Source organism: Cannabis sativa, chromosome 6, assembly GCF_029168945.1.
Source record: "Cannabis sativa cultivar Pink pepper isolate KNU-18-1 chromosome 6, ASM2916894v1, whole genome shotgun sequence".
NCBI lineage: Eukaryota > Viridiplantae > Streptophyta > Magnoliopsida > Rosales > Cannabaceae > Cannabis > Cannabis sativa.
This window is the reverse complement of record NC_083606.1, coordinates 52,563,685-52,635,773: the sequence shown is the minus strand read 5'-3', so window position 1 is coordinate 52,635,773 and position 72,089 is coordinate 52,563,685. Positions and strand designations below refer to the sequence as shown.

Genomic DNA, 72,089 nt, shown 5'->3' with positions numbered 1-72,089 from the left:
CGTGTTCTTTGATTTGTTAGTTAAGCCTACTTTTAGGTCAGGGTGATACGTACATTTTGGGAACACGGTAGTGCAATTGAGTGGGAGCGCTAGCATAAACATGGAATCTATACCTTCTATCTGGCGAATAGTAAGCAAAGGATGATCTCCTTCGAGCTTGACCAAACGAACATAAATGGTGGAGTACTCATTTCACATAAGTTGAAATATCATTTATACGGGGTTAGGTGTTTTAAGGAATAAATACATTGTAGGGTGTTACGGTAATCTAATCCCTTTACAGTGTAGATCATTCAGATAGAGGATCATTGATCACATTAGGATTATAACAATGGATAACTAATGATGTGTCTATATGGTGGAACATATAGAGCATTCTATATACTGAGAGTACAATTCTAAGTTCTATGCGTGGATTCAACGAAGAATTAATAAGTTAGTGAATTTTAGTGCTAAATTCTTGATCTATTTATTGGAAGCTCGGTTATATAGACCCATGGTCCCCCCACTAGTTGAGATAATATTGCTTGTAAGACTCATGTAATTGGTTTTGATTAATCAATTATAATTCTCAAATTAGACTATGTCTATTTGTGAAATTTTTCACTAAGTAAGGGCGAAATTGTAAAGAAAGAGTTTTAGGGGCATATTTGTTAATTATGATACTTTGTATGGTTCAATTAATAAATATGATAAATGACAATATTATTTAATAATTATTTATAGTTGTTAAATAGTTAGAATTGACATTTAAATGGTTGAATTAGAAAATTGGCGTTTTTGAGAAAATCAGATGCAGAAAAGATAAAACTGCAAAATTGCAAAAAGTAAGGCCCAAATCCACTAGTATATGGCCAGCCACTTTTGTAGGCAATTTAAACTGATATTTTCATTATTTTAATGCCAAATAATTCAAACCTAACCCTAGTGGAATGCTATAAATAGATAGTGAAGGCTTCAGGAAAATTACACTTAAATTTTCTATTTTTCCTATAGAGAAAAACCTGAGCCTTTCTCTCTCCCTATCTTTAGTTGCCACTTCTTCTTTCTCTTCCCTCTTGAATTTCGAAATCCTTAGTGTATGAGTAGTGCCCACACACAGCAAGTGATACCTCAATCATAGTGAGGAAGATCGTGAAGAAAGACTTTCAGCAAGAAGGAGTTTCAGCATCAAAGATTCAGAGAAAGAGATCCAGGTTCAGATATTGATAATGCTCTGCTACAGAAAGGAATCAAGGGCTAGATATCTGAACGGAAGGAGTCATATTATTCCGCTGCACCCAATGTAAGGTTTCCTAAACTTTATATGTGTTTAATTTATTGTTTTAGAAAGTTCTTATTTAGGATGTTAATAAACATACTTGTGAGTAGATCTAAGATCCTGGTAAAATAATTTCCAACAACTGGACTTTAAAACGATTGTTTGTATGTTCTTTGGATGGTATCATGTTGTATTGAGTGTTATTTGATGATTGATTGATGTTTGTGAAATTTTCGTGAATAATAATTGCGATTTTATCTCTGGAATTATTTTTATTGGATAGTATGGAAAAAATTAAGCAAGTTAGCCTTTTACAAAACTTAATTTGGATTTTATTTGAATTAGTTATGATTTTTTGAAGATTTGAAAAAATCGGGGCTGTGCTGATTTTTGCGTGCGATCGCAAATCTGTCCGTACAGTTTCGAATTTTTTTGTTTTTCTTCGATTTTTCATGCTATTTCATGGAATTAACTTCCAATTTTTTGTATAGTTTTGTATTTATACTATTACTATTCCTAATTCAATTCTAATTATCATTTTGAATTAATTTAATATTTTTTAAATTTAATTCAAGATATTAGTGTAATTTGAATTTGAATAGAATTAGTATCTATCTTCTTGCTTAAAAATCTATCTTATTTTTAAATTTGATTATATCTTATTTTTTTTTAAATTTAAGGTCAGATTTTATAAGATATTTATAAAATCTTTTAAGATATTTTTAAGATATCTTATCTTTTAAGATATTTTAATTATATCTTATCTTTTAAGATATTTTTTTAAAATTAAATCTTTTTAGATATTTTGACCTTATTTAAATTTAAAATAAGATATTTATAATCATGTAATTTTAAATAGATGTAAGATATTTTGCTAACTTTTAAATTTTGTTATTTTAATTATTTAAATTACATTTAAAATTTCAAAAAGATATTTATTTATCTTTTCTAATTTTTTATTTAATTTTTATTTATAAAATAACATTTAAAATTTAAAAGTACTTAGCAAATTTTTGAAATGATATTTAGGTTGGTTGAAACCTAATTTTTTCAAAAATTGTAGGTTTAATTTTAAATTTAAATTTTTTAAAAATTTCGAATTTTTCAAATTTTTTTTTAAATTTTTTCGAATTTTTTTTTATTTAATTAATTATTTTCGAAATTAAATATTTAATTTAAAATTAAATAAATCCTACATCCAACTATCCAGCTAACCTTGTTGCAGGAGTATGTGTTTTAGCTTATGTGTAAGTTTTCAAAACCTATTATTACTTGATTGCAAATAGCCATGGTTACTTTTTGCCAGATCTAATGATCTGATGGCTCACTTGGTCAAGATAATAATTTGTAACATGTATAATTTACAATCTTCTTTCATCTGTGTATGACCTAGCAACATGATAGGACCCATCCAAAGTGTGCCTGTGTGAGCCTATGTGTTTAATTTTATTATAGATGCATATATGTTGTTGTTGCTAAAATAAATTATCATAGTTCTTGATAGAATTTATTTAGGCCCATTTAGTTTTTGGGCCTATTCAATTAATAACAGTTGTTCTTATTAAGGTTAAATTCCTCTCTTTTGGGCCTTGTGTGAGAGTTGGGAGCCATAGAAGTGGGTACGACATACTGAACCCAGCACCCCCTCACATGAACCACCCCAATTGTGAAGGCCCATTTGCCTGATTTGAACAACTGTACTAGGTTAATTACACTAGTTTAACCTAATAAAATTGATCAGCAACATAATTAATTTCATTTATTTTGAAATTAATTTAAGAAAATTATAGTTTAAAGAATTCCTTATTCTAAGCTAAACTATATGTATTTTCTTGTATTTAATTAAATATAGAATTATAACCATCTAGATTCTTTCTGGAACTTAATTTAAATTTTTCATTAAATATTCTTATTTAAGTTGATATTTAGTTATCTACAACTAACCAACTTAAATCTGAATATCTTTCGAATTTCAAATTTCAAAATTAAGTTGAGGAATTTTAAACATTCGTTATTAAGATTCTTTAGATATTTTTTAAGTTAATATCTTTTCGAATATTAACTTAAAATGGAATATTTTAGATATTTTTTAAGTTGATATCTTTTCGAATATTAACTTAAAATGGAATATTTTCAAATTAAGTGGTTACAACTTAATTTTTGATATTTAATTAAATTTAAATTTGAAAAATATTTAAGTTGTAGATTTTTTTTTCTAATACAACTTAAATTAGATATTTTTTCAAATTTTGTGGAAAAGATACTTAGTCAAATAAGATATTTTCTAGATAGTTATTTCTAGACTACTTATTATTTCTAATATTAAATAGGAAAATATTATAAATTGTGAAATTAATTATTTAAATAATTAATTTTGGTACAATTTATTTTAAGTATATTTTTTCCTAGTATTAAACTAGAGATTAATAATTAAGCCTTCTCTACACTTAATTATTTATTTCTTGAATTTAATACATTTAATTAATTTGAAAAATTAAATATCTAAGTTGATTTTCATCATGATACTTAAATATTTCTTTTTCATGACACTTAATTAAATAGAAAATTATTTTTAGTTGAAATTTATTTTTTCAACTAAATTTAAATAATTTTCAAAATATATTTTTTCTTTATTTTATTAATCAAATTTCGAAAATTGCATTTCTTAAATGCTGGAATTTCAAATTTTATTTGAAAAATAGATTAAGTTGTAAATTAATTATTTATTTTAATTAATTCTTGGATCAACTTAAATCAATGGTTTTTTCATTTATTGATTAATTTAAAATAAATTGAATTAAAGTATATTATTAGAAACTGAATTAATTAGTCAAAGGAAAATCTAGATAGATGATATTTTTGCTTGAAGTATTTTTCTAGTGTATTTAATTAAATAGAAAATTAATATTTAAGTTGATTTTCATCATCATACTTAAATATTTGAAATTTTTCTTATATATTTAATTAAATAGGAAAATTATATTTTTTGTTGTAAATTAATTATATTAATTAATTTTGGGCCAACATTAAATTATAATAATTTTTCCAGGATTAATTTTTTATTTTAACATGCATTTTCGAAAATTGTATTCTTAAATACTTTAATTTTTCGAAAGGCAATATATATTTATAGAAAATTAAATTTGAGTTGTAAATTAATTTATATTAATTTTGTAACAACTTAAATTGAATATTTTTCTAAATATTTATTGGAAATTATTACTAAGATGGAAGAAATACATGTTATTTTCATATCCATCTAAGTAAAATTTATAAATATTAAATTAAAATTTATTTTTAGAATTTTTCATTCTAAATTGAACATTTTAAATAAATATATATTTAAAATAAATAGATTAAATAAAGAGAATCAAAGAAAATACAACTCACTTTAAATAATGAGCTTGATTATTATTAAGATATTCGATCTCCATTGTTGGTCTTACAAAAGTTAAATGTTTTCAATATAACCTCGAGACGCTAGACTTCGTCCCCCTATGGATGGTTATTCGTTGAACGCATTTAACACCGTAAGATTTCATTTGATAAGTGTTTTGTGAGTTTTCGTCTCTATTTAGACTCTCCCCTACGGTGACTACTTAGAGATAAACTCATAAAACATGAAACAATGGTGGAAGCTCATAAAATGAGAATAACCTTGACTCTCGCCTACCGGGACAACGTTGGATTCTTATTTTGATCGAATAAAAGGTTGCTAGAATGGTTTCTATTTTAGATGAGCTGACAACTCTATTCAATAAATGATGCTTTGACTCTCGCCTACCGGGACACTGTATCAGTTTGTTGAAAACCTTGGAAATTATTTAGGATTGTATGTTTTAGTATTTTCACTAGTCATTCCTACTTGCTATATGTTTAATAATTTCTGAATTGTGTATGAACTTATATTGAACCATGTTATTTTCTGTTATTAAGTTGTAGTTTAATTTCGAATCTTCATTGTTGGTCTAACATGTTTGTTTTTCTAATGAGATAAATCCCTAATGGATTTTCACCATTAGACATACATAATAGTGTAAGATCTCGAAAGATAAGTATTGTATATGCGACATCTAACTGTTCATCAATTGATGACACCTTAGACTAGTATTTTTACAATATGAAACAAGAAGATTACATAAATAAGATTACTTTGTCTTTCGCTAATCGAAGCATCGTTGAATTCTTATTTATAAACGAAATTATCCTAATTCCTCTTAGCTTATTCATTTCGAATTAGCTTCAAAACATATCATTGGATGAATGGTCTATAAATCATTTCATGTCATTATATTTTCTCTTAAGAAATTAAATGACGCATATGATTATAATCCCGAAATTCTATTCCCAATTGATATAAATCCTCAATCTTAGAAATCTCCTACTTGTATGGGCAAATCAGACTTAGAGTTAAATTAGTAGTGGTGGTCCATGATAGAATTACTCATTATATTTGGTATAAATTTAAGTCTTTGACTTTAATTTTAGATTCCAAATAGAAATTTTCTTATATTTCTAATTCCAGAATACAATACAGTTACACTTTCTCAAGTGTTTAATATCCATCTTCTATTAATGGATTAAAACTGTATGGAATATGAGTTAGGTATTCTGTGACAAGGATCCACTTGCAGTATTCTAAGAACTCTTTGATGTAACTAAACCTAAATCGTCAAAAGACTCAACCGCATTTTTTTTAATCTATGGCATTTGTATCTTGTTCATAGTGGATTTGACAAGATCAATCTCTGCAAAGAGTTAATATGCCTATATCCACTGAAAGTAGTTCATCTCATTCGCAGATGGATGTACATTCAGGGGTGGATATGAGTTTTTCGTTGTATTCCTAAAACGTAACTCTAGATTATACCTTATGCCAAGAAATTTGAAATGTTTAAATATTTCATTAATTTCTAGCAATGGTTAAAACCATTAAGTTAAGTGGTTAAAGATCTTGCGAACTGATAGGGGTGGAGAAATAGTTAGTAGATATGCAGTTCAAAGATCATTAAATTGATTTTTGAATTATATCCAAACTTACCTCCCCAGAAATTTCGAGTTGCATATTGATGATTAGTTACTAGTCGTTGCCTAATTCCTTCTATGGTAATACAATTTCAGAATGATGTAATGGTTGTATACTTAATGTAAATCATTACTAGATTCATGGATGACCTAATCAAAATCTTAAGAAAAGCTAGAACTATTAACCATGGTTTGTTAGCTATTCTAAGTGATTAGGGGTGGACCATCCCATAGTCAATAGATAAGAAAGTGTTTGTTCAAACAAATACTACTTTTCTAAGATAATGACTAAGTCTGAAAACAAGTAGCAAATAAAGGAGATATTTAATTCTTGATTCCAAAAGTGTTCTATCATCTTATATAACATATGATGATCCCACTGCCTCTGTTGTCTTGTCACAACCGAAGAGATCAATACCATTTAGTTTTCTTAGACATAATTCACGGTGCCTTGTTGTAGTGGGAGAGTTTCTAGGAACTCACCTTCTTATGACTTGGGAGACACTAGTGATTAAAATCCATTGTGAGTTTAAACAAGTAATGGATAGTCAAGATAAGAAACTAAGAAGAAAGCCAATAGAACTATGGTTTAATCCATTCACATGGAATAACCTAAAGTTTTCTATTACAAGGACATAAAAGGAAATTTTAGTTAATAAGTCTATTCAATGGACTTAACGAACTTCCTGTTCCTAGTATTATAGGTTTGAGTTTATCTAAACCTATGGCTTGTGGTATACCTGGTAATTACTTACTCTAATGCAAGCAACTTACTTTAGTAAGATGCTGAAGCATTTTCTTTCTAATGGCAATCTATAGAAGCTTCACAACTTCTTAGGTATAGATTTTATTTATCTAAGGAAAAGTCTTAACTATTCCAGAAAAGATAAAGCCATGAAAGAATTTCTTACATCAACAGTGAGAGGTCTTAGATATGCTTTTGTATGCCTTAGACCAGACACCTGCTGTTGAGTGGGAGTAATGAGTAGGTATCAGATTAATCCAGGAGAAGAACATTGGAAGACAATCAAGTAAATTTTAAGATTAAGAAGAGGAACTATATGTTAGTCTATAAGGGTGTGTTTAAAACTCTTAGACTACACCATATCAGATTTCGAAATTTGCCTATGTGCTAGTAAATATTTCTGATAAGATGGTGATTACTCTGGGGGTGGAATAGTGATTTTGGAGAAATGTAAAAACCTATCTGAAGTCTCTAGGTCTACCAGAGAGAGACTGAATGTTAAAGCTGCAGGAAAGGTACTTATTCAGTCTAAGGAAAGTTCTATACATCTTTGGCACCATTCCAAATTGCCTTAAACTACTAGTGTTAATTTCCTGATTAACCAAAAGTAGTTGCCAAAGGTATAGAATCCAGTATCCCAAGAGAGTAGACATATAGAGAGGAATTTCACATTATCAATGATTTTGTGATTAAGGAAGAGTAATGGTGGAGAAAAGGTTGTGGTTAATTCAACCTTTCAGATCCTATTACGAGGAGTTTACTACTACTACACTTGATTTGTATATCAAGGTGTTGAGATTATTTGAAACGCACTTTTTGTTTTATATTAGTGCAAGTGGGAGTTTGTTGGGTTTTATGCCCTAAATAAAACTCATTTCAATATAATCAGATTTACTTATTAATATAGATCAGAAATAACATTTAATGTTGCATGGTTCACATGATTTATTTCATGATTATATGTACATAATGTATAAATTCATCTGAAACCCTTTTCACATACTTGATCCTGTTTATTGTGCCGTCAACACATTGGAAAGTAAACATGACTATGTGAATAAAGTTTCCTAGATTTATCAGACATAGGGTTTTACTGATATGATAATCTACAACAGAGTTTACTTGCATTTGGAGAAGTGCTATGTTCTTTCCAGAGCATTGGTTAAAGTAAAGCTCAGGTGGGATGCATGGAGTATGCATCGGAAGGGACTGATATTGAACTTTGACTTAGATTTATTAAACTTACCGTAAAATCTATTCAAGTCAATATCGCCTAGTTGATCCTAGATCAAATGATCTTAATCCTGTTATGATTAGGCTCAATCTTGTAGGCAATTTAAACTGATATTTTCATTATTTTAATGCCAAATAATTCAAACCTTACCCTAGTGGAATGCTATAAATAGATAGTGAAGGCTTCAGGAAAATTACACTTAAATTTTCTATTTTTCCTTTAGAGAAAAACCTGAGCCTTTCTCTCTCCCTATCTTTAGCTGCCACTTCTTCTTTCTCTTCCCTCTTGAATTTTGAAATCCTTAGTGTATGAGTAGTGCCCACACACAGCAAGTGATACCTCAATCATAGTGAGGAAGATCGTGAAGAAAGACTTTCAGCAAGAAGGAGTTTCAGCATCAAAGATTCAGAGAAAGAGATCCAGGTTCAGATATTGATAATGCTCTGCTACAGAAAGGAATCAAGGGCTAGATATCTGAACGGAAGGAGTCATATTATTCCGCTGCACCCAATGTAAGGTTTCCTAAACTTTATATGTGTTTAATTTATCGTTTTAGAAAGTTCTTATTTAGGATGTTAATAAACATATTTGTGAGTAGATCTAAGATCCTGGTAAAATAATTTCCAACAATTTATCGATAGGGTTAAGCTTAGTTTCTATTTTAAATCCCCGATAAGTGTTTTAGCGTGGCTCTCATCGAGTTTTGAACACCATGGTTTAGGGCCCTGTAAAGCGTCGAGCTGCGTTTCTACTCAGGCTGACCGGCACACTTGAGCAGGGAACGAGGTAAGATAGCATAAGAATATATATATTTTGCATATCTTACTGAGTCTGTTGACTCATCAGTTTGCTACCTTGTGTAGGTAAAGGAAAAGCAAAGCTGGAGGAACAGTGAGATAGAGCTCGGCAGTGATTGTACATATCGCGGCAGTGCAGCCTGGAGGGTTTCGGTCTTTTACTATTTTGGAGTCTGTATTTTGAGGTTGCATGTTAGTGAGTTTTAAAAAAAAATATTATATGTACATATTAGTAAAATACTTTTAAATTGTATTTTGATACTCGGGATCCCGACCCATATAATTATAAAGATATAATATATTAAAGTTAACTTTCGAGTTTAGTAAATATAAAATACGGGCGTTACAGTTTTGTATTAGAGCCTCCAGGTTGTCCACTGAAGACCGTCAAGATATGTACAATCAAGGCCAATGTCGAGCTCAACTCACGGTTCCGTAAGCTTTAGTTCTTTTTACAAACTGTTTTAAGATATGTTATATATATGATTAAATAGATGTTACTAACCTTAATTGCGGTCTTAAAAATATTTTGACCACTGTCTGACCTATGTGCCTTGTGGGTTCGCAGGCTAAGTCCTAATTAATGGACGACCAGCGAAACGTTAGAAGGCAGGGTGAGTTGGTTGAGATCGGAGGTGGTCAGGGTGGTAGAAATCCTCAAAACCCCCATGGGCGCAGTAGAGGCCGCGGTCGTGTCCCGAGAGGTGGACAGGAGAACCCACCTCAGGCCCCGGTTGATTGGGAACAAAGGTTTGCTGAGATGCAAACTAGAATTGAGCAACAAAAAGAAGAGATCCGACGACTCAGGCAACGGGATGCTCCCTTTGAGCCTCCCCCGCAACCGCCTGCTGCGGTTCCTGGAGCCCCTGCGGTGCCAGTTGAGCAACATGTTGCTGGTAACCGTATGGAGCCTTTGTATGAGAGATTCAGAAAGCAAGGACCTCCAGTATTTCTGGGAGGTCCTGATGTTCTTAAAGCTGAACAGTGGTTGACTGTTATTGAAAAAATACTGAACTTTATGGGTGTGATCGGGAATGATAGGGTGGCATGTGCCACGTTTCAATTTCAAGAGGATGCTCTGATTTGGTGGGAGATGGTATCCCTCACCAGGGATGTTGCCAGAATGACCTGGGAGGAATTCCGGGATTTATTCAATGCCAAATATTACAATGAGGCGGTCCGCAGTGCAAAGCGGAAGGAATTTGTTGAGTTGGTACAAGGCGAGGGTATGTCAGTGACTGAATACACAACCAAGTTTGATCGCCTGGCCAAGTTAGCCTCCGGAATTGTACCAACAGACTTTAGCAAGAAAGAAAAGTATTTGGCTAGATTGAATGCCAAGATCAGGCATGACCTGGTTATTACAACGAATGATACCACAACTTATGCAGAAATGGTTGACAAGGCTCTTCGAGCTGAAGGAGCAGTTAAGTTTTTGCAAGAAACTGGAGAGCCTCCTGGTGTCGGTGAGACCACTACTATCCCTGTTTTGGGTCCAGGAAAGGAAAGTGGAGATTCCACTTTTGAGCAAAAGAAAAGAAATTTTCCATCTTCGGGAAGTTCAGGGCAAAGTAAAAGGTTTCGAGGAAACCAGAACAAAGGAGGACGTCAGACTTATTCCTATACTGAGTACCCACGTTGCAAGAAGCATCACCCCGGGACTTGTAATCGGAGAGCCTGTTTCCAGTGTGGTGCAGTGGGACACCTTAAGAAAGACTGTCCTCAGTTGAAGAAAGAAGAAACAAAGCCTGAAGCTAAACCTGTGCCTGCCCTTGCTCGTGTTTTTGCTATAACTCAGGCTGATGCTGCTGCCAGCCCTTCAGTAGTTACAGGTCAGCTTCTAATCAACGGTTTTGCTTGTTTTATTTGATTCGGGTGCTACTCGATCTTATGTGTCATCAAGAGTTCTTGATCAGCTTGATAGACCTAGTGATATTTTTGAGACGGGGTTTGGAACCCTGTTGCCTAATGGTGAGTTAATTGTTTCAAGAAAGTGGGTTAGGTCAGTGTTAATTAGAATAGAAGATAGAGAATTGAGTGCTGATCTTGTGGAGTTACCGTTGGCCGAATTCGATATTATACTCGGTATGGACTTTTGGTCCAAATACTCTGCTAGTATTGATTGTAAACAGAAAATGGTAACTTTTGAACCGGAGAATGAGGAACCTTTTGTTTTTGTTGGTTCGGTCCAAGGTTCTCGTGTTCCAAGAATCTCAGTATTGAAAGCTAGGGATTTGCTACCTAGTGGATGTGTTGGATTCCTAGCAGTGGTAGTGGATTCCAGTAAACTCGTGTTACTTGGACCTGAAGAGGTTAAAGTGGTTAAGGAATTCCTGGATGTGTTTCCAGAGGAATTGCCTGGGTTACCACCTCAGCGGGAAATAGATTTCATCATTGATTTAATTCCTGGAGCAGAACCTGTTTCGAAGGCACCCTACCGAATGACACCTGCTGAATTAAAATAACTGAAGATACAACTCCAAGGGATGTTGGATCTAGGGTTCACTCGGCCTAGTGTGTCACCTTGGGGAGCCCCAATTTTATTTGTGAAGAAGAAAGATGGAACTCTTCGGATGTGTATCGATTATCGGGAGTTGAATAAGTTAACCATTAAAAATAAATATCCTCTGCCTAGAATTGACGATTTGTTTGATCAACTTCAAGGCAAAATGGTATTCTCTAAGATTGACTTGAGGTCTAGTTATCATCAATTGAGAATTCGAGAAGAGGATATTCCGAAGACAGCCTTCCGAACCAGGTATGGTCATTACGAGTTCCTGGTTATGTCTTTTGGGTTAACAAAAGCACCGGCAGCCTTTATGGATCTCATGAATAGGGTATTCAAGGATTTCCTCGATAATTTTGTGATTGTATTTATCGACGATATTCTTGTGTACTCTCGGTCAGAAGCAGAACATGAGCAACATCTTCGAATGGTTCTGCAGCGACTTAGAGATCATAAACTATATGCAAAGTTCAAAAAATGTGAGTTCTGGCTGTCACAAGTGTCCTTTCTGGGGCATATTGTTGGGAAAGACAGGATTATGGTTGATCCAGGGAAGATTGAGGCAGTGAAGAATTGGCCTAGACCTAAAACAGTCACTGAAATTCGAAGTTTTCTCGGTTTAGCGGGTTATTATCGGCGTTTTGTGGAAGGATTTTCCAAAATTTCGATGCCGTTATCCGAGTTAACTGGGAAGAACCAGCGATTTATTTGGTCAGATAAGTGTGAAAAGAGTTTCCAAGAGCTGAAGCAATGGTTGATTACAACTCCTGTTCTTGCCCTACCATCTGATCAAGAGAAGTTTGTGGTGTATTGTGATGCGTCAAGGCAGGGTTTGGGCTGTGTGTTAATGTAGGCAGATAAAGTCATAGCCTATGCTTCCCGACAATTGAAAGATTACGAGCAGCGTTACCCAACTCACGACCTAGAACTTGCAGCAGTAGTGTTCGCCTTGAAAATTTGGCGACATTACTTGTATGGTGAAAGGTGTGAGATTTATACTGACCACAAGAGTCTCAAGTACTTTTTCACTCAGAAGGATCTGAACATGAGACAAAGAAGGTGGTTGGAGCTGGTGAAAGACTATGACTGTGAAATCCTGTATCATCTTGGAAAGGCAAATGTGGTGGCAGATGCCTTAAGCAGAAAGGGACCTGATCAGATATCCAACATGGTCATGATTTCTCCTCAGTTAGCCTCGGAGATGACTAGGGCAAACATTGAGTTGGTGACTGAGAAATTGTATAATCTATCACTCCAGTCAGACTTGTTGGAAAGAATCAGAGTGGCTCAATTAGAAGATTCTGAATTGGTTAAGATTCGAGAAGATGTCTTAGCAGGCAAAGCTAAGGACTTTTCAACTTCTGACAGGAATGCTATTGTTTAAAGCACGAGTGTGTGTCCCTGATATTAATGAGCTTAAGAAAGAAATTCTAGAAGAAGCTCATACTACCCCTTACTCATTGCATCTGGGAACCACCAAAATGTATCAAGACTTGAAACCCTATTTTTGGTGGTATGGGATGAAAAGGGATGTGGTGGATTATGTCACTAAGTGTTTAACCTGTCAACAAATCAAAGCTGAGCATCAACGACCGGCAGGATTACTTCAGCCGTTAACACTTCCAGAATGGAAGTAGGAAGACAATGCAATGGACTTTGTGGTTGGTTTGCCTAGAACCACAGGAATGTACGACTCAGTTTGGGTTGTAGTGGATCACTTTACAAAGTCAGTACATTTCTTACCTGTTAAGGTAACCTATGCAGTGGATCAGTATGCTGATTTGTATGTGAAAGAAATTGTTCGTCTTCATGGAGTACCAAAATCTATCGTTTCAGATAGAGACCCTAAATTTACATCGAAGTTTTGGGTGAGTTTAAAAAAGGCTATGGGAACTAATTTGAAATTCAGCACAGCCTTTCATCCTCAAACAGATGGGCAATCTGAGCGAACTATTCAAATACTTGAAGACTTGTTACGAGCTTGTGTCATGGATTTTGGAGGGTCATGGAGTAAGTATTTGCCTTTGATTGAATTCTCCTATAATAATAGTTATCAAAGTACCATAGGAATGGCTCCTTATGAGCTGCTCTATGGCAGAAAGTGTCGTTCCCCAATTCATTGGGACGAAACAGGAGAACGGAAATACTTAGGCCCTGAGTTGGTCCAGAAAACAAATGAGGCAGTAGACAAGATTAAAGCTCGAATGCTTGCTTCTCAAAGCAGGCAGAAAAGTTATGCAGACCCCAAGCGATGGGATGTTACATTCCAACCTGGTGATCATGTCTTTCTACGAGTATCCCCAATGAAAGGGGTCAGACGCTTTGGAAAGAAAGGCAAGTTGAGCCCTAGGTTTATTGGACCTTTTGAAATTTTGGAAAAAGTTGGACAAGTTGCTTATCGGTTGGCTTTACCTCCATCATTGTCAGCTATGCATAATGTATTTCATGTTTCCATGCTGAGGAAGTATGTATCTGACCCAATGCACGTTCTGAGTTATGAAATGTTGGAGTTGCAACCTGACCTATCTTATGATGAACAACCAGTGCAAATTCTGGATAGGAAGGAAAAGTTCCTTCGAACCAAAACCATATCATTGGTTAAAGTACTCTGGAGGAATAGTAAAGTGGAAGAAGCCACTTGGGAGTTAGAGACTGATATGAAAGCTTAGCATCCAGAGTTGTTCAGATAGATTTCAGGGACGAAATCCTTTTAACGGGGGGATAATTGTAAAGACCGCATATGATTAATACTTTCGATTATTAAATAATTAGGGTTATGTATGAGATTTTGTTATTATTAAAAAAAATAAAAATTATGGGAATTTAATTGAGTTCATATATGTTTTTATGTTATTTTATGTTAATTACCTAATTTCTGTGTGGAAAGCGGCGTTGGGGCCTTTAGAGAGTCATATCTTATATATTTTGATGTATGTTATTTGTTCGGGGTATTTTGTTAAGTATTGAATTGTCGGGTTTAGTAATGACCAATTTGCCCTTGGGAGTTGGTAACTAGTTTTAATAGTTAGAGGGGTAATTAGGTCTTTTTATTTCAAGACTCTTGTTTTGGCTTTTAGTGATTAATGGCTGCCTTTTATTATTATGATATTGATATTTAAAATAAAAAAAGAAAAGAAAAGAAAAGAGAAGAGTTAGAGGAAGCTTAGTATTGAAGTCTCAATTCTCATCTCTCTCTTTCCCTCTCTTTCGAACAATCAATCCAGCAAGGAATGTGGTGATTTCTTGCTGAAATCTCTGAAATCTAGTTGAGTTTTGAAGTTCCAATTCAAGGTATTTCTTCTTGCTCTTCTTTCTTAAGTTTTCTTTAGTCTAAGTTAGGTTTTATAGATGAATTTAGGGTTTCTGTTGCTGTATGAATTATGAGAGTTTGATTGGGTATTCTATAGTTTATTTGTTGTTGTGTGAAGTAATTTTAACTAGAATTAAGGGTTGAATTGAGGTTAGGGCAAAGTTTGAGTTTATGAACTCAAACTTAGCTCTCTAATGGTGAATTGAAAATTGGTGTGAATTGTTGGGTTCTATTACTTGAAACTGGTTTATTATAGTGCATACAGGTGTTCTGGAAGTTATAGGAAAGTTTGTGTTTAATTGGAGTTAAGGGGATCGGTTTTAGGGTTCCCAAAACAGAACTGGTCGACCGGTTCTGGGGGACCAGTAGAATCGGTCGACCGGTTGGTACCCAGGAACTGGGGTTCCGATTGGGAACCGGTCTGCCAGTTGGGGCTTTTTCCCGAGCCCTAGTTTTTCCCGTTTTTAAGTAATTTAGGGTTTTCGCATCCTATTTATCGATAGGGTTAAGCTTAGTTTCTATTTTAAATCCCCGATAAGTGTTTTAGCGTGTCTCTCATCGAGTTTTGAACACTACGGTTTAGGGTCCTATAAAGCGTCGAGCTGCGTTTCCACTCAGGCTGACCAGCAAACTTGAGCACGGAACGAGGTAAGATAGCATAAGAATATATATATATATATATATATATGAATATATGCTTGTTTTAGATATTTGCACTACTAGCACTAGTTTAAATGTGATTTATAGAGTGTTAGTATAGCGTTGTTTATAAATGTGGTTACGGTGTTACCAACACGAGTACCAAGTGTACGTCGTGTTCGTGGTACAACACTTAGTAATTTTCGGGAGTACAGTTAGGGCTCTACAACCACGAGTACAGAATTGGTACTTTAGTGCATTTGGTACAGTAGTCGTACTTCCCTTAAGAACGTTCTTATCCATTTGGTGAGCTTAGCCTTTGAGCTCAGGGCAGCTTAATCATAAATGTAACGTCCCCGCTTCAAGCCTCCATTGGGCCCTTACACCCACGGACTGAATGGCTCTTATACACGAGTACGTCACTCTGGCTGCTTCCTGGATTGATGACCGACCCTACAGACCAACACAAGTGTTTCCAGCGTGCTTTGTCCTCACTCACACGCATCCTGGGAAAACTTCCCAGGAGGTCACCCATCCTAAAATTGCTCCAGGTCAAGCACGCTTAACTGTGGATTTCTTTCGTGATGGGCTACCAAAAAACAAGATGCACCTTGTTGATATAGGTAGTACCAATCAATCCATTTAAGCTCTCTTCAACTGTGTAGTCCCATAACTACACAGTCTCAGAATCATCCCACTTGACCTTCCCCAGGCGGTGTGGGATTGCACAGCTTACCCGGTATTTCCCCTTACGGATCACGGGACTACTGACTGTCACAATCACCCCCCCTTACGGGGTCCGACGTCCTCGTCGACCACACTTCTGGCTGGGTCAAGGCTCTAATACCATTTGTAACGTCCCCGCTTCAAGCCTCCATTGGGCCCTTACACCCACGGATTGAATGACTCTTATACACGAGTACGTCACTCTGGCTGCCTCCTAGATTGATGACTGACCCTACAGACCAACACGAGTGTTTCCAGCGTGCTTTGTCCTCACTCACACGCATCCTGGGAAAACTTCCCAGGAGGTCACCCATCCTAAAATTGCTCCAGGTCAAGCACGCTTAACTGTGGAGTTCTTTCGTGATGGGCTACCGAAAAACAAGATGCACCTTGTTGATATAGGTAGTACCAATCAATCCATTTAAGCTCTCTTCAACTGTGTAGTCCCATAACTACACAGTCTCAGAATCATCCCACTTGACCTTCCCCAGGCGGTGTGGGATTGCACAGCTTACCCGGTATTTCCCCTTACGGATCACGGGACTACTGACTGTCACAATTAGTAATTTATGTCAAGTAACTAGCTAGGAGGGTTATGTCCTACATAGCTTTTCTTACTGGGCGTTAGCTCACGGGTACTCTGTGTGCAGGTAAGGGTAAGGCCAAGCAGTGAGATTGAAGAGCTCGAGGCGTGGACCGCATGTTAGGGGACTGGCACAGTATTTTGCTTTTAATGTTTTTAACTGCTAAACATTTTGGAACTATTATTTTGACTTAATTAGTTCTTATTTAAGTTTACAGTACTAAAAGTATTTTGTTTTAAACAATGAGATCTCATGCTTGGATATTTTTCAAAAAAGAAATATTTGTTTGTCTTTATCTTATTAAATTGTTTTATACGGACTATCCTATGTGACATCTCGGGAAATCGGGGTGTTACAATATGGTATCAGAGCAATACGGTCCTAAAGAATGTGGTTAGCCCTAACATGTAAAGTCACCGCCATGAGACGAACTCGACTCACTGTACTGTAAGTGGTTATTACTTATAATTAAGTTGCCTTAAATTTCTGCATGCGAGAGGGTAACATTATTTTCATGTAAAATTGATGATCAAAATGATCTTGATGTGTTTTGATTTGTGTGGTTCAGGAGTTTAGAAATGCCTCCTAGAAGGTCAGTTAGAGTGGGTCGAGGTCGAGGTCGAGGTCGAGGCCAAGGCCAAGGCCGAGATGATGGAGGGATCAATGAACCACCTCAAGCACCACAGGGATGGGAAGAGCGCATTGCCGCACTGGAAGGAATCATTCATAGGCAGGATGAAGAACTTCGTCAGCTGAGACGTCAACCGGAGCGGCCAGTCCAAATAAGGCAGGATGCAGAAAATAGAGACCCACCAGCTGCAGTGGTATATCCTGCTACAGAGGCTAGACATGAGTTGTTAGCAGAGAGATTTCGGAAACAACACCCACCTGAGTTTGAGGGAGGCATAGACCCGGTAGTGGTTGAGGAGTGGATAAGTCGCATAGAAAGCATTTTGCAGATGCTAAGGGTGGATGGGAATGACCGAGTGAAGTGTGCATCTTACATGCTGAGGAAAGATGCTCGTATCTGGTGGGAGGTGGTGGAACAAACAAAGGATGTAGATACCATGAACTGGGACGATTTCAAAAGGGTCTTTAATGAGAAGTATTATAACTTAGCAGTTCTAGCAGCAAAGGTCGATGAATTTACTGGGTTAGTCCAAGGGAGTCTTACTGTGACTGAGTATGCACAAAAATTTGATAGATTGGCGAAATTTGCTCCAGATCTGGTACCTACTGATAGAGTGCGAGCACATCGATTTGTGGAAGGCCTGAAACCAATGGTTGCTCGAGATGTGGAAATTGTGTCAAGGGGTCGATTCAGCTATGCTCAAGTTGTTGAAATGGCTCTTACGGCTGAGCGGAGTGAAAACAAAATTTGGAAGGAAAATGCTGCCAGGAGAGAATCTAAGAAAGGTGGAGCCAATTCTAATGACCACAAGAAATGGGGACAGGACCAGTCCGGGCAGCCAAGTCAAGACAAGAGGTACAAAAGTGATAACGACCAACGATTTAACGGCAGCAGTGGGCGAAACATTCTAGAATGCCCTAAATGTACCAAACGTCATCTCGGCGAGTGTCGCGCAAAAGCATGCTACAAATGTGGAAAAGAAGGACACATCAAACGCAATTGCCCACTGTGGGGACAGACTGGGAACAGAGCAGAACCCAAGAAAGATGACAAGTATGTTCCAGCCAGAGTTTTTGCCATCACTCAAGCAGAAGCTGAGGCCAGTCCTTCGGTTGTATCAGGTCAGATTCCTATGGCCAACACCACTTGTAAAGTTTTGTTTGATTCTGGTGCAACTCATTCCTTTATTGCTAGCACAATTGTAAATCATATAAATGCACCGAGTGAATTATTTACTGTGGGGTTTGGGACCATGTTACCATCTGGGGAGGTTGTAATCTCTAGAAGTTGGCTTAGGGGTATACCTGTCAGGATAGATGGTAGAGAATTATTTGTAGACCTGATTGTATTAAATTTATTTGATTTTGATGTAATCTTGGGCATGGATTTTCTTACCAAATATGGAGCATCAATTGACTGCAAGCAAAAGAAAGTTGTTTTCACACCAGAAGATGGAGAGACTTTCGAGTTCAGGGGGTAGGAAAGAAAGCCCGCACTCCTATTATTTCGGCAATGAAGGCTGGGCAACTATTGCAGCGTGGGTGCTTAGGGTATCTAGTTAATGTGGTTGATGACACCAAGAAAATTGAAAGAAAGCCGGAGGAAACACGGGTAGTTGCTGAGTTTCTTGATGTATTTCCAGAGGAGTTACCCGGGTTACCACCACACAGAGAAATCGAATTTGTGATAGAATTAGTGCCCGAAACAGCACCAGTTTCCCGTGCACCGTATAGAATGGCACCATCTGAATTGAAAGAACTCAAAATACAGTTGGAAGAATTGCTTAAGTTAGGGTTTATCAGACCTAGCTACTCTCCGTGGGGCGCACCAGTTCTATTTGTTAAAAAGAAAGACGGTACTATGAGAATGTGCATAGATTACCGAGAATTGAACAAGGTGACTATAAAGAATCGGTACCCACTACCGAGGATTGACGATCTGTTTGACCAGCTTCAAGGGAAAAAGGTGTTTTTTAAGATTGATCTTCGTTCAGGGTATCATCAGTTAAGAATCAAAAATGAAGATATACCGAAGACAGCCTTCAGAACGAGATACGGGCATTATGAGTTCATGGTGATGTCATTTGGACTTACAAATGCCCCAGCAGCTTTTATGGACCTCATGAACCGAGTCTTCAAGGAATATCTGGATCAGTTTGTCATTGTATTCATAGATGATATACTGATTTATTCTAAGAAAGAGGAAGAACATGAGCAGCACTTACGCTTGACCTTGCAGCGACTGAGAGAACATCAATTGTATGCCAAGTACAAAAAATGTGAGTTCTGGTTGTCCGAGGTTGCATTTTTGGGCCACATTGTCACTAACGAGGGAATAAAAGTAGATCCTGCCAAGGTTGCTGCAGTGAAAGAATGGCCTAGACCAAAGACCGCCTCAGAGGTTCGAAGCTTTTTGGGTTTAGCAGGCTATTATAGAAGGTTTGTTGAGGGGTTCTCAAAGATAGCCACACCCTTAACAGAATTAACTAGGAAGAATCTAAAATTTTCCAGGTCAGACAAGTGTGAGCAAAGCTTCCAAGAGTTGAAGAATAGACTTATCTCAGCACCAATCCTCAGTTTACCAACAGAAGAGGGACAATTTGCGGTATATTGTGATGCATCTAAACAAGGGTTGGGTTGTGTTCTAATGCAAGAAGGGAAGGTAATTGCTTACGCTTCAAGGCAATTAAAAGAATACGAACAGAGATACCCGACACATGACCTATAGTTAGCCGCAGTGGTTTTTGCACTAAAAATTTGGTGTCATTATCTCTATGGAGTGAAATGTGAAATCTACACCGATCATAAGAGTTTAAAGTACTTTTTCACCCAGAGGGAGTTAAACATGAGGCAGAGGAGATGGTTGGAGCTAGTCAAAGACTACGACTGCGAGATAATGTACCATCCCGGTAAAGCCAATGTGGTAGCGGATGCACTCAGTCGTAGAGGTCCCGGACTAGTTTCCACTTTACAAGGAGTATCAAGGGAATTAGTGGAAGACATGGAACGAGCTGGTATAGAGTTTATTACACGGCAACTTGCAAAGGTCACACTTCAATCCACTTTGTTAGAAAGAATTAAGGAGGGGCAGACGACAGATCAAAAGCTCAGTGAACTAAAGCAAGAAATTTTGAATAGTAACGCCAAAGATTATGAAATATCAGACACGGGATTAATTCGGTTCAAGGGACGAATTTATGTGCCCGATAATGATGAGCTCAAGAAGGGGATATTGGTAGAAGCTCATACTACACCTTATTCAGTTCATCCCGGGACCACTAAAATGTACCATGACCTAAAAGCATTGTATTGGTGGCCTGGTATGAAAAAGGATGTAGTTGAATTTATGGCCAAATGCTTAACATGTCAACAAGTTAAAGCAGAGCATCAAAGACCAGCGGGATTGTTACAACCACTGAAGCTCCCTGAATGGAAGTGGGAAGAGATTTCCATGGATTTTGTGACTGGGTTACCTAAGACTACAAAGCAACATGACGCCATTTGGGTAGTCGTCGATAGGTATACAAAATCTGCCCATTTTCTACCAGTACGCATGACTTATTCCATGGACCATTTTGCTGAACTTTATGTGAATGAGATTGTGAGATTACATGGGGCACCGTATTCTATTGTTTGTGAGCGAGATGCTCGGTTCACTTCATCTTTTTGGGAAAGCTTACAGAGAGCAATGGGAACTCGATTGAAGTTCAGTACTGCATATCATCCAGAGACAGATGGTCAGACTGAGAGAACAAATCAGATCTTGGAAGACATGTTGAGGGCATGTGTGATAGATTTCCAAGGATCATGGAGCAAATACCTGCCTTTGATTGAATTTTCTTACAACAACAGCTATCAGTCTACTATCGGGGTAGCACCCTATGAGATGTTGTATGGAAGAAAATGCAGGTCTCCACTGCATTGGGATGAGTTGGGAGAGAACAAACTCCTAGGGCCAGATGCAGTTCAGCACAGCAACGAAGCTATTCAGAAGATCAGGGCTAGAATGATCACAGCGCGGAAGCGAGACGTAAATCTTATGCAGACCTGAAGCGGAGAGACATTGAGTTCGAAGTGGGTGATCATGTGTTTCTTCGAGTGACACCACGAAAAGGACTCTCGGTGAAGAGATTTGGCAAGAGAGGGAAACTAAGTCCCAGATATGTTGGTCCATTTCAGATATTGGATAGAGTGGGCAGTGTAGCTTATAGAATAGCTTTACCGCCACCATTATCTGGGGTGCACAATGTATTTCATGTATCTCAACTCCGGAAATATGTGTCAGACCCATCGCATGTTTTGAGCTATGAAACACTGGGTTTGCAGGAAGATTTGTCCTACAATGAACGTCCGGTAAAGATTCTTGATCAAAAGGATAGGATTTTGAGAAATAAGACAATTACCCTGGTGAAAGTCCTATGGAGAAACAGTGTGGTTGAGGAAGCTACTTGGGAGCTTGAATCTGATATGCGAGAACAATATCCAGAATTATTTGAGTAAAATTTCGGGACGAAATTTTCTTTTAGAGAGGGATAATTGTAATATCCGCTAACTCCGAAAGGGTATTTTTGTAAATTTTTTAGTTGAGAGTATTTTTTTAATTATGTTACATATTTATGGATTAAAATATGTATGGAATTATTTTTTTTATGATGATATAATATTTGATATTATTGGCATGTGCATAATGCCTAATAGATATATATATATATATATGAATATTATTATATGGGTATATTATTATTATTATATTATTATTATTATTATTATTATTATTATTATTATTATTATTATTAATATTAATATTAACGTTATTATTATTATTATCATTATTATTATTATTATTATCATTATTATTATTATTATTATTATTATTATTATTATTATTATTATTATTATTAAACTTGTAAAGTTTATGTTATACACGGTCACATGTGTATATATATATTATTATTATTAGTTTTTTTTAAGTTGTTTAGGGTTGTATTAGGGTTATATTAGGGTTAGACTATATATATATGATGTTTATAACATGGTTTTATGGTTTAAAAACAGTAGTGAGAGGCAGAGACTGAGAGAGAGAGAGAGAGCGGTTTGGGTCGAACGAAACCGAGTGGTGAGAAAGTGAGATTTCGGGTTGGTTGGATTTGAGAGTTTTGGGTTGCCTTAGATTATTTCATTGAGTTTTATTTCATCCAAGAGGAGTTTTAGATGCGATTAGAGGGTCTGTAATCGCACCATTCGACAGACGCCATTATTACGTTCAAAATACCGTTCTTGAAACGGATCCGAATTTGAACGTGTTTAACTTGTTTCAAGGATCACAGAAGGTTGTATTTGAGTTTTTGGGACCCTAAGGCTCGGTTTGGACGAAAAATAATGGAGCTTTGACGTCAAAAACACAGAACCAATATTTTGACACCATAAAAGGCGGTACACCGGAGCTAAAGAAGACAACTCTTTTAGGACGTGATTTAGTTGTTTCTTTGGACAAGATTGGATCGGTTTGAGTTTTTGGGCATTGTGGGGATCATTCTTAATTGAAAGGAGGCGTCGAAAGCAAGAAAAACGGGAGTTTGGAACTCACCGTGGCCGGAGAAGACGACCCGCCGGCAAAACTCCGGCGAAGCTCCGTTTAGGGGTTTTTAAAGGTTTTATTTCAGATTTTTTTCTTATACTTGACTTGTTTTAGGTATTTTTAGGACTACTATGAAGTTTGAGAATTTTCTTACAATTATTTGATTTATTATGAATTATTTGGTTTATTTGTTAAATTAATTAGGAAAAATACTTAGATTACTCAGAAAAATCTAAATATATTTTATATGATTAGTTATGAGATTTAAACTATTGCAAAATTGGTAGATTCGAATTTTGGTTAATTTTGTATTTTTCATGAATTATTTGTGTTATTTATTAAATTAATTATGAAAAATACTTAGTTTGCTCAGAAAAATCTAGATTTATTTTATATGATGGGCTATGATATATAAACTGTTATAAAATTGGTAGATTGAATTTTCAGGCGATTATGTATTTTTCATAAATTATTGATGTTATTTCTTATTTTAATTATGAAAAATACCTAGGTTGCTTAGGAAATTCAAAGAAAATTATTTATGACTTATTACAAATTATTAAGTGTATTAGAAGAGTTAGATTCGGTTTTTAATCAATCTTGGTATTTTTCATGAATTTACTTAGTTAATGCTTAAGTTAATTATGAAAAATAGATAAGTGTTGTTAAAATAGTAAAATGTATTTTTGTAATACCATTTACTGCCTATTATATCAAAAGGAATAGGTTTTATTATTTATTAGTTGTTGTAGGTATTTATTATAATTATTGGTGATTAATTAACTATTTATTTAGACTTTAATAGGAATAAATAGTATTTTAGTAAATTTTACGTAAAAATATGTTGTATAAATTCATGTTTTATGTTAAAAATGTTTGTTTGAGTCCATGCAATATGTTTGTATGAATCAAAATAATAAATGCTTATGTATGGTGTGTCATGCAAGTGAAATGGACCTATGTGTTACGTATTTTTACGTAAGTTTCTGTATGAGTTTAGAGATTCATACTTGAATATATTTTGAGTGTATTATTGTGTTAATGAATGTCTAGGATCTTGTTCTCAACAAGGAAATTCGTTGAGGTGCTCGAGGTAGCAAGTGTGGTCTTAGCAACTGAGGTAAGAAGACTGGACATCTGTACACAGGGTGTATGTTATGCATACAACTTGGGTTGGTTTGTTATTTAATTTGATAGTGTTGTGATTTCCTTATATTTTTTGAGCATCATTAGCATGAGAATAATATTAGGGTCTTGCTACTTGTGTGAGCATAACACTTGCAGGTTATAACATTATCATGGGTGAGTACAACTTATGGTAATTAATTACCCTGTTGGATGCCAAGTGTGAGAATAACACAAGGCAGGGCAGTTTACCTCATGTCTGATCAACATGAGTGTATAGTTGATTATCGTATGTGAGTATAATGTGCGATATGAGACATGATTGGTGCATGTGAGAACAACATGCGTTGTGGATATATTTATGGAATGTGAATTACTGTTGATTAATATTAAAGAGTAATTTATGTCAAGTAACTAGTTAGGAGGGTTATGTCCTACATAGCTCTTCTTACTGGGCGTTAGCTCACGGGTACTCTGTGTGCAGGTAAGGGTAAGGCCAAGCAGTGAGATTGAAGAGCTCGAGGCGTGGACCGCATGTTAGGGGACTGGCACAGTATTTTGCTTTTAATGTTTTTAACTGCTAAATATTTTGGAACTATTATTTTGACTTAACTAGTTCTTATTTAAGTTTACAGTACTAAAATTATTTTGTTTTAAACAATGAGATCTCATGCTTGGATATTTTTCAAAAAAGAAGTATTTGTTTGTCTTTATCTTATTAAATTGTTTTATACGGACTATCCTATGTGACATCTCGGGAAATCGGGGTGTTACAATAAAGCCGGCATCGCATTATTTTTATATATATATTTTTCATATCTTACTGAGTCTGTTGACTCATCAGTTTGCTACCTTGTGTAGGTAAAGGAAAAGCAAAGCTGTAGGAACAGTGAGATAGAGCTCGGCAGTAATTGTACATATCGCGGCAGTGCAGCCTGGAGGGTTTCGGTCTTTTACTATTTTGGAGTCTGTATTTTGAGATTGCATGTTAGTGAGTTTTAAAAAAAAATATTATATGTACATATTAGTAAAATACTTTTAAATTGTATTTTGATACTCGGGATCCCGACCCATATAATTATAAAGATATAATATATTAAAGTTAACTTTCGAGTTTAGTAAATATAAAATACGAGCATTACAAGACTGCTATGTTGATGACTTAGTCTTAAAGAAACTTACAGTTTCAGACTAAGACAATAAGTCACAACGAGATATCCCTCAAAACAATAGTAAGAAGTTAAAAGTATTATTTAACCAGACAACTACTATTGAGTGGGAGCCATCTAAGATGTAATCAAATAAGGAACATTAGGAGATACTCAAGAAATATTTATGAAAGTGACCTATATGTTAGATATTAAGGAATTGTATATTAGCTATCCTTATATCTACACCAACTCATTAAGAATTTGTGATGGTGGTTACTCTGGGGGTGGAGGAGTTATTCTAGAATAGTGTAAAAACCCATCTATAATAATTCAAGCTCCATAAGAGAAGATATATATAACTTTGTAAATTCAAAATTACCAGAAAGTTATTCTACTGAAGAAAATTTTACACTGTATTATCTCAGTTCCAAATTTTAAAGTATGAGAGATATGTCTTCTGTTTGTTCAGATGTACTTAATGAACAGTAAGGATTTCAGTATCCCTTGATGAGTAAAGCGTATAGTAAAGGATGTTTCATAATATTTTATGAACCTGGTTCCAGAAATTTGGGTGGGGTCAAATGTACCACACTTGATCTGAAGATCAAGACAACAGATTGATTGGAATGCACAACTTGTTTTATGTTAGTGCAAGTGGGAGTTTGTTGGGTTTTGTGCCCTAAATAAAACCCATTATAATCTGATTAGTTATCAATTTAAGAGATTTGAAGTGGTTTATGTTAACATGTATTTTTCATGTTTATGGTTTAATATATATGCACAAAATCAATTAAGTCCAGAACATATATTTATTCATAATTACAGTATTGTCAACACAGTGGAATGTGATTGTGATTATATGATTCAAAAGACTAAGTCCCTGTTTCATCAATGTTTTAGATTTACACTGATGTGATAATCAGCGATGAAGTATACTTACACTTGGAATAAGTGTTATGTTCTTTCCAGAACATTGGTAAAGTATACTAGTTTCGAATGTATGGAGTATGCATTGGACTGGACCGGTATTGAACTTAGTCAAGATAATATAAAATTACCGTTGTATCTTTCCAAATCAATATCACTAGTTGATCTTAGATTAAAAGAATCTAAATCCTGATATGCTTAGGCTCAATCTCAGGAGTGCTATTCATGTTCTTTGATTTATTATTTAAGCCTACTTTTTGGTCAGGGTGATACGTATATTTTGGGAACATGATAGTATGACTGAGTGGGAGCGCTGAACATAAATAAGGAATCTATAGCTTCTACTGGTGTATAGAAGTCAAGTGATGATTCCCTTCGAGCTTAGCTAAATAGAAGTAAATGGATGAGCTCTTGTTTCAGTGACTACATCTTAGTTCACTAAAACATCATTTACAGGTAGCTAAGTGTTTTAAGGGACCAAATACATTGAGGGCTGAAACGATAAATTTATCCCTTCTCGGTGTAAATCATCTATATAGAGGATCTTTGATCACATTAAGATTATAACGATGGTTAAATGAGATAGCGTATCTATATCGTGGAACATATAGAACGCTCTATATAAGTCTGAGAGTGCAATTCCAAGTTCTAAGAGTGGATTCAACAAGGAATTAATAAGTTAGGGAATTTACTCGGTGAATTCAGTTCGGCTTATTGGAAGCACAGTAATATAGATCCATGGTCCCCATTCTAGTTGAAACCATACTGCTTGTAAGACTCAATAACTGATTGATGTTTAATCAATTATAATTCTAAAGTTAGACTATGTCTAGTTTGTGAAATTTTTCACTAAGTAGGGGCGAAATTGTAAAGAAAAGAGATTCTAGGTTTATTTATTAATTAAAAGACTTTATATGTCTAATTAATAATTATGTTAAATGACAATATTATTTAATAATCTATTTTAGTTATTAAATAATTAGTTTTGGCATTTAAATCGTTAGAATTGGAAAATTGGCGTTTTTGAGAAAATAGAAATAAAAACTGTGAAAACTGCAAAATCCAAGTGAGGCCCATTAACACAATGGCCGGCCACTTGTTCAAGTTTTTTACAATTATTATTTTCATTATTTTAATCCCAATTAATTACTAACCTAAACCTAGTAGTTGCCTATAAATAGAAAGTAATGGCTCACACAAAATTAAGCAGTTAAGCAATTATTCAGTAATTCAAGAAACTGCCTTTCAGAAAAATTGAGTCTCTCTCTTTCTCTCTATAGCTGAACCCTCTATCTCTTCTCTTCCTCTTCCAATTTCGAGATACCCTTGTGAAAGAGTAGTGCCCACACACAGCAAGTGGTACCTCAATCATAGTCTGGAAGATAGTGGAGGATCCAAATCAAAGAGAAGGACATTCGGACTCAGATCTTGATAATACTCTGCGACAGAAAGGATACAAGGGTTAGAGATCTGAGTGGAAGGAGACATATTATTCCGCTGCAACCAATGTAAGGTTTCCTTAACTTTATATGTGTTTATTATCGTTTTAGAAAGTTCATATTTAGGATGTTAAATAACATACTTGTGAGTAGATCTAAGATCCCTGTAAAGTAATATCCAACAATTGAATGGCGAGTAAACTTGTTAAACCAGATGTTTGCTGCTCCAACAAGCGAGGTAGGGAACAAAATACAGCGTAAATTATTCGTCACATTACTCGCTCGCATTATTGTATTAAAATTGTTCAAATTCGAGACCGGATCTGTGGTTCTGTCATACGACGAGACATGCGGGTTTTTAAATCCCTGAGGAAAAGGGGTATTCATAATATCTGAGTGATATGGCTCAAGCTTCTCGTATGAATCTTATCCAGATTGTCTCCCTATTTCCCCCACTTGATATCTCCTGAACTTGTCTTCCAACTCGTCTATTCGTAATTGGATGGGATACTCTTGCTTTGGACTGAGTTGTTGACGAAGGTCAGGTTTCTTTCGATTCAAGTGCTCTCGTAGATCCGGTTGGGAGTAGTTGCTGACAGACTTCGTCTTACTCATAGATTGCATCCTACTCATAGACCTCGTCCTGCTCATGGACTTTGTCTTCGAGTGACTCACGGATTTACTGGTCCCCATGCTTTCTCGATCATTAGCTCGTTGAGTACTTTCTCCTCTTCGAGTTGACCGACTGTAGGTCCTTGACCGCCTCGAGGTCACACTTTATTCTTCACGCTTTGTTCTTTCCCCTTGAGTGTGGTTTGTCGTATTTCCCTATTAGGGTCTGTACGAGCCCTCGCTCTATGGGTTTGGGAAGAACGTTTGTGATTCCCCGCAGGTGACCTTCTTCTCCAGGCTGAGTCCCAAGATTTTCCTCATTTTCATGAGGAATTTCTCGTTCATTAGTTTCCGGTTGCCTCCCATTCTCATTTTCGTGAGAGGGTTCTGGCTGGTCATTCTGACTTCGGGGGGTATCTCATTTTCCCTAAGTTGTTCTTCCCTGACATTTTCCTATCTCCTGGTTCGTGAGCTACGAAGCCTGCCTCGTGGTCACTCTAGGTTCAGGTTGATTCTGAGCATTAGTTCCCTGTGCTGCCTTAGCCACAGCCGTGTCACGTTCTAACGCAACGTTCGACTGCTGCGCCTCTCCAGACGGCGTCTAAGGCGGCGATTTTTCGTTTCATAAATATCCTCTTCCATAGGCTGGGTACCTCCACGATTTGGCTCTTCATCCATCATCCCAGGGTTCTGGCCATTCCCACGTGTTGTCCGCATACTAGGACTAACGTCAGGTTGGGTTCTCCGTGAACGTGTGGTCCGAGCGCTGGGGCCACCCTCAGGTTGAGTCCTCCTGGAGTGGGTGGTCCGTCTGGACTGTGGGTTGGTAGACCTTCTAGAGCCCATGGGCTCTTTCCCAGAATGATGATGAGTTTTCTCATGTGGTGTATTAATATTTTTTGGATTTTTAGCCATGAATGAGAGGGTCTTTTCTTCAAAACAAAGGAGGGTTTTTTTTTTCAGAGATTTTCACATAGGCTCTCAATGAAAGCACCAAACTGTTAACGCAGATTTTCGTTAACCATATTTGAGCCTAAAAGTGACTATCTCACATAGAAAAAATAAAAGCTATAAAATAAAAAGTATGAACACACATGATTTTTTTACGTGGTTTTGCAGTTAAAATTCTGTATAGTCCACGAGTCAATCTTATTTAGATTTCTGATAGTTTTCTCAGGGCCTCTTTTGTATGATTTTTTTCGTCATCTTTTTTGATCTTATTTGCCACTATTTATAATTACATAGTGGGCAGTTAATTACAAAGTTGAATGTAATCTTTTTACAACGATCATCCCCTAAAATCATGGGGTTTGATTACATATCATGTAGTGTAAATGAAATTATTATTTGAAAATTATATAGCTGTGATTTTCTCGCTTTTACTGGGTCAAAATGATCGTATATTTAAACACGTCTTTAATCGTTGTACCTAGGGATGTCTCGACAGAAGCTTGGTTCCAGTGATCATAATAGCGAGATGGGGCCATTTTTCCTTCCGAGGTCGACAATGCACGTCTTCTTGCTTCTTTGTTCAAAAACTTATCGCTTCATTTGGGACAATCATAATTCTTGTTAATAGAGTTTCTCGAGGCTCAGTTGAATGTTAGCTTCTGACTCATCAGGATTGTAAGTCTCATTAAGAAGATGTCTGAAGTTAACTGGTTGAAGTTAGAGGAAGCCTTCCCATAGCGAGATAGGCACCTCGCTTATTAGGTTTCGACCCAACCCGACTGTTATCCTTAGTTTGTACATTATACACTAGGTGCTTCCGCAGTCGATATGTGTCGCTTTTGTCTTCCTAGATGTAACGCACTTGATGCCTCGCTATTCACATTCAACGACATATGGTTTCTCGTTAATATACTAAGCAACAATTTGTATATTTTTCCTCGCATAAGACCTTACAGTCAGCAGGTTGCAAATATACTCTGACACTTACGTAATTAATGAGTTATTTCATAAAAAGTAATTGCATCAATCCTATTCCTTTTATCTTGACATGTGTCCCCCACTTAGATGGTAGCCTAATTTCAAGTATAACACTTACAAATCTAATCAAAAATTGAAAACCTTCATTGTAAATTTTCTTTTCTCCCAACAATATTTTTTTTCATTTGATGCCTCCTTGTTCACACAATTAAAGTTATAATTATATCAAATTTATTTGTGGCTATTATTGAATTTTTTTTCTCGATATGATGTTTTTTATAACAAGAGAACTTTTCAACATAATATACTTGGATCATAACTCTCTATACACATACATCATTTCTAAACGTAATTCTCAAAAAAAATTCTCATCCCACTTACATCATATTTTTCATTAGTACACAACAACCTATGTTTATGGTGCAAAATAGGGCAATGATAATTTATTTGAGCGCATGACTCATAATCAAGGATAAATATTCATTTTGTTTTTAACAAAGAATAAAAATTAGAAAAATTAGGCTCAAAATAGGACAACAAAGGATAATGTATTAAGGTTAGCTTTTTGGCTCAAACGATTCAAAGAAAATTGCCTTAATCATATCTACACAACAAAGATTTAGGATTTTGCCTCAATAAATTAATCACACAAGTTCTAGTTATCTCAATATTAACCAAATCAAACCAAGTCTACATAAGCACATAAAACTACAATATGTATAGAACAAGTAAAACATCACATAATTCATACCTCAATATCGAAAGCAAGCCTAAAAGGTTAAGCACACAATCCAAAAGTTTGTTACACATACTAAATAATATTAAAGAGTTTAGCATAAGTTCATCATCGAATCCCATAGGTCACAAGTCAATTTTAATACAGTCATCCAACAGTAATAAATTAATCCTTAAATCGACCCATAAAAACATAAATAATAATAAAAAAATTAAAAAATTAAAAACATGAAACTTGTCTTCCCATCCCCAAACTTAAGATAAAATGTGTTCCCACTATGCGATAAAATTAAAGAAGAGAAAACAAACCAGAGCAGCTAGGACTACGGGTCCATAGTTGTATCACCACCATCAGTAGCAGGTGGATCGCCATCATTACCAGCAGGTTGTTTATATGGTTGCAGCTCATCAAGAGACTAGAATAATCAGTGTATGATGAATGGCGAGCAAAAGTGGCATAAAACTTAGCCCTTTTTTCAGTTCAATCTCCAGGCAACATGTCACTTATTGTGGCTGACATGTCGCTAATTTTTTTTTCAAATTTGTTTCACGTATTTCATGATTCCTCGACTAAATAAAATAAAAATAACAAAAAAAATAAAAAAGAAATAAAACTCAGTTCAAAAATTAAAACTAAAAACTAAAAAAACAAAAGAAAAGAAAATAAAAAAAATGTATGGGTTGCTTCCCATAAAGCGCTTTGTTATCGTCTTTAGCTAGACATTATTGTTGCTTCAAGTTTCTTTATTACGAAGCTATTTAGTCAACACTCCACTATCATCGATTCATGCCTTCAGTTTACGCTTGTGAACCTTTACAATCTCACATTTTTCACTTTTAATACTTACAAGGTCAGAAGGAAGTAACTCTCTGACTTTAAAAGGATTTTTCCATCTTGAGATAATGTTACTTGTCAATGATTTGAATTTTGAATGAATTGCCAACACTTGTTGTTCTATTGAAAACTCCTTCTTTAGTTTCTTTTTATCTCGAGGCTTCTTTTTCTTTTCTTTCTAATTAGTCTCTCAATCGACTTCATTGGAGTTACAAGACTCAACCAATATTGCATATATTCTCAGTATTGGATTGATTAGAAGACTTATAAATGTCAAACTTGATTTCTTCATCATTAGCACTCAAGGTTAAGTGACCTCTTCAAACATTTATAAATGCACCACCAGTTGCTAAGAAAGGGCGCCCAAGGATCAATGACATATCCTTGTCTTCTTCCATGTCTAGTACAACCAAATCAACTGGAAATACTAACTTAACCACTTTAATTAGGACATCTTCTCTTATTACCCTTGGATAAGTGAATGATTGATTAGCCAATTGTAACAAAATTATTGTGGACTTTACTTCACAAATACCCAATTTTTTGATTGCCGAAAGTGACATTAATTTATACTAGCCCCAAGATCACATAAAGATTTCTCAAATTTTAAGCCGCCACTCTCACAAGGAATTAAAAAGCTACATGGATCTTTAAGCTTTTGAGGCCGCTTTTTCTGAATTACGGCACTACATTCCTCAGTTAAGCTCACAGTTTCATAATCTCCAATTTTTTTTCTTTATCAACACCTCTTTCATAAACTTAACATAATTGGGCATCTGCTCTAATGCATCAATGAAAAGAATGTTGATGTTGATGTTGATGTCGATTTTTTTAAAAAAAAAAAAAAAATTCTAAGAACTTAGCAAAGTCCTCATCAAGTTTCTTCTTCATAAATCTTTAAGGATAAAGAATTGGCAGTTTATACATTGGAAGATCTTCCTTCTTCATAGACTTGTCAGTAGGCTTCTCTTCAGGGGTCTCTTCTTTGGCTTCTATTGGGTCTTCAACCTCTGACCGGTTGACTTATCTTCTACAGCCGCATCAAGTACTTTACCACTCCTCAGTGAGATGGCATTACATTGTTCTTTCAGATTGACAACTATATCACTAGGAAAACTACTATTTTTCTGCAAAGCACTCATAACATTGGCCAGTTGTCCCACTTGAATCTCAATTTTTTTATGGAAGTTTCCATGTTAGAAATATGAGTTTCTATGTTGTTCAACCTTGCTTCATTCTTGTTAAACCTCTTGTTTGTATCCATCATAAATGTACCCAAAATGTCTTCTAAGGACTTCTAATATTCTTGTTGTTGAGCATTAAATCCAGGAGGTGGTTGAAAGACGTTTTAAGTGTTACCATCAGAAAGATTCTCATGGTTTCTCAACCCCGAATGGTAGTAGTTAGGCATTAAATCACCCTTGTAGTTGTTATTGTAAGGTCTATTGGCCATATACTGTGCTTGTTCTACATTCATCTCAGGCCCTTGTGATGTAGATGCAGCAGCAACATTCTTTACAACTGATGTATTCTTCTGAGCAGCTAAGGTAGCCACTTTAATAGATAGTAGAAATTTGAGCTGCTAAATTTGTCATAGGATCCAATTCATGTAACCCAGCCACCTTTCTTGGAGTTTTTCTTTCATTAAGCTAATTATAGCTATTAGTGGAGATCTCCTCCACTAAATTAATGGCTTCAGTTGCAGGTTTAGACAATAACGCTCCTCTAGCAGCAACATCAATAGAAGTCCTAGTTGGACCATTCAACCCATTGTAGAAAATTGATACTTGCATCCAACTCTCATAGTCATGTTGTGGGCAGCGACATAATAAGTCTTTGAATTGCTCCCATGCTTCATAAAGTTGCTCTGAATCAAACTGTCTAAACTGCCCAATCTCACTCCTTAACTGTGCAGACTTTGATGGAAGAAAGAATTTTACCATGAACTTTCTGGCCATTTCATCTCATGTGGTAATAGAACCAGATTGCAGAGATTGCAACCAACTTCTTGCTCTATCCTTTAAAGAGAAATGAAAGAGTCGTAGTCTTATGGCATCATCAGTAACACCATTCATCTTCACAATAGCACATACCTCCATAAATATAGCTAGATGGATATTGGGATCTTCATTAGCCAACCCACAAAAAAAATTGTGTTGCATCATATTGATTAAAGCATGCCTCGATTCAAAATTATTAGCAGCAATGACTAGATTAGTAATACCATTCAGATTTTCATTCACCACAGGTAAGAAATAATCACGAACAACTCGTGGTTGTGCATCAGCTGGAGCTGGTTGGTTGTTATTAAGGCCATTGTTGTTATTATTGTTAATGGTTTCCATGGTGAAATTTAACTTTTTCTTCGTTTTCAACTGCTTTAGAGTTCTTTCAATCTTAGGATTCAGCGGTGTGAGTGGTGTGGCACTTCAATTTCTTCGCATAAATTGAACCGCAATGCAACAAATAAAATGAGAAACAAAATTAAATCTAATTTAAAACAAAAACTTTTAGTAATAATATTAGCAATAATTTAAGAATTTTTAATTCCTGGCAACGGCGTTAAAAACTTGATACACAATTTTTACTACAAGTGTATAGTATTGTTATAGTAAATTTTAATACTAAAACAGTTGTCGAACCCACAGGGATTGATTATTTATAAATTTTACTAATTATTATACTTTAATTAGATAATACAAAGTAAATTATAATTAAGAATAATAAAATATATGAAAAAATAAACAGACAAACAACAATTTTTAATTAGAAAGTAAAAACCTAAAGCATTGATTTTTTTCATTTCAAACTATGAATCTCAATTTACCGACTATCACAATTTTTCCTATAATTTGTAGTTTCAAGAATCCTAATGTAATCTATTAATCTCTCTCGAGTGATGATAGAATTAACTTTAATTAACTAACAAGATATCTCTATTTAATGTTAATCAATTAACAATAATAAAGTAATATGAATCTCTTTATATGAACCTTATACAAATAGTGAAATCTCTCAATCTCACACTTTTGCTATGTCATGCAATTCTAAGTCCGATTTTAGATTACCTCTCTCAAGTGTAAAACATAAAATCTCTATACTAATTAATGGTGATCAAGCATTAACAAGATGATAATTAATGCAAAATTGCATGAACAAATAGCAAGAAAAGTATGAGAATAATCTAAAAACTTTAATTCATAATCTAAATTAGTTCCATCAACACTCTAGAAAAAGTGTTAAGTTTATAATCACAAACATAATAACCACAATAATTATGTTCATAATTAAATAACTAAACAAAAGAATAAAGAAGAAGAAGAAGAAAAGAACTCTAATGATTGCTTCGAATCTCTTCTCTCTCGCTCTTCAATGTATTTTCTAATCTCCAAGTTGCTTATTTCTATCTCTCCAGTCATCCCCAAAGTCGAATTACATCATTCTTTATATAGGCTCAAAACAAGATAGAAAGAATCTATTTAGAATTATGATTTAAATTAAAAAATACACATACAACGTTATAGCGTAGAAGACCCAGCGCTATAACGCCATGCGGTACTCTCGAGGCTTTATTTTAGTGCAAAAACAAACATTTTTTTTTTCCAAAATTGGCGCTGTAGCACAACAATTTTGGTGCTATAGCCACATGCCATTTTTTGTCCCTATTTTACTACTTCGATCTTACTTAGTAAATTATGCATAATTTTCGCGTTCAGACTCCAAATGAGATCATTTAACATGTTTTGAAAAGCTGTGAACGAGCTCTATCATTTTGGATTTCATAAGCTCTTTGAAAAAAATGATATAAACATTGTCAAAAATGAGCTCAAAGATCTCAGTCATCACAAAATTATCTTTTAAGCACAAACCTATGCACTTGAGAAAACACATCAAATCTATACAAAAAATAAATACTAATCCATTTAATAATTGACTAAGAATGAGTGTACGAATGTGCACTCATCAGCATACGAGCCTCCCACTCGCACACACATGCACTTGCACACACTTGCACTTGACACACACGACTCACATGCGAGCCCCCACTCACACACACATGCACGCTCGCATGCGAGCCCCCGTCTCACCATCTTGCAGCCTCGCATGTGAATCCCTCATTACTGTGGCTCGCATGGATGCTCCACCACTGGTGTAAAGATTCCACGGCTCATACAAATGCTCCACGGCTCACCCAAATGCTCCCTAGCTTGTCCAACGGCTCATGGGCTTGCACAATGTCTCATGGGATCGCACATGTAACACCCTAACTACCTTAGGCGTATTACGTGATTTTTAAACGTACTGTGCAGCTCGTTGCTAATCAACGAGGTTTATGGAAAAACGTGATTAATTAAAATTTTGCTTTTTAATTAAACTTATAAAACAATATTACAAAAGACTCGGGATCCCGATTATAAAATTATTTACAAAAAGTTTTAACTGTTTATCTGTTACATAAAATAAAGGTCGTCTAACGACCAGTTACAAAATCAGCCTTGCTGTCCCGAGGATCGTACGCTCCAGGCCTAACCGCCCCGACATGTACAATCTCATAAGCTCGCTCACGGTCCATCAGCTATAGCCTTGCCATTACCTACACATAAACGTAAACTGTGAGTCGACAAACTCAGTAAGAAAAGCATAATAATACTCATACATAATTCTAACTGTCGTGTCCAACACGATACTGAGTCCCGCTACTGCCATGTCCAACATAATACTGAGCCACTACTGCCATGTCCAACATGGTACTGAGTTTTGAACGTTCATAGGGACGGTACTATTGACACGTAACAACCTGATCGGTCGAACCGGTCATACTCCGGCTGCTGGTCATACTCCAGCCTGTACCGACGTGTTACTATATCCTCCTGATCGGTCGAACCGGTCATACTCCGCTTGGTCATACTCCAGCCTGTACCGACGGGATACGTCAATAGCACGGAACCACCAACCAAGTGTCAGCCTGATCGGTCAAACCGGTCATACTCCGGCTGCTGGTCATACTCCAGCCTGTACCGACGTGACAGGGTTGGATGGTTCAAAGCCAACATACAACTAGTGTAATCTAATAGGCTTCCTACATGCACGCTAAACATGTAATCTACATATGCATACTGTTATACTAATCTTACCTGGATTCCGAATTCAGGTGTGCCGGTCAACCTGACTGGAACTGAAGCTGAGCGGCGGACATCGGCTCCTAAACCATAAAAATCACAACGCTATAAGTGACACGCTAAATCACTTCCCGGGGACTAAAACTAGGAACTAAAAGTTTCCCTATCGATAAAAAGCATGGCAATACCCCCTAAAACATAAAAACGAGGAAAACTAGGGTTTCTGAAAATTCCCCAACCGGTAGACCGGTTGCCCAACCGAATTCCGGTTCGGGAAATCGGGACACCCATCCGAATTCCGGATGCACAACGGAATTAGGTTCCTCGCAGGCAGCAACATCAAATAATCATATCTTGCACAATTCAACCCCAAATCACCTCAAACTTTCCAGACCTGTTCTATACCTTCCCTAGAACAAATCCAAGGCATCAAAACAACCCAGAAACCTCAAACCCGAAAAATGCCATTGGAGCTCAAGCTTTGAGTTCTAAACTCAAACTTGAGCAAAACCACCTAATCATGCATTTCACTAGCTTAATTCTACTTAATCAAGCTTATCTAAGCCTCTGAAAATAATTAAAAACAACAGCAACATCACAGAAACAGATTCACACTATTTTCACCAAAAATCACATTTTTGCATAGAAAACTCAAAGCTTTGAACAATCCTAACTAACATGCTTCAAACAGTTCATTTAACTTCAATTAGGCATGCTTTAAACCACATAAATTAACACAAAATCACAGCAGCAACAGCAACTAAAAATCATCATGCATGCATCACCATTTTCATCATTTTTTTCAAGAATTTAAAGAAGGAAGAACAAGGGCTAACCTAGCTTGCAAAGGACCTTAAGATGAGATGAATCAACAAGTAAAAATCAATGAAGAATTCAGCTCCTTGCTGCCCAAAGCTTCAGCCGAAAATGAGAGGAAAAGAGAGAGCTTTCTTTGAAAATTCTAATTTTTTTCTAAGTGTTTGTAAAAGAATGAAGGAAATACACATAATGCCACTTATCCCATTCCATTTCAGCCAAGTAAACATTAAAAATAACCATTTAATTTTCAAATAAAAAGCCACTAAAAGACAAAACACTAATGGGGCAAAAAGACCATTTTGCCCCTCCACCATAAAATCACATAAATCATACTAAAGGGGTATTTTTGGGAAATTCTGAATTCCCAGCCATTCCCGACATTCCCAATGTCTAAAACCCGTCCCCAAACTACTAACATACTAAGTTGTGATTTCTACTGAGCCAAACGCCGAGTTCCAAAATACCGGGCACCGAAAATGTAAAATATAAAAACTACTGAATAACATAATCATGCATTTCTGAATTCCATAAATAACAGTATATTAAATTATTTAAATAGCTATAAATAATTTCATAATTAAACATAAAAACCTACTAATTTCCAAATTAACTAAGCGGGCTTTACAACTATCCCCCCCTTAAAAGGATTTCGTCCCCGAAATCTAACCTGAATAACTCTGGATATTGAGCTCTCATATCTAACTCTAGCTCCCAGGTGGCTTCTTCCACCTTACTGTTTCTCCAGAGAACCTTGACTAATGCTATGGTCTTATTCCGAAGGACTTTATCCTTTCTATCCAGGATCTGCACTGGCTGTTCCTCATAAGTCATGTCTGGCTGTAGCTGAAGACTCTCATAACTGAGTATATGAGAGGGGTCTGAAACGTATTTTCTCAACATTGAGACATGGAATACGTTGTGAACTGCTGATAAGGCTGGAGGCAATGCTAACCGATATGCCACTTGACCTATCTTCTCGAGAATCTCGAAAGGTCCTGTAAATCTAGGGCATAACTTGCCTCTTTTCTCGAAACGTTTAATCCCCTTCATCGGAGATACCCGTAAAAACACATGTTCCCCTACTTGGAACTCAACATCTCTGCGTTTCGGATCTGCGTAACTCTTCTGTCTGCTCTGTGAGGCAAGCATTCTAGCTTTTATCTTCTCTATCGCCTCATTGGTCCGTTGTACTGATTCAGGACCTAGGCATTTCCTCTCCCCTGTCTCATCCCAGTGGATAGGGGATCTACATTTCCTACCGTACAACAGTTCATAGGGATCCATCCCTATCGTACTCTGATAACTGTTGTGGTAAGAAAATTCTATTAACGGTAGATACTTACTCCATGAGCCTTCAAAGTCCATAACACAGGCTCTCAACATGTCCTCCAATATCTGAATTGTCCTTTCGGACTGACCATCTGTCTGAGGATGGAATGCTGTACTAAATTTTAGCTTTGTACCCATTGCCCGTTGCAAACTTTGCCAAAATTTGGAGGTGAACTTCGGATCCCTGTCCGAAACTATAGACTTTGGTACCCCGTGAAGTCTTACTATCTCTCTGACGTACAGTTCTGCCAACTGATCCACTGAAAACGTTGCTCTAACCGGCAGAAAATGAGCAGATTTCGTAAATCGATCCACCACTACCCAGATGGAATCAAATAAACCCGTGGTCCTAGGTAACCCGACCACAAAATCCATCGTAATATCCTCCCATTTCCATTCTGGTAGGGTTAGAGGCTGCAACAACCCTGCTGGTCTCTGATGTTCAGCTTTAATCTGCTGACAAGTGAGGCATCTCGATACGAATTCTACCAAATTCTTCTTCATACCGCTCCACCAGAAGTACGGTTTCAAATCTTGGTACATCTTGGTGGTGCCGGGATGCAGAGAATATGGGGTAGAATGAGCCTCCTCAAAGATCTCATTCCTAAGTTCCACACTGTTCGGAACACAAACCCTGGCTTTATACAAAAGCATCCCACTGTCTGACACTGAAAAGTCCTTGGCTTGACCAGCCAATACCTCATCTCGGATTTTCACTAACTCCGGATCTGTCATCTGAGCGACTTTTATTCTTTCCAACATATCAGATTGCAGCGTTAAGTTGTGAAGCTGACCTACCACAAACTCAATGCTGGATCTAACCATATCCTCTGCTAGCTGAGGTGAGATCTGAACCATACTAACTACTTGCCCGGGACCCTTTCTGCTCAGGGCATCGACCACTACATTGGCTTTTCCGGGATGATAGAGGATCTCGCAATCGTAATCCTTCACTAATTCCAACCAACGCCTTTGTCTCATGTTCAAATCCTTCTGAGTAAAGAAATACTTGAGACTCTTATGGTCGGTATAGATCTCACACTTCTCCCCGTAAAGGTAATGCCGCCAAATCTTCAGTGCAAAAACCACTGCGGCCAATTCTAGATCATGAGTCGGGTATCGCTGTTCATAGTCCTTTAACTGACGGGAGGCATAGGCGATGACCCGATCGGCTTGCATCAACACACACCCCAAACCCGGTTTGGATGCGTCACAGTAAACTACGAACTTCTCCTTGTCCGAAGGCAAAGCTAGCACCGGAGCAGTAATCAACCTCTGTTTTGGCTCCTGAAAGCTAGCTTCGCACTTATCTGACCAAATAAATCTCTGATTCTTCTTTGTAAGTTCGGTTAGGGGCATTGAAATTTTGGAGAACCCTTCCACGAACCTACGGTAGTACCCAGCTAAACCCAAGAAGCTTCTGATCTCTGTCACTGTCTTCGGTCTCGGCCAATCCCTGAAGGATTCAATCTTTCCGGGATCCACCTTGATCCCATCTTTACTCACAAAGTGCCCTAGGAAGGACACCTGAGACAACCAGAACTCACATTTCTTGAACTTGGCGTAAAGCTTATGTTCTCGAAGCCGTTGCAGTACCATCTGAGGATGTAACTCATGCTCCTCTTCTGATTGAGAGTACACGAGGATGTCGTCGATAAACACAATCACACAGATATCGAGGAAATCCTTGAATACTCTATTCATCAGGTCCATGAATGCTGCAGGAGCATTGGTTAGTCCGAATGACATAACCAGAAACTCGTAGTGTCCATACCTAGTGCGGAAAGCCGCCTTTGGAATGTCCTCCTCTCGGATTCTCAACTGATGATAACCCGAACGGAGATCAATCTTAGAAAAGACCGTCTTCCCCTGAAGCTGATCGAACAAGTCATCGACCCTAGGTAAGGGATATTTATTCTTCACCGTCAGCTTGTTCAATTCCCTGCAGTCGATGCACATACTCATAGATCCATCCTTCCTCTTGACGAACAAAACCGGGGCTCCACAGGGTGACACACTGGGCCGAAAGAACCCTATGTCAAGCAACCCTTGGAGCTGAATCTTTAATTCCTTAAGTTCAGCTGGAGCCATTCTGTACGGGGCTTTGGAAACCGGTTCCACCCCTGGTGCCAAGTCTATCACGAAATCAATCTCCCGCTGGGGTGGTAACCCTGGAAGTTCTTCGGGAAAAACGTCCAAAAATTCCCGAACCACTTTGATGTCTTCTGGCCGAATGGTATCTGGCCGAGTGGTGTCCACCACCACGGCCAGAAACCCTAAGCAACCACCGTGCAACAATTCCCTAGCTGACATAGCCGAGATCACCGGGATCCGAGATCCCTGAACTGAACCAACAAACACAAATGGTTCTTCACTTTCCGGTTGGAAGACCACCATCTTCCTTTTACAATCAATGCTCGCTGAATAATTAGATAGGAAATCCATTCCTAAAATAATATCGAATTCGACTAAACTCATCTCTATCAGATCAGCGCTTAACTCTCTACCATCTATCCTGATCGGCATAGATCTAATCCACCTATTGGAGATAACCAATTCTCCGCCAGGTAACAGGGTTCCAAACCCTAATTCATATCTATCATAGGGTCTACCCAATTTACTAGAGATTCTAGCAGCCACACAAAAACAACCTTGACCCAAGCACTCACCCGGAGAATGCCTCTTACTAATAAGACACTCCAGTAGGAATAACGGGTCTTAACACTACCCTGACGATCGTCTTGATTCTGGTTCCCTCGGAACCTCTTGTTCTGCCTCGAGCCACCAGATGCAGTGGATGATTCCTCCTCCAGTCCATGGCCGAACCACTACCTCCCCTGCTGAAACCTGACGCAGGAGGGGTAGGAGCCCCGCCACATTCCGAAGTCCTAACTGATTCCACATATATCTAGCTGCGCCCTCAGCTCACCATGCTTTCTCCGCCATCTCCGCATAGATGGTCTTATCGTCGGTAGTGATCATAAGGTCGTACTTGATCTTCACATTAAGTCCATCCCGATATTTTTCTTTCTTACTAAAATTGGTTGGCACAAATCCCGAGGCTAACCTCGCCAACCGGTTGAACTGAGTAATATATTCCGTCATGCTCATATTCTCTCGCTGGGTCAGGTGGGCGAACTCTTTCCTCTTGGCGCTTCTGACCGCCTCGTTATAACATTTAACGCTGAAGAGTTCCTAAAACCTTTCCCAGGTCATAGTAATAACGTCATGGATCTGAGACACCATGTCCCACCAGACCAGAGCGTCTACTTGAAACTGGAAAGTGGCACACACCACTCTGTCATTACCGGTGACACCCATGAAGTTCAGGATCTTGGTAATCAACGTCAGCCACTGCTCGGCTTTCATCACGTCCGGACCTCCCAGGAAAACCGGAGGTGCTTGCTTCCGGAACCGCTCGTACAAAGGTTCCTATCTATTGGCCGCCACAACTATCTCGGCCTGGGCAGCAGGGGCAGGTGCCACTGGAACTACGGGCACTGAAACTGCGGGAGCACCCTGCTGTCTCACCCTCTGAATCTCGAGGTCTTGCTCCTCAATCCGGGCTTGCATCTCCGCAAACCGCAACTCCCAGTTCTGGGCTTCCTGATTGACTTGGGCAGCCTGCGGCGAGTTAACATCACTCCAACCGCGAACCCTGCCCCTGGGACCTCTACCTCGGCCCAAAACACTTGAGGGGAACTGAGCTCCTCGACCTTGATCTGACCCGACTGAGATGCCCTGACTCCTAATATTTCGTTTGGCGTCCATCTAGTATGAACCGCCTCGAAATCCCGAGTTGGCACTTCAGGTCACGATCATCGAGAGCTTACTAATGCCGCTTAATTTGGAAATTAAAAACGAAACATGCGCCTATTCTACTATCAGGCTACTAACATGCTTCCTAACAGGCTTTTCTTTTTCATAACTGAATAAAATAAACTACTAAAGCAATAAAGGCTTACTGAACCGTGAAACGAGCTAACTGCTGATGATGATTGTACATGTCGTGACGATCTTCGGAAGACAACCTGGCGGCTCTGATACCAAATTGTAACACCCTAACTACCTTAGGCGTATTACGTGATTTTTAAACGTACTGTGCAGCTCGTTGCTAATCAACGAGGTTTATGGAAAAACGTGATTAATTAAAATTTTGCTTTTTAATTAAACTTATAAAACAATATTACAAAAGACTCGGGATCCCGATTATAAAATTATTTACAAAAAGTTTTAACTGTTTATCTGTTACATAAAATAAAGGTCGTCTAACGACCAGTTACAAAATCAGCCTTGTTGTCCCGAGGATCGTACGCTCCAGGCCTAACCGCCCCGACATGTACAATCTCATAAGCTCGCTCACGGTCCATCAGCTATAGCCTTGCCTTTACCTACACATAAACGTAAACTGTGAGTCGACAGACTCAGTAAGAAAAGCATAATAATACTCATACATAATTCTAACTGCCGTGTCCAACACGATACTGAGTCCCGCTACTGCCATGTCCAACATGGTACTGAGCCACTACTGCCATGTCCAACATGGTACTGAGTTCTGAACGTTCATAGGGACGGTACTATTGACACGTAACAACCTGATCGGTCGAACCGGTCATACTCATTCTTGGTCATACTCCGGCTGTACCGACGTGTTACTATATCCTCACGATCGGTCGAACCGGTCATACTCATTCTTGGTCATACTCGGCTCGTACCGACGGGATACGTCAATAGCAGGGAACCACCAACCAAGTGTCGGCTGATCGGTCAAACCGGTCATACTCATTCTTGGTCATACTCCACTGTCGTACCGACGTGACAGGGTTGGATGGTTTGAAGCCAACATACAACTAATGTAATCTAATAGGCTTCCTACATGCACGCTAAACATGTAATCTACATATGCATACTGTTATACTAATCTTACCTGGATTCCGAATTCAGGTGTGCCGGTCAACCTGACTGGAACTGAAGCTGAGCGGCGGATTACTGGCTCCTAAACCATAAAAATCACAACGCTATAAGTGACACGCTAAATCACTTCCCGGGGACTAAAACTAGGAACTAAAAGTTTCCCTATCGATAAAAAGCATGGCAATACCCCCTAAAACATAAAAACGAGGAAAACTAGGGTTTCTGAAAATTCCCCAACCGGTAGACCGGTTGCCCAACCGGAATTCCGGTTCTGGGAAATTCAGGACACCCATCCGGAATTCCGGATGCACAACCGGAATTCGGTTCCTCGCGACGACAACATCAAATAATCATATCTTGCACAATTCAACCCCAAATCACCTCAAACTTTCCAGACCTGTTCTATACCTTCCCTAGAACAAATCCAAGGCATCAAAACAACCCAGAAACCTCAAACCCAAAAAATGTCATTGGAGCTCAAGCTTTGAGTTCTAAACTCAAACTTGAGCAAAACCACCTAATCATGCATTTCACTAGCTTAATTCTACTTAATCAAGCTTATCTAAGCCTCTGAAAACAATTAAAAACAACAGCAACATCACAGAAACAGATTCACACTATTTTCACCAAAAATCACATTTTTGCATAGAAAACTCAAAGCTTTGAACAATCCTAACTAACATGCTTCAAACAGTTCATTTAACTTCAATTAGGCATGCTTTAAACCACATAAATTAACACAAAATCACAGCAGCAACAGCAACTAAAAATCATCATGCATGCATCACCATTTTCATCATTTTTTTCAAGAATTTAAAGAAGGAAGAACAAGGGCTAACCTAGCTTGCAAAGGACCTTAAGATGAGATAAATCAACAAGTAAAAATCAATGAAGAATTCAGCTCCTTGCTGCCCAAAGCTTCAGCCGAAAATGAGAGGAAAAGAGAGAGCTTTCTTTGAAAATTCTAATTTTTTTCTAAGTGTTTGTAAAAGAATGAAGGAAATACACATAATGCCACTTATCCCATTCCATTTCAGCCAAGTAAACATTAAAAATAACCATTTAATTTTCAAATAAAAAGCCACTAAAAGACAAAACACTAATGGGGCAAAAAGACCATTTTGCCCCTCCACCATAAAATCACATAAATCATACTAAAGGGGTATTTTTGGGAAATTCTAAATTCCCGGCCATTCCCGACATTCCCAATGTCTAAAACCCGTCCCCAAACTACTAACATACTAAGTTGTGATTTCTACTGAGCCAAACGCCGAGTTCCAAAATACCGGGCACCGAAAATGCAAAATATGAAAACTACTGAATAACATAATCATGCATTTCTGAATTCCATAAATAACAGTATATTAAATTATTTAAATAGCTATAAATAATTTCATAATTAAACATAAACAACTGCTAATTTCCAAATTAACTAAGCGGGCTTTACAGCACAATAGCTAATGGGCTCCCACAACAGCTCATGGGCTCGCACACCCAATTGTCCCTATTCAGTGGCCTTAGTATTTTGTCCATAACTCTCTCGATATATGTCAGAATTGAACGATTCAAAATGTGTTGGAAAGATGAGAAAGAGATCTATAGATTTTATGTTTATGACAATATCTAACTTCGAACGCATCATTATGAGAATCCTCCAATAATTGTAACTTAGTAAATTGATCTTACTAGCTCTACTCGTGAGTTGTTACGGGGTTGACCTCCAAGTTGCGTGGGTATACCCCAAGACTTGCAAGCATTAATCCCTGATATGAACGAGCCTTAGGTCACACGTGTTGATTCAGTCATTCCTCCCCCAACTCTTACAGACAATATCTCTCGACTGCCAAGACTAATTGTTGACTAATCTTGAAAATCCACTCTGTCGATTTTTGGGGTTAACACACCTCATAGTGGTGTTAGACATCATTGGTGCTTAATAACAATATTTTTTTCTAAATTATCAAACAGTGAATACAAGTAAAGAATTTGTGTTGACTTCGACTATTATTAGTTATGTTTTCTTTAAGAAGAATTTTTTTTTTGTTCTAAAATAAAAGGGACATTATTCTTTAGCATTATATATTAGTCTATTTTATTTGAGAGAGTGTCCACAAAAATACTTTCTATCAATATCTATTCTATATAAAGTGTGCTTATATAATCGAATTCTTGGTTTATGAGAAATTCATGGGTGACTTTTTATTTATATTAAAAATTAAATGGTTTATTAATAAAAATAAAATAATTTATGAGAAATTCATGGGTCACTTTTTATTTATATATAATATAATAAATCCCATTAAATCTAAAAAAAATACAATTGGGTTTTTGCTTTGTAAATCTACTATTAGTTTTTCTAAATATACTTATGTTATTTAGCTGGATTTTATTCTAAATAAGAATTTACTACTATTGATATATATATTATATATATATATTGCTAAAGAATTTTTCTATTTGTTTTTTTTTTTTGGCTCGATCAGGTTATAATTGTTTGCCTCCACATTTGAATCTGAATATATAAAATGTAGCTATATAAACGAATTCTTGGTTTATGAGAAATTATTGAGTGACTTTTTTAAAAAATATTTTCTTTTTTATATAAAATGTGGCTATGTAACAGAATTCTTGGTTTAATGTTATTATTTATTTTTCTGTCAAAATATTAACAGAATATTCTAATATTTGACAGAATATTTGATTAGAAAACGTTAATTATAATTAATTAATTTTAGCTAAATAATCCTACCAAAATTTAGTGTGACAAATTTCTCTCTCTAGAGCAAAAATCCTAGCCTCCAACACAACCTTTACCAGTTTATAACCTTAGTTATAATTTCTTAAGCTATATTTTATAATTATTTTAATTTTCATTTTAAAATTTGAAAAATACTAATGAAGACAACATGCTACATATTATACAAAAGTATTGCATTTATATATCCCACGATATTTCAAAAATAATTTGGAAAGTTTATCTTGAATTAATTATTAATATGTAATATAAGATATTAGTTATTATATTATTACATCAAATAAAGGAAAGTTCTAGCGGTGCTTCTACTTTCTAATCATCTCTTGGTTTCGGGCAGAAAGTCATATTCATGTGTTATGTGTACGTAAAATTTTTGTTAATAGGACAGGGAAGAGAGTATAGTCTTACAGAACTTGAAATGTGAACCTGAGCTGTCAGTATCTACATAAACCTCAATTTTGGCTTCTTTAACCAGCTGCCACACACAAGTTACTTACTCTGAATTTATAACCATTTATAATTTTTTAACACTCAAAAAGTTGCCAAGTTTGTTTTCTATAGCTCTACTTATTAAGGTAGAAAAATATTTTTAGATTGATTCCTCTATTCCGTTTATTAAATGAATTATTTTCAAGTTGACACATTAACTTAAAAATGACACAATAATGACATACTACAAAGTATACACTTATATTCATTCTATTTATTGAGAATCAAAACTTTAATCTTCTTCACTAGATTAGCCAGACACATACAATATTTGGACATAAACACAGGACACATATTATAACTCAAACTCAGAAACACTTAGTCAAAACTTGAATGAATAATGCCACTCTTTTAAGTTTTAAGATTGAATAGGACAAGGCAATTTTGGTTATTGTATTATCATTGTTGCTACATAGTTGATCATTTGTAGATTTTTGATGTGAAATTTTGTATTGTGAGCTTTTTAGAGTTTTTAATAGATTTCAATGAGTAATAGATTTATATAATTATGCTTTGAATAAATTTTGATAATGTTGTTTGGTGGATTCTTATTTCGTCATTAGGTAACATAATATTATTATTCGTTAGGTCTGTCACAATTATTAAGTGAGAATGAATCAATTTAAAAACATTTCACTATATTGAAAGGTGAGATTGATTTTAATATGAGCTTAATTATATTTTTTATTTTGCATATCTATTGTTATATTTGAAAATAGGTGAATAAATGACTACACTATATACAACAATTAAAGACATCACTCCAACTACAGAAAGTTGGAAGAATAAAATGAGAGTGTTAGAAAAATTTGAAAAGCAGGCAAATAAGAGTTAATTTATCACTCAAATATCAAATACTTAATGTTAGCAGACAAAAAAGGTATACAATCAGTTAATTTAGTATTGAAATTGTCAATACTCTCCTAATAAATGCTATATTTTTCGAATTTTGCCTGTACACGCGTTGCAACAAATTATTATTTCATAAATATATATTTTTTCCTTTAAAATGCAACACAGGGTAATGATATTGAACCTAATAACTAATAATATATATTTTTTAAAATTTTTAATTGTATCACATTTTAATAATGTAGAAAAAAAAACTAGCATAAAATTTAGTATACGTGCCTCGCACGTAACTTTTTGCTAATATATATATAAATACCAATAAATTAGTATAAGCGCATCAAATTATATTATAAGTGGGGAATGAAGTAAAATATAAACCTGAAATTATTATATTATTATAATTGTTATATATATTTTTTTTAATTAGAAATAATATATTTGTGTTAAAAGTAATAATTGAATAGTATTGAGTATTTTTTGTAATTAATATGAAAAGATTAAAATTATTGATATAGATAAGTAGATATATAGAGGTTTCAATAGTTACATTTTTAGTGTAACCATCATGGTTACATTTTTTTAAGCCATTGGATTACTATTAAATGGTTGTGATTGATTTGGAAATTAAATAAAAATAAATAATAAATAACTTGTAACCTGAAAGTAACCTAATCATTTATTTCCTTATAAAACTTTAATTAAGATTAATTATATTTTAAAATTAAATTAATTATAATTATTAATTAATTTTTTACAATTTATTACTATATAAGGATCTTTTAGCAATTTATTTTTTTATACTTAAATTATTTAAAATTTTATAGCAAAACTTTTTATAATTTAAAATTATACACATATAATTTCATAATTTAAATTTTATTATACTTGTAATCTTAATTTTAAATTATTACACTTAATTATTAATTTTTTATTTAAATATTTAAAAAGTAAAAAATAAAATAAGTTGAAGGATTTTTTAGAAAAAAAAATGGTTGCACTCGTTATCGATTGATTAGCTTGAGGCCTCATACTTAGTTCATATAATTGTAACAAAATAATTAAATATCATTTAAAAATAATTAATTATTTGAAAATTTATTATAGGAAGAAAATTTTAATTTGTGTCAAAAGAAGTTTAATTTTTGTAAAAAAATAAATTTTATTGTAAATATTATAATTAAATGGCTTAATTATTAACATAATTCAAGTAAGGATTTAAATATAAATTAATTGCTAAAAGAGGTCTTGTTAAATATTTAATTAATTATTTTAAGAAAACAGTTAATTATAATTAAATAATTCTAAAAAATGAATGTCTATTTAATTAATTATTTTAAGAAAATAGTTAATTATAATTTATTAAATCTAAAAAGGAAAGTCTACCTATTAGTAACCTGCTATTACAGGTTAAAGAAAATTCTAACCATGTGGTTACAATAAAAATGTAACCATTGAATAGTCACACACATATATATATACTAGTTAGAAGTTACGTGCCGAGGCACGTAAATATTAGTTTTATTTAAAGTTTAGTTCTTTATTTTTATTTAGATTTATGTATCTAAAGGTATGATTATGCGAATGATTTGTTTTATTAAAGTAATATTTATACTATTATATTTGGTTAGTAAAATATAATTGGATATATATAAGTCATAATAAAATAATATTTATTATTTACTTATAGAAAATATAAAAGAACAAGATATAGGTTTTGTAAAATTTAAAGCAAGTATTATGTAACAAAAATTAAAGAAAATGTGCGATCTTAAAATAGAAAAAATTATCAAAAAAAGTCTTAATATATGGAATATTATTAGAAAAACTAAAAAGAGTATAGTAAAACTTCTTCCTAATCTCCCATTGGTTCAGCTGCTTGAATGGTGAGTTTATTGTACTTTGGACTCATCGTTCGTTTTGGATCTACATACAACTGAATTCTCTATTTTTTGGTCGATAATTTCTCCGTAATTTTTTTAGACAAACAACCTATGTTTCTGTAAAAAATAATTAGTAATAAGATTTATTATACTTTTATTTATGAAAATGTATAAATTTTATATATTTATCTTTTTATATTTATCTCGTCTGAATATAACTTTAACTGAACTGCAATACATAAGAATATGTTTTCCGCAACATCTCCAAACATCACAACATCTAGCAAATCGGTACCAAAGGTGTTGTTAATTAAGGCCATTTGAAAAGAATTGTGATATGTATGTTCTTATTCTTTTCATTGTTTTTTGCTTTTAAAGAAAAAAAAAAGAAAAAAAACGTATTCAACTTGATATGATGTTATCATGCCAAGAGCAAGAAAACTAACCTGTCAGTTTTCAATCATCTAGTACATCAAAGAAACTGAGAAGTGGTTTCTCATACAACCTGTCATTTAGGTTATAACCATCTTCTCGATGACATACTTCTTCAGTTAAATCACCCCTAGAAGGATAGCTATCTCTCTGAGAGATATTAAACAATCTGTTTGCTGGAGTTCTCAAAGAAACAGATTTTAAACAAAAAGGCAAATTCAACAAAATTTAAAAAGAAACAGAGACAAAAAAAAATCTACTGAAACACACCTTAAATTCTTCTATCTTCACTAAAGGGATCATCATCTCACTAAACTGAAATATTGCTATATAAAAGAGTTTAGATTTTAGAATCAACATTGTTTACAATTTATAAAAAAGTGAGAACTGAGAAAGTGAATATGCTCCTTGATTAATTTTGAAAACATTTAAATTACAAAATTTTGTTTAATTCAGTGAACCATGCTGCATGATGAGTTTCAGAATTTGTACAATTAATGAAGTTAAATGATAGCAAACAACAAAATTAGTTTACTCGGGTAGAGACAAGAAACAACACCTTTCTGTTGATCAAGTTGAGCTTTCAAAGAATTAGCATTATCCTGAAAACAAACAAGTATTGTGTAAATGCTTAATAAACAACAATATGCAAGCAATTTGCACTACGCCAATTACGTTGAACTTACTACAAAAGATTTTCTCATCTTTAGAGCTTCACGTGTAAGATTCTCATCTCCTTTCTCCAAGGCAAATTGTGCCTTGCGGTACCTAAGTGAGAGCACAATACAATGTAAGTTCAGAAACTCTCAGCAACTATTTTGGAAGGAAGAGTTATTCGTTGCAGTACTATTCCTCAGAAGCTTGTTGGGCAGCTTTGTACTTATTCTCCAACTGCTTTTGAGACGCCAATACCTTAAAATGATCAAAAGGGAAAAAAATGATCAATTATAAATGAAGATAACTTGAGAAACTACAAAAGTAATGTAGCTTTAGCTGGAGTAAAAGAAGCTAATAAAGAGGTTAGCTACAGTCCAAGTCCATCACAAAAACCCTTTTTTCTTTTCTTTTTTGGCAATATATGAAGAAAGAAAAACATGATATACCAAAAAGGAAATAAACTATAAGGGTAAGAAAAGGACTGGAGAATGTTGAATGAACAAATAGCAGTAGAGTATAGAGCTTATTTGTGATGTTGCCTGACGCATCTTTGTTAAGTTATCACTCATTTCGATAACTGTTTGATCCAAAAAAAAAATTGGGATCTTCAAAGGAACTTATGACTGCATTGGCATATGACTGGAATAGGAATATAAATGAAAGAAAGAGAATGAATTTATGATTTCAACAAAACAGTCCTAGGAAAAAAAAAATCATATTCAAATACATATATCTATAAATATTGTAAAACATATCACCTTGACAACTCTAGCAAACCAATCAAAAAGATTCATACGGGCACCAAGAGCACCACCACGAATTTTATTGGAGCGAACTGACTTGACTACCTCAACTTTGAATTTTCCCACTAACCAAAATGCTAAAAATTAGTAAATGCAGATACTTTTGCTAAACACTTTAAATGAACTCCAATCAATCAAAATCATCAAAGCTAGATAATTTCAGTTTCACAATAATGTAATGAAGTTACAAATTTGCAAAACAATACGAAAAATTATCAAAGCTAGTTTTTTTATTATATCAATACCCACTGAATTCGAGCCCCAAAAGCGACTCAGTTTGTGAACGAATTGAAAATTCATGAGATGCCTAGACATAAAAATGAAGATAGGGAGAAACCCAATAGAGACGACGTACCTCCGGCACCGAAGAAGGGCGTAGTGAGAGGCCTCTTAACCACACATAGTCTAAGGCTGTTAGTAGAGGAGGAAGAAGAGGCAGGCGTGGACGCCAGGGTTAATCCCGTAAATATTTGTGGTTTGACGGCCATTGTTGGAGCAAAATTCAGTTCAAATGCAGCGATTGGAATTTGACTCCTTCGAATTTCTTTGATTGGAATTTAACTCACTCTGCGATTGGAATTTGATTTCTTAGAATTTCTCCGATTGGAATTTAACTCACTCTGCGATTGGAATTTGGTTCCTTTGAATTTCTCCGATTAGAATTTAACTCTTTTGAGTTTCTCCAATTGGAATTTCGTTGCGTGAGATGATGAAAGGATATATTAATTGATTGGGAATGGGTTCACATAGAGAAAGAAAAAAAAAATCTTTTGTGGGATTGTGATGAGAGTAAGATTCTAATTAGGTTAGGGCAATTTGAAATAATAGTACATAGAGAAAGGGATAGTTAATGGAGGATCAAACCTACCATATTTAACAGAATATTCTTTTATTTTTAAAGTATATTCTGTTAAACCAAGAATTGACGTTAAACCAAGAATTGTCGTTAGATAGGTACTTTTAATATATAAAGATATATATATCTTTATATATTAAAAGTGCCTATGTAACAGCATTTCTTGGTTTAACAGAATATACTTTACAAATAAAAGGATATTCTGTTAAATTTAACCCCAAAAAAGTTTTCTTTTAACGCGGTTAACTTATTATTCTTATAAAAAATTTTAAAAAAATTCTCAGTCCTAATCTCAGTCGTTTCATTCTCACGACAATCTCTTCACTCTTCCCTTCCATTCTCACTCTGAATCGCAGATCATCAAAACCAACAGCCCGACGAACCAAAGCTTTCTTTCACCGACTCCTCCATTTCACTCTCCCAATCGATTGATCCTCTCTATTTTTGAAGAAATCTTAATCGATGTCGCTACATTTTATTGGAAGAAGAAATCCAAATCGATGCCGTCCAAAAAGTTAATCGATCAAATATTGCAGCAGATCCAATTCTCACATACAACGATTCTGATGTAGCTCCTTCATTCCCCAATAGTTTCCCTCGTAGCTTGGATATCCGCTCAGAGGGAGAAAAATGTCGTTCGTTTCCCTTTTCCCTCTCTTGATTTTTGATATTTTGTAAAGGGCAACAATTCTAATTTTATTGGGTTCACTATTGACTATCTTCTCTCTCATACAGACTGTACTCACTCTTATTTTCTTCCATGATAGTGAATCTCATTTGCAAGCATGAAGGAGTCAGAAGAAGAGTGGCATGATTATAAGATAGATGACAAAAAGTGCCCCTGTCAGCGAGTACCAACAATTTATGATATTAATAGCCATAGTCTCTGATTTTGAGAATTAAATATAAGGAAAGTTTAATTTCGGTATATTATTATACATTATTTCTGTGTACATAGAAACCAAGTTTATGCATTATCAACCCTGGGTTATGGTAATTTTTGTTACAAAGCAAGGATCATTCACATAAAAATGGGCTACTAAGTGCTTGTTTTAATATAACTTTAGGTATATTTGGGAATATTTCACATTTTGGTATGTTTTAGAATGAGACTCAGGCAGCTCATTGCATAGCTACAGTTTCTGCAAACAATTCTGAACAATTATTTTCTATGACAATTTGGTTGGTTTGTTTATATATGGATTATCTGTTTACATCGTTTTACATGAACTATTACATGAGGATGTTATTTTATTAGTTTTCAGAGCATTTGCTTGTCTCTTATTTTTTACTTTTCTTAAATTGTTAGTATAAACCAATATTTAGTTAAATTATGGCGCAAGAGTTTCATATATGTTTTGTTCCATTTGAATGTTAGATACTTTTGCAAATTTGAAATCGACCGTAGCTTTAAATTTGTTTATTGTAATAAGCTTGATTGAAAGTTTACATCGTTACATGAACTATTACATGATGATGTTATTTTATTAGTTTTCAGAGCATTTGCTTGTCTCTTATTTTTCACTTTTCTTAAATTGTTGGTATAAATCAATGTTTAGATAAATTATGGCGCATGAGTTTCATATATGTTTTGTTCGATTTGAATGTAAGATACTTTTGCAAATTTGAAACCGACCATAGCTTTAAATCTGTTTATAGTAATAAGCTTGCTTGAAAAAGTAAAGTTCTTGCCATATTTTTGTTGGCGGCCATATGTTCTTGGTCACGTTTGATTAGTCAAAGCTTGTGTGACTATATCCACCAATTTAATAAAACAGAATTGTTTACTATTTGCAGGAGGATCGGAAAATGGCTTCTCGTTTGGCAAATACCATGTCCAACTCACTGAAAGGGAGACCTGTTCAGGTATCTATTATCTATTATCAAGTCAGGATTATGAATTTAAGACTTGAATGTAACAGTGTATGTTGCAGGGTTGGATATTTCAAGATAAAGAGCCACCCCAGTTTATTGCTCTTTTTCAGCCTATGGTGGTGCTTAAAATTTTTTCTCATGTTGCATTTCAATTGTAAATTCCACAATAGGATACAGATGCTCTTTTGTTTTTAGCATGAGAAAAAAGAAAAATGTAGTGTATGTATGTTTATCTATATATTTATACACATAGTTATATTTAATTTGGTGATTTATATTTACCGACTTTTTGCTTTATTTTGTTTTTCAGGGTGGATTGAGCTCTGGTTATAAAAAAAAATGTTGCAGAGAAAGGTTTGACTGATGAAACTTACACAGCAGACAGTATCACTTTGATTAGGATTTCTGGAACTTCCATTCATAATAATAAAGTAGTGCAAGTTGATGCGGTATGTTTTCTTTCCAGTAGAAGTTTCATGGTGTTGCCTATCCCCGTGATAATCTAGACTATTTTGTCATTAGGATTTGATGTTCCCATATCTATAGAGATTGTTGGCCTCAGGTCGGTTGTGAGAATTAACTTCCCAAAACTGTCATTTAGCTAGAATACTTACTGAAAGTTTTCAATGACAGAGTACCATAAAATATTTTTCTGGTTTCTCAATAAGATAAGAAACTATAACCTTTATCAGTAGTGTATTGCATCACAAGAGCCTATCCTTAATTATACTATTCGGGCTATTACATTTGATATGGATCTCTTCTGTCTCTTATTTTGGCGCACACAAATTCATTTCCATCTGCATATGTTCACAAAGATAAGCTTACAGGAAGTCAAACCGAAAATCTTAGAGAACAGAAGAGAAATGATACACTTACCTTTCAAAATTTAAGTTTCAGAAGTTCATGAAACCTACTGCTTATTCGTTTTGCAAAATATGTGGATATTTTCATCTATGTCCAGCAAGTAACTATAAATTGTGGTCTCTGCTTAATATATTTGTCATTTTTCTTTTGGTAGCAGCATCACTGAACTCTGCTGATTGTTCCCTCATGCATGTTTGAACAACAACAGTTGGCCTCGAAAGTTGCAAAGTTTATGAAAGTATACTTCTAGGCAAACGTTAATGACATGATTTAAATAATTGAGCAAATATCTATTTGATAGGAATCATACAATTTTAAGTCCTCTTACAGCTTGAGCAGTGTTGAAACATAAGTTTCTAGAGTTTCTTCATATATTGATGATATATCAATTTAATTATTTGTTTATTCCTACTTATTCAGCCAGGAGTTACTTTAAAACATAATAAAGAAGGAACTGAAAGCTCAACTTTCTGGTTTATATTGAGTTTGTTATGATTGTTAAACTAGAGTCAAATATAGTATGATATTAATTGTAACTCTTTGTACCTCAATGGCTAGCTTGTTTTTTATACTTATATAAATACTAACTATGTATTCTTGATTCATAATAAAAACTTTTTTTAATTCTTTTTTTCTTTAAGTTTCCTTTATAGTATAGTGGTGTTTGCTTTAATGTAATATAATTTTAATGTAATATAATGTAATGAGAATGGTAATTATAATATGAATGATAATGTAATGGAATAAGAATTGTAATAAGAATAATATTTTGATGATTGGTTTAACTAATAAACATTGTAATCAAATAAAATAAGTTGTATATTGACAAAAATACTTTTAATTTTATTATTTTTAATATTTAAAATTTAAATTAAAGTAACAAAAAAAGACAAAAGAAATATTTTCTAACAATGTAATCATTATTACATTGGTATAATGTAATGGAGATTACAATACATACTGTAATGACCATTACAATATAAAGACATTACAAAGCTTTAAAAATGAAAGCAAACAATGTAATGGTAATAATGATTCCATTACTATCCACATTACACTAAATTAAACATGCTCGTTTGGAATGGTAGTGTGCACTTTTATTGCTTAAATATTTTGTTTTAGAAACATGGCTATTATGTCATTGGATGGAGATATATTATTTATTTTTAACTTGTCATTTCTTTTACAAATAACTTAAAATGAAACTAAGTATACGTGTCTTGCACATTTTTTTAATTTTTGTTACATAATGTTTGCTTTAAATTTTACAAAACCTATATCTTGTTCCTCTAAATTTTCTATAAGTAAATAATTAATATTATTTTGTTATGACTTATATATACACAATTATATTTTACTAACCAAATATAATAGTACAATATTAATTTTATACTCATACTTTTAGTTATAGAAATCTAAATAAAAATAAAGAACTAAACTTTAAATAAAATTAATATTTACGTGCCTCGGCACGTAACTTCTAACTAGTATATATATATATTTATAGGATTTTTCTTAGATGAGACACCACTTTTGCTCTCACTCATACCCATAAGAACATTTTCTTTTGCTTTTGATTGGTTAAATAATAAAGGTGTATGAAATTAAAATGAGTTAGTTTACATACAATAAGTAGTATTAATTATGCTAATATTATTTTATTTTTTTAAAAAATTGACTTTATTAAAAAAGTTAGTGATATTTTCCAAAAACCAAAATAAACTATGCTTAGTTGTATTTTATGACCTGTTAGGTTTTTTTTTTTTTTTTTATCATCTCCAAAACCTCTCGATAGACACCATTTTCAACATCATGATCATCAAAAAAAGTTTGATACTTAAATTGAGTGAAAAAGAACAATATATTCTTATAAATAGTATAAGATATGTCCATGTTAATAATATAACTTTAATAATAACATTATTAATCTCATAAATTTGTATAATTTATATAATTTTCAATGTGTCTTAATAATTATATAAGAACGAAATTGTACAAGATTTTTGTATGTATTTAGGAATTTTTTTTCTGTTGAGATTGGCAGGTTAAGTGTCTAGAATTTTTTTTTATTAAAATAAAAGTATATGGTTTTTTTTTTTTTTTTTTTGAAGAAGTATATGGGTTTTTTTCTTTAAGAAAATAGTAGAAATAAAAAAGAAAATAATAACTACATTTTCCTTAAAGTTAGCAAGAGTAGTGGGTAGTGGGTTGAAAATAGATGAGTTAAAAAAAATAATTCTTATAAAAATGTTCTCATCCGTGAAAGAGTGCTCTCACCTTAGAAATTTCCTATATATATATATATATAAAAATAAAAATATGTATATATCTTTTTGCATCACATATGGTTTGGCATTGTGGATATATAGCTATCACATGCCAAATAAACTAGTGCACAGCAACACTACCACGAAGTATGCTATCACTATATTAATTCTCACATGTTCTGATTTAATAACTATCATAAAAATAGTTAATCATTCCCAAGTGTTTTAAGCATCACCATCTCCATCACTGCCACTGCAACCTAATAGGAACTCTCCCGATAAAATGTAATTCCCTCCAACTAATCCAATCTTTATTACCCACTAAACATTCAAACTAAAAGGAACTCTTGTAATCCTTTCCTCTCTTCAATTTTACCAACGTCCATTTATCAATTTGGACTAACCCCTTTCTCATTTCATCTTCAACATTGTCTAGTTTGACATTTTCATTTTCTCTTTCACTTTTCCAAATATCCATTTCATCAACTTCAATTCTTTCATCTCTGTTATGCAGGTCATGGTTCTCCGATTCGCACCCTGAAGTACTTTCATCTCTGTTATGGTTGTCCTCCAATTCGTCGTCTACATTGCTATTATCTCTATTATGCTCGTTCTCCAACGTGTTATCTATGCTTCTTGCGTTTCTGTCATGATTGTTCTCCAATTTGTTTTCTATATGCCCTACTTTTCCACTTTGATCACTCTCCAATTTGCCATATGCACTTTCGATCTGATCAATGTCCTTAGCCTACATTTGGAAAGAAATATGTATTTGGATTGAAAAAAGGGACACAATGAATACGTTAATCATTCACCAACAATAAGAAAACAAATAAGTTGTAAACATTAAAATTCTTTTTAAACCATTGAAATATATGACACAAATTTAGGAATCTTAAAATTTTCAATAAAATTAACTTTTCTCGTACTAGGAGAAACTGAAAGTAACCTAAAGGTAAATGGATTTATTGTTTTTAAACTTTCATTATCTTAGGTAATTAGCAAGGAAGCAGTAAGTTTTCTAAAAAAAAAAAATATAATTTTGGACAAAATTAAGCTTAACATTTATATTAATTTTCTAATTTATCAAACTTGGTGTATGTATGATATCTCTCAAAAGAAAAATAAGGCGTGGCCTAGTTTGGTATAGTTTCTATAAGGAAAATTTTAGCTTTTGAAATTGAAAAAAAAAAAAACAGAGGTGTTTCGATAAAAAATACTATTTTAGATATCGTGTTTTGTAATAATTATTGATTAGATTATTTATTTTATTAAATGATAAATAAGATCTTGTACTTTTTTAAAATATCAAAAAATAGTACTAGGTTTATTTGTTGTTAAAATAAATTTAATGATAACTCAATCTAAAGGTATTATGACAAGATTGGATAAATTCTGTGTATATTTTCTTGCTAAATTTTATTAAAAATAAATTATCAAAAACTGAATTCAAGAAACTATTTTGAAAAATACAAGACAGAAAGTTTCATTTGATAGTTTTTTTTTTTTTTTTGAAAAAAAATTGTTCATTCGATAATTTTTATAAAATACAAAGTCAAAATAGTATTAACTCTTTAATTAATTTCCACCAAAATTTTAAAAGTAAAAGAATGAAATTTTGCACTGTAAAATTACGTAGGTACCTGGCATAGTTGATATTCCTCCATTTCCCAATGAGTTTTCTTAGCCTTCAGACCATGACCAGAAAGGTATGTTCTCATGATTTTCGTTGCAACCTGTTTTCCGCAAATAATAATAGGAATGGCTTCTATATGTTCTTTCCAAAATCCCAAATCATTTTGCATGCTGGAATTATTGTCATCGTGATAAATGAAAAAATACCACTGCCTTTCCTTCCCAGGCGAGAATGTCACTGAAAAACACACCTTATGTTTTTTATTTAACATTGAACCTCATTTATTAAAAGTCACTTATCATATAAATATCTATCTATTAATTTATACATACATATATTTATATATAGTCTAATCCTTTCATTCTGGCAAATTATACTCACGAAAATCAATTACAATTACCTTAGTTCCAAAGGTAAAGTCCCCTAAATTTGTTAGTGATTTTTAACCTATAACTTGTTGCAGTGTTATTTATAAGATCGCAACTAAAATGATTTGTGGAAGATTGAGAAATATTTTGGCAAACTTGATTATGCAAAATCAAGGTGAATTCATACAAAGAAGATTTATTGCCTATAATATCATGGTAGTGCAAAGATTTAGTGAGACACTATGAAAAGAAGAATGTCAGACCTAATTGCATACTAAAACTAGATTTGTGAAAAGCGTATGATATACCATAGAATGGGACTTCATTAAAAAGGTGATGGAGACATACAAGTTCTCAAAAAAAAAAAATCAATCAACTGATCATGGTATGTATTCACACTTTGAAATTGTCTCTTTTTTTAATGGAGATATGTATGGCTTTTCTTTAGGCAAAAAGAGAGTTTTGCCAAGGAGGCCCAATGTCCCTACTTTTATTTGTACTTGAAATGGAATATATGTCGAAGATAATGGTGAAGATTGGGAAGAAGGATAATTTCAAGTTTCATAAAAGATGCAAAGAATTGGAACTTAATCACTTATGTTTTTCCGATGATGTCATTATTTTGCAATGGTGATTATTGATCTATTAACAGGATGTTGCAAGGGCTTAAACTATTCTCTTGAACATCTGGACTATACCCGAATGAGACCAAGTCAACATTTTTTTTTTTTTGTGGTATGGTTGAACAAGAGATCAAGAGGGTAATTGAAGTATCAGGATTCACTAGAAGCAAGCTACCATTCAGGTGCCTGTGCATTCTTATTACTGCCAGAGATTATCAATTGCTTAAAATCAGGGCCAGCCCTGAAATTTAGTAGGCCATAGGCAAAAAATTATTTTTGGGCCCTTATTTAAAAAAGAAAATGTTATTTTTCAAAATCAGCAAAAAAAAATTGTGTAATTTTAAAAGGAAAAATTTTATTTTTGGGCCCCTGGACTAGGTGGGCCCTAGGCACAGGCCTAGCCCGCCTATACCCAAGACCGGCCCTGCTTAAAATGAGTTATTAGTGGAGAAAATTACTCAAAAGGATAAATATTTAGAGAACTCAATCTTGATATCCACATACACATATTGGGCACAAAGCATGATACTTTCAAAAAAAAGTCTTACAAAAAGTTAATTCAATTTGTAAGGCTTTTCTATGAAAAGGAGTAGCTGAGTTTTGGGGGTCTGATAAGGTGTCAGGGGAAGAAGCATGAAAGCCAAAGAAAGAAGGGGGTTAGGTTTCAGAAAAATTATTGATTGGAATGTGGCAGCAATTGAGAAATATGTTTGGGCAATTACCACAAAACTAGACAACTTATGGATGTGCTGGATTAACAGTGCATACATAGGAGATAAAGATTGGTGGGACTACAAAGCTCTACCATTAAACAGCTGGTACAAAGAGCACTTCAAGACCCAAACTAATTTTCAGCAGCTTCTTTCAGGGAAGTATAGTATCCAACATGGGTACAAAATGATAACAAAAACTCAACCAAAGCATTATTAGCCTGATATGGTTTGGAGTAGATTAAATAACCCAAAGAAAAATTTTATTTTCTAGTTAATTGTTTTAGGAAGACTACAAGAGAGAGAAAGACTAGCCAAGTTTAATAATATATGTCAAGTATCTAGATGTGCAGTTTGTGAATATGCTGATGAAACAGTTGAACATTTATATTTTATTGTCAATGTAGTTCTAGGTGTCTTTTGGAGCTTTAAAACTGGTTGCAATGGCACACAAAACTCACTACAACATCTCGGCTGATAAGGTGGACAAATCAGGTAAGATTAAATAGATTTTGAAAGCAAATTTATGCAGCGAGTATGGCTGCTATGGTATGCAGATTGTGGCAAAAGAGAAATAATAAAGACTCTTGTACAAAGAATTAAAGAGAATGTAAAAATTAGAGCAAGATTATATATGCCTAAAAAATATCCCAGAAAAATAAAGAATGATTTGATTTATTGTAAATTGTAAATAGAAAAACATACTTATTATGTTATCCAAGCATGGGATAGATTGTAAAAAATTGATTGATATATAAAACTTTTCACTTTCACAATAAATATATATGATAAGACGGCCGAAAAATGAATATTTTTTTTTTTGTAAAATTCTTAAGTTTAAGAAAAGATTATATTTTTTTGCTGATAACATCTAATACTTATCATATTTAAGATATACTCAAAAAGTAATTCATATATTATGATAAATAATTTGCTGATAACATCATTTAGTATTCAAATAGAAATAAATAAGCATAAATTTCATGGTTAATTAAGATTTTTTGCTCCGAAATTTGACATAGAACAAATCAAGCCCCCTTAAATTATTGAGATTGTTAAATTTAAAGACTTTTGTGTAATTTCATTCAATTTTACTATTTTAGTGATTGTTTATAAAATTCAGGGACATGATTTAATACGTAAACGTTTAAAGGGTAAAAATCCTAATTAGCCAAATTTCTACTAAACCATTCAAATCATATAACATCGAATTACACAAACTTGACATATATTATTGTGTGATGACTAATTTTTAAGAGCATTGCTATTGTCCATTACCTTCCATAAGTGTCACCTATAATTGGTTAGCCATCTTCCCTAGAATTTATTTTATTAAGTTATAGGGAACCCGCTATTTAATTACACCAATAACTATATGGCTCTTTACTAAGGAGAGTAATAGGCATTACCAATTCTCAATTTTTAATTAGTAGAATCTGTCTTAAACAAAGATAATTGTGTGTATGTGAAGAGAGAGATTGACAACTTCACAAACGGCTAATTAAAATTTAAATGACATATTACTACTAAAAATTATAAAAACAGTTAAAAATAATGATAAAAACTGCATTAGTACATTACACAAATTAGTGTACTGTATAAAATATTTGGTAATTTCAATAAGAAAAAAAAAAGAAAGAAAAGATGATGGAGAAGTGGAGAAGTGAATATGGAAGGACAGATGACAGAGTTTCTCGATTCAACACATATATAGAAGACGGATGAGTTAGTTACGTACCTAATTGCTTTGGTGGCTTGCTATAAAATTCACGTTGACTAATATCTGTAATAATAGTGGCAACAAGTTGTGGAAGACTTTTGTCGAACACCTTCTTCACCAAATAAAATGCCACTAATTCTTCATCGCTTGGAATAAATCTGTACCCAACAGGCAGACTCCCAGGCAGACTTCCTCTAAATCTGTACCCAACAGGCAGACTCCCAGGCAGACTTCCTCTACCGGTCATTGTTATTGTTATAACTAAATATATGTATTTATAGTTATATATAATAAATAAATGTGCGTGCATCTTTCACTCGCATTCATTCTCTTCTATGCCATTATTTATATATTCCCGTTTTTTCAACTTGGTGTTGGAATAGATTTTCCTTTTTTTTCTAGGTCATTAAAGATATTAATAAAAAATAGATTTCAAATACAAAAGAATTTAAAATCAATATATAATCCCATCGACAGAGTTATTTATCTTTTTTTTAAAAAAGCTTCTTCTCCTATTTATCCTCAAACTAAGCGTTTAAAAGTGGCTGTACTTTGTTTAATGGTATATCTTTCTTTAATAATATGAGTAATCACTCTTGTAGTAAACTTATCCCATTAAACAATAGTTAATCAATATTAATGTCTACATAAGTATTTATTAGTTGTGTTTGAATATCCCTGTTCTTGGTCTTGGGTTTGGTAAGTTTGGCCGAGAGTTTGCAACAAATTTTCTGGGTTTTGTTTTGTGAGCCGAGACTTTGTGAGCTAGAAATTTCTGGGTTTCTTGGTTGTGTGAACCGAGAGGTTGTGAGATTGCTGGGTTCATTTTTCTGGGTTTTTGAACCGAGAAAGAAGCAAGTTCTGGGTTCGTTTTCTGTTGTAAGAAGAAGATAAGAAAAACTAGAACCTAATATCTCTAATCCCAACCGTGATCTGAAGAGGAGTAGAAAGATTAGAAGCTTGAACCCATTGGAACCTAGAAGAGAAGTTGAAAACCCATTATAACCCTAACCCTAGAAGACTGGTGAGAGAGAAGAAGAGAGTTTGAAAGACTTTGGATTTTTGAGAGGGAGAAAGCTGGCGAAGGTGTTGTGTTAGGGTTAGATAATCTACTTTATATAATAGGGATTGGATTGTAAGGTTTGAGTTATTGTCTTCTTGGGCTGAAGCTTTGTGGGCCGAACCATTGATTGGTTCAATTTTGTGAGTCTGCTTTGACTCTTTGGACCGTTCTCTTTAGGGGTAAGTTGAAAAATACCCATTTTATTAATCAATTAATCAAATTTACCTCTAATTTTATATTTATTTGAAACATACTTCTTTTTATATGTATTGTACCTAAAATACCCTGACATAAGAGAGTCACATGGAGAGTATCTTGAAGTGACAGGAGCAAAATTGGTATAATGTTTAAAAAAAGAGGTAAAAATGATAGACTTTAAAAAAGAGGGTAAAAATAAAAGAGGACAATATAAAAAGGGTATAGAGTGTAATTTCCTCTTCTCTTTAAGTGAAGAGTGTAAGGGCCTTGTTTTGATTGTTGGATCTAGTGTTGGGCTCATTGTTTGGGGCCTCTCAAAAATATTACAATTAGTGTGTTTATAAAAATGGAAAACTTACAAAAATACTAATTTTTGGCTCAATCTTTACAAAAATCTGACACCCGGCAGAAATAACTTTTATACTGTCTTGACCAATTGTTTTTCTTTTACTATCTCGGCCAATTTTTTTTTTCTTTTAAACACAAAAAAAAAAAAAATTGAGGCCTCCATCTTCCACACCCATGAACAGAACCACCACAGGAACACCAGAACAATCAGAAAAAAAAAAAATCATTAATTACAGTGAGATTGAGAAAAAAATAATAAAATCGACGTCAAATAAATAATCATGGCAAAACTATTGTAAAACAACACTAAAACAAATTAAACAGAGAAAGGAAAACATGATTAAAAAAAACTAAAAAATATTATGCACAGCCTGAATACCAAATGTAATAGCAGTTATATTTGCAAGCCCAATCTTAAAAAATCAGAACAAAAGAACTACTAAAACAACATAAAAAATAAATGTAAAACAATAAGCAGATATAATCACATAGAAAAACATAAAAGAAAACAATCATTAATTATAGTGAGATGGAACAAGAACAATAAAATCGACATTTAAAAAATAAATTATAAAAAATAACTGTAAAACAATACTAAAACAAATCAAAAAAAAAAAAACAAAAGAATAAACACAGTATACTGTAGTATAAAATTTATTAAAAAAAATTACACTAAAAATGTAAAAAAAAAAAATACCGCCTAGCAGTATTTTTATAAGAAAGTGGCAAAAGTCAGTATACGATGTAAATTTTCCTATAAAATATCATCTTTCTTGTATGGAGACATATTAGAAAGTATAGAATGGAAAAATACCATATTTTGCATTTTGTATTAATTTTAGGTTTTGAGTTGTGTTTGCTGGAGATTTTTTAACAGTATATATTATTATTATTATTATTATTATTATTATTATTATTATATAGGAATGAGAATTTTTATATCTATATTCTATCTATATTTCATATATATTTATAAGAAAGAAATGTAAGGCGATGACATGACACTTTAAATTCTCTTCAAGTACTTATTCTCTTCTTAATTCTTTTAATTTTTTTTTATCTCTTTTATTAGATTTAACTAAGTAATATAACTGTTCTTCATGTGGTTAATTTAATATTTTTTAGTACGATAATAAAAATATAATTTCAATATATAATAATAGTAAAATTATATTATCTAATTTCATATTATTAATTATTATTATTTTTATTAAGAAGTTTAAAATTTATACCATTAATGTATATATATGCGCTCTAAATTTCCTCCAAATATATATATATATATTTTCTCTTTAATTCTCTTATTCTTTAAATTTTTTATTAGATTTAACTAAGCAATATAACTGTTCTTTGTCTAGTTAATTTAACTTTTTTAGTACGATAATAAAAATATAACTTTAATATATAATAATAGTAAAATTATATTATCTAAATCCATATTATAGAGAAAAATTAGAGTGTTCTCTATAATGAGTTGTTTTTATATCTGATCCTTTAAAGTTATTGTCATTATTGAATATCACTCCTTCATTGTTACCATCATCTTATCTCACATTTTGTCTCATTGCATCTCACCAATTATTATAACCATAACTCACTTGTAGTCATCACTTATAGCTCACCGTATCGATCTCACTTGTACAAAGGTAACAGGTAACGATTGTTCTCCTCGATAAGTTCACTGTATACATAAACTATAAATTAAACAATTCATTAACTATAAATTTTTATACATAATTATTTGAATTATTCCATTATAAATATAGATTTTAAAAAAAAAAAATAAAAAATTTATAATAAAACTCACTATATAATTTCAAACCTAGAAATCAAAGACTGTCATACATTATAGTTATACTTGTACTTAGTTTATTTTTACTATTGATTCTCTCAATGAAAAATTAATTAACTGAATTAATTGGAGAGAAGACATATGTAATTTTACTTTTTATAATATAATGAGAATTACAAAAATGAGGATTGCATATTATTATGTTGCGCGACTATTGTAATAATTGTAATACATTGTAATAATTTTAAAATGATTTTAGAGCATTTTATCACTACTTCATGCATCATCTTTAAGGTTATAGATATATTATTTTGGAGCAATTTAATCTATAGAAGAATTTTTCATTACTGTGTAGTATTTTCTTCAATAATAAATAATTACAAATTATTATTTTGGTGCAACTTAGAAAGAAATTTTTCAAAGTAATATATACAATATAATTACATCTCAGGGTGATAACAAGTATTTGGGTGAATCACACTATTCACAAAATTATCAATAATGTAAAATTTGAAATTTTGTTTTACTTTTAATTTTCTTATTAATTATCGATTATCGAGGACAACAAAATAGTTAAGGTAAATAGTGGCATAAGTACCTAATGTAAAGACCGCTTAGTTTAATTTGGAAATTAGCAGTTTATCATGTTTAATTATGAAAAATTATTTATAGCTATTTAAATAATTATTTATACTGTTATTATTGAATTCTGAGATGCATTTTATGTTATTCAGTAGTTTTTATAATTTTGCATTTCCGGTGTCCGGTAGCATGGAACTCGGTGTTTGGCTCAGTAAAATCACAACTTAGTATGTTAGTAGATTGGGACAGTTTATTAGACATTGGGAATGTCGGGAATGGCCGGAAATTTAGAATTTCCCAAAAATATCCCTTTAGTGTTATTTATGTGATTTTAGTGTGAAGGGGCAAAATGGTCATTTTGCCCCATTGTTAGTTTGTCTTTTGTGACTTAATAAATTAGAAATATATGTTATTTAATTATTCTTTTTGGCTGAAGTACAATGTGTTAAGTGCCTTAAAATTCATTTTCATTTCAAAACTTAGAAAATTACAAAATTTCTCAAAAAGCTCTCTCTCTTTTCCTCTCTCTTTTTCGGCCACTTGAGGCAGCGAGAAAAGTGGATTTTCCTCTTCAATTTCAAGTGAATTTTCAGCAAGTTAAAGTGTTTCTAGTTGAGGTATTTCTTGTCTAGTTTTCTCCCTTTGTTTTCTTGAAATTTTGATGAAAAAGATGAGTAATGCATGGATGATTTTGATGATGTTGCTGCTGTTAATTGTTGTTGTTGTTTCCATGTTTAAAATGTTGATTTAAGTATGTTTAATTAGGTTGAATTGCATGCTAGTTATTCTTGCTCTAGTTGGATAGATTTCTTGTTAAAAAGCTTGAGTTTTCAAAGAGAAATTGTGTGAATTGTTGCTGTAGTTGTTGCATGATTTAGGGTTAGTTTTCTGTAGTGTTATTATGCTTGTTTATGAAGTTCTAAGCTAGTTTTGAGGCCTGTTAGTGAGCTTTAGCCAAGTTTGAGTTTGAACTCAAAGCTTGGAGCTCACATGGTGTTTTTCAATTTTGTGCATTCTGGGTGATTTTAAGGCTTTAAAAATGTCATTTGGGTTATATAGAACAGGTCTGGAAGGTTTGAGGTGATTTGGGTTGGATTTGATTGAGTGGTGAATTTTTGAAAAATTCTGAGAACCTAATTCCGGTTGTGCAACCGGAATTCCGGATGAGGGTCCAGGAATTCTCAGAACTGGAATTCCGGTTGCAGAACCGGTCTACCGGTTGGGGAATTTTCAGAAACCCTAGTTTTCCTCGTTTTTATGTTATTTGGGGTATTTCCATGCTTTTTATCAATAGGGTAACTTTTAGTTCCTAGTTTAAGTCCCCGGGAAGTGATTTAGCGTATCACTTATAGTGTTGTGATTTTTATGGTTTAGGAGCCTGTAATCCGCCGCGCAGATAGTTCCAGTCAGGTTGACCGGCACACCTGAATTCGGAATCCAAGTAAGATTAGTATAACAGTATGCATATGTAGATTACATGTTTAGCGTGCATGTAGGTGTTGGATTATTTTACCAGTATCTTAGATCTACTCACAAGTATGTTGTTTAAACACCCTAAATATGAACTTTCTAAAACGATAAATTAAACACATATAAAGTTAAGAAAACCTTACATTGATGCAGCGGAATTAATGTCTCCTTCCACTCAGATCTCTAACCCTTGAATCCTTTCTGTAGCAGAGTATAATCAAGATCTGAGCCCGAATGTCCTTCTTCTTCAAGTTTGATCCTTCACAGTCTTCCAATCTATGATTGAGTTACAGCTTGCTGTGTGTGGGCACTTACTCTTTCACTAGGGTCGAAATTGATGAAGGAAAAAAGAGAATAGGGATTTCGGCCAGGTATAGAAAGTGGGGAAGGCTCAATTTTTCTGAAGAGAGAAATTTCTGTCAGATTACTAATGAAAGCATGTGTTGTGACTGAGCCATCACTTTCTATTTATAGGCAACTACTAGGTTTAGGTTAAGAATTATTTGGCATTAAAATAATGAAAATATTAATTTGAAAAACCTATTTAAGTGGCCGGCCATGGTGTGTTAGTGGGCCTCACTTAATTTTGCAGTTTTATCAAATTTTATCTCTATTTTCTCAAAAACGCCAATTTTCCAATTCTAACCTTTTAAATGCCAAAACTAATTATTTAATAACTAAAATAGATTATTAAATAATATTGTCATTTAATTTAATTATTAATTAGACATATAAAGTCCATTAATAAATAAATAAACCTAGAAACTCTTTTCTTTACAATTTCACCCCTGCTTAGTGAAAATTCATAAAATTAGATATAGTCTAACTTTAGAATTATAATTGATCAATCACGAATCAATTAATGAGTCTTACAAGCATAATGTTCTCAACTAGAATGGGAACCATGGATCTATATGCTGAGCTTCCAATAAGTGAACCAAATTTACCAAGTAAATTCCTACTTATTAATTCTTCGTTGAATCCACTCTTAGAACTTAGAATTGCACTCTCAAACTTATATAGAGCATATTGTATGTTCCACGATATCAATATACTATCTCATTTAACCATTGTTATAATCTTATTGTGATTTAAAGATCCTCTATATAGATGATCTACATCGAGATGGGATTTCTTTACTGTTCTCACCCCTCAAAGTATTTTGCCCCTTAAAACACTTAGCTACCTGTAAATGGTGTTTAGTGATCTAATAATTAGTCAGTTAAACAAGAGCTCATCCATTTACTTCTATTTGCTAAGCTCGAAGGGAATCATCACTTGACTTCTATACACCAGTAGAAGCTATAGATTCCATATTTATGTTCAGCACTCCCACTCAATCATACTATCATGTTCCCAAAATATACGTATCACCCTGACCCAAAAGTAGACTTAACTAATAAATCAAAGAACATGAATAGCACTCTTGAGTTGAGCCTAAGCATATCAGGATTTTGATTCTTTTAATCTTAAGATCAACTACTGATATTGACTTGGAAAGATATGTATAACAGTAAGTTTGTAATATCTTAACTTAGTTGCAATATCGGTCCAGTCCAATGTATACTCCATACATTCGAAACTAGTATACTTTACTAATGTCCTGGAAAGAACATAACACTTACTCCAAGTGTAAGTACACATCATCGCTGATTATCACATCAGTGTAAATCCAATAACACTGATGAAACAGGGACCAAAACTTTTGATTCATATGATCACAATCACATTTCACTGTATTGACGATACTGTAATTGTGAATAAACATATGATCTGGATTTAACTGATTTTGTGTGTAAATGTACTAAACATATTTAAACCATTAGCATGTAAAATTCATGCAAACATCAATCACTTCAAATTTCTTATATTGATAACTAATCAGAATGTAAAGAGTTTTATTTAGGGCATAAAACCCAACAAACTCCCACTTGCACTAATATAAAACAAACTGTGCAAATAGGTCAATCTGATGTCTTGATCTTCAGATCAAGTGTAGTATATTTGAATCCACCCAAACTTCTAGAAACTAGTTCATAAAAACTCTTATGAAACATCCTTTACTATATGCTTTACTTATCAAGGGATACTGAAATCTTTTACTGTTTTAAAAGTACATCTGAATTAACAGAAGACATATCTCTCATATTTTAAAATATGTAATTGAGATAATACAGTGTAGACTTTTCTTCAGTTATATAACTTTCTGGTATTTTCGAATAGACCAAGTTACAATTCTTCTCTGGTAGAGCTTGAATTATTATTCAATAGTTCCTCCACCCCCAAAGTAAGCACCATCTTATAGAATTTCGAAATTAGATGGTGAGATACAAAGACAACTGATACACAGTTCCTTAATATCTAACATATAGATCACTTTCATAAATCCTTCTTGAATATCTTCTAATGTTCCCTATTTGATTACATCTCAGATAGCTCCCACTCAATAGCAGATGTCTGGTTAAATAATACTTTTAACCTCTGATTGTTTGGAGAGTTACCTAGTTGTGACTTTTGTATTAGTCTGAAACTTTAAGTCAAGACTAAGTCATCAACATAGCAGACTAGTATTTCAAGTGAAAAATAGATGCCAGAGATAAAGTAATCAAAATTAAGATACCATCAAATTTTATGAGGATTAAGAATTCTTGGTTCAAGTCATTCGAATGGACTGAACTAGAGTTCTCTATCTTATTCTCATAATTCTGATAAGCTATTCCTATCCATGTGAATGGTTAGATTTGCTTTTCAGTAGTGTTCTTAAGTATCTATCACAAGTATCAACCTAATGAAGATGGGTATAGAACTTTAAAATTCTCCCACTCAATTAAGGTAGTGTGAAACTTTAACAAAGAACTTTCAAAGGTATCAAACTTTTACTTACAACAGTAAAAACGAAATGGAACATACAATCAAGATCAAGAATTTATATTGACAATAGCTGACTCATTATATTACTTCCATGTTTAAACAAGATATGTGTTTCATAGGGAATTGTGGAATGGACTCCTCCACCCCTAAGAATATACATATAGGTTACTATGGATAACCTCCACCCCTAAGTATATAGAGATTATGATCCACCCCTAAAGGTTGTAAAGATCATGATTCTCTTAGTGTGATAGAGTTTATGTGGAGTTGAATACTATCCAGAGTTCATTAGATATAAAAGATCGTTGAACTGCATAGTTTTCTTAACTTTTCTCCACCCCTATCAGATCAAAAGATCCTTTTATTAAACAAATTCTTAATAATTGTATGAGAATTAACAATTGATAAACATAGAAATAATTTCTAGTGTTTATATAATATAACTCTATGAAGAGTTGTAAATATTATAGAATTTGCATCAATAATAAAAACACTTACACATACAAACATATAAATATAATGTGGTAATAATTGATGAAGATAAATTAAATGAAGCTCAATCTCATAATTTGCAATATTGGTTTCGAAAAAATAAAGAATACTTTATTAAAAAATGTATTGCAACAATATGAGAAAAAACAGGGATAAATATCCCTAACTAAAATTTGAAATCCAAATTGTCTTTAAACTAAAACAATTAATTCAAAAATAAATTGAAGAGCTTCATCTTCATCTGGACGATTTCACCCTTTAGTCCAGCTTTCTGATCCAACTCAATTGAGTTCAAGTAGCTTGGCCTATAAGAAGAAGAAAACAAATAAACAAAGTTAGTCCAGAATCATAAATCCAATTGGATAACAATTCACTAAACTCTTAAAGTTTATAAATGGAAATACCTTGTTTCTTTGCAAGAAGTTTAGGACACTGGGGTTTCCAATGACCTTTCTCATTGCAGTAGAAACACTTTCCTTTAAGTGTAGCATCACCGGAAGGAGCAGCCTTTTT

General features: G+C 33.9%; 3 protein-coding genes, 1 long non-coding RNA gene and 1 other non-coding gene across 11 annotated transcripts; 3 read left to right on the top strand and 2 right to left on the bottom strand.

Moving 5' to 3' along the window:
• Positions 1 to 18,152: 18,152 nt before the first annotated feature.
• Positions 18,153 to 24,160, top strand: LOC133039484 (uncharacterized). Its single transcript, XM_061118395.1, has 2 exons — positions 18,153 to 18,579; positions 24,089 to 24,160. The coding sequence occupies exons 1-2, from the start codon at positions 18,171 to 18,173 to the stop codon at positions 24,130 to 24,132; spliced, it is 453 nt and encodes a 150-aa protein (XP_060974378.1). The 5' UTR covers positions 18,153 to 18,170; the 3' UTR covers positions 24,133 to 24,160.
• Positions 24,161 to 33,591: 9,431 nt separating this feature from the next.
• On the top strand, positions 33,592 to 33,698 carry LOC115696078 (small nucleolar RNA R71). Its single transcript, XR_004007676.1, has one exon. It is a non-coding gene; the product is annotated as a small nucleolar RNA R71 (small nucleolar RNA).
• Positions 33,699 to 36,144: 2,446 nt separating this feature from the next.
• Positions 36,145 to 52,789, bottom strand: LOC115695932 (membrane-associated protein VIPP1, chloroplastic). 6 transcript variants are annotated; one of them, XR_009688417.1, is made up of 7 exons: positions 52,194 to 52,217; positions 51,794 to 51,903; positions 51,065 to 51,290; positions 50,938 to 50,980; positions 50,649 to 50,704; positions 50,393 to 50,554; positions 36,145 to 36,382 (listed from the first exon to the last, which is right to left on the bottom strand). XR_009688417.1 is itself a non-coding variant. In XM_030623029.2 (5 exons), coding segments are annotated over exons 1-4 (309 nt in total). In that variant the 5' UTR covers positions 52,327 to 52,789; the 3' UTR covers positions 50,764 to 50,980; positions 51,065 to 51,145. The 6 variants fall into 6 exon arrangements, 2 of the variants coding, with proteins under 2 accessions (XP_030478889.1, XP_030478888.1); XR_009688414.1 differs by having other exon boundaries at positions 50,393 to 50,704; XR_009688415.1 differs by lacking the exon at positions 36,145 to 36,382 and adding an exon at positions 42,480 to 43,447 and having other exon boundaries at positions 50,393 to 50,704.
• Positions 52,790 to 52,882: 93 nt separating this feature from the next.
• LOC115694856 (uncharacterized) lies at positions 52,883 to 55,649 on the top strand. Of its 2 annotated transcripts, XR_009688413.1 has the most exons (3): positions 52,942 to 54,560; positions 54,880 to 55,018; positions 55,594 to 55,649. It is a non-coding gene; the product is annotated as an uncharacterized LOC115694856 (long non-coding RNA). The 2 variants fall into 2 exon arrangements; XR_009688412.1 differs by having other exon boundaries at positions 52,883 to 54,560; positions 54,880 to 55,649.
• A 2,071-nt stretch (positions 55,650 to 57,720) lies between these two features.
• Positions 57,721 to 63,993, bottom strand: LOC115724776 (NAC domain-containing protein 71). Its single transcript, XM_030654123.2, has 3 exons — positions 62,779 to 63,993; positions 59,347 to 59,576; positions 57,721 to 58,451 (listed from the first exon to the last, which is right to left on the bottom strand). The coding sequence occupies exons 1-3, from the start codon at positions 63,068 to 63,070 to the stop codon at positions 58,038 to 58,040; spliced, it is 936 nt and encodes a 311-aa protein (XP_030509983.1). The 5' UTR covers positions 63,071 to 63,993; the 3' UTR covers positions 57,721 to 58,037.
• Between the last annotated feature and the right edge of the window lie 8,096 nt (positions 63,994 to 72,089).

Bases quoted from the DNA above. Each gene is read 5' to 3' on its own strand.
- LOC133039484 (XM_061118395.1), top strand. From the start codon at position 18,171: ATGGCTCTTACGGCTGAGCGGAGTGAAAACAAAATTTGGAAGGAAAAT. The intron at 18,580-24,088 runs GTCAGATTCCTA...ATGAATGTCTAG, and splicing joins CAGTCCTTCGGTTGTATCAG to GATCTTGTTCTCAACAAGGA.
- LOC115695932 (XM_030623029.2), bottom strand. From the start codon at position 52,326: ATGGCCGTCAAACCACAAATATTTACGGGATTAACCCTGGCGTCCACG. The intron at 51,904-52,193 runs GTACGTCGTCTC...CATTTTGGTTAG, and splicing joins GCCCTTCTTCGGTGCCGGAG to TGGGAAAATTCAAAGTTGAG. The intron at 51,291-51,793 runs GTGATATGTTTT...GATCATTTTAAG, and splicing joins GGTTTGCTAGAGTTGTCAAG to GTATTGGCGTCTCAAAAGCA.
- LOC115724776 (XM_030654123.2), bottom strand. From the start codon at position 63,070: ATGCACGCACATTTATTTATTATATATAACTATAAATACATATATTTA. The intron at 59,577-62,778 runs GTACGTAACTAA...TGTGTTTTTCAG, and splicing joins CAAGCCACCAAAGCAATTAG to TGACATTCTCGCCTGGGAAG. The intron at 58,452-59,346 runs GTACCTACGTAA...TTCCAAATGTAG, and splicing joins AGGAATATCAACTATGCCAG to GCTAAGGACATTGATCAGAT.